Below are 72,089 nucleotides of genomic sequence, written 5' to 3' on the forward strand. Positions count from 1 at the left end.
CTCAGGAATCACTCTTGGAAGCCTCGGGAGACCAAATGTGGTGATGGAGATAAGAATTGGATCAGCCACATGCAAGTCATGCTCTCTACACACTGTAATATTTCTCTGGCCAAAAACATTGTTTTCTGAAGTGACATTAAATGAAGGATAGAAAGAAATACACGAACAAGAGCGGGCACCAGTACCGTCTCCGTTCTGAGACTTGTTATTGATTTTGGCATATCAAATATGCCACAGTTAGCTTGCCAGGCTCTGCCATGTGGGCAGGATTCTCTCATAGCTTGCCAGGCTCTCTGAGAGGAACAGAGGAATTGAACCCGGGTCGGCCTGTGCAAGGCAAACACACTACATGCTGTGCTATCACTCCAGCCCTTTCTTATAAATATATAAGTAAAATACAAATGCCCAGAGAGATATTTGGGGCAAGGTTGCAAATGGATATTTATTTTCCATAACCACCTTTGTCCTGAATATCTTTTACTGGGGAAATCAATGATCTGTGGTGGCCTGTTCTTGAGTTCCTATTGCAGCCTTGGGTCATTCCTGGGCCCCTCCTCCCATGCTCTGTGCCTGCAATTCTCCATCACAAAAGGTTTCTTCCTCTTTTCTCTCAAAAATCGTCAAGATTTTGGGTTGATTGAAGTTCAGACAACGTTCTCCCCACTATATATTATCAGGGACTCTCTATTTCTCTGAGTTCAACATTTTCCTTCCTAGAGATTTCACCCTCTTAAAGTCTTAAAGAATACATGGGTGAAGGTCCATCTTCTGTATTTTAGTGCTGACAAAAGGACACAGACACTGCCTCTGTGTAGGACATCTACATCTAAAGTAGACATCTCATGCTACCTTCATATTTATGGAGCTGACACAGTGGCTTATTGGGTTCCTATGTGACCAAAGTCTGAAAGAGAGAACATGACTACATGTGGAGGTGTCAAAGGTTTTGATTTTTCTGCCCATTAAAAAGCAGAGTGTTTGAACAAGGCAATGGTTACAGAAGAAGTCGGGGTTTCTTTTGCATGGTGGGAGATCTTTTGCAAAACAACTTGCTTTTACTTTTCTGCTTTACTTGCCACCTATATCAAGCTCAAACATTTCACAGTGAATGAGAAGAACTGCCTTCCATAAACTAGACATAGTCTTTAAAAATGTCATTGATTTCAATGGCATGAAAGAAATTTTCTCAAATGAAAAAGTAAATAGAAGAGCACATTTTTCAACTAAAAACTGAACAAAGAAAGAAACATTGTTCAAGAAAATGTGAATGAGTAGCGACACAGGAGTAATGATGGCAGGTCTCGGGTTGATTCTTGTTCCCAGGTCCTTTATATTTTCAAGAATGAAAATATTACATAGGAAAGATCTCAGACTCAGAGGCAGAAAAATTAAAAATATACTGGGAAGTAGAAGAGAAACTCCCTAACTGGGGAAGAACTTACTATAGGACTAAGTTAAGAATGGCTTGTTTGTGGTGTTTTTATAGGAAAACTACCTCTTTGTGTAAATGGTCAAGTGACAAAGATGTTACAGAGAAGTCAAAGACTACATGTAGTGTGATCTAACTAGGTGGGCCTCGGGGTTATTCAGTCATGGGTCTTTGGGTTATCTATTGCTTCTTATTTTTGATGAGCCTAAAGTTTGTGTCAAATCTATGATATTTGGGAATTCTTGACTTCTCTTTCTCAGAAAGAGCTCAACAATTTGCAGGTGTATTTAAAAATGTGGAATTGAGAGTTCAAAAATGGGGCTGCTTGCAACTGCTGCCAAAGGAGGAACAGAGGCTTCCTCTTTCATTAGTGAAGGTATAGAGCCTATGTGTAATGGAATTATATATAGAATACAGAAAAATAAGGAAGGAAAAATAAAAAACAATGGTTCTCCCTCTACAATATTGATAGAAACCTCACGTTACCTTGTTACACAGATATGAACACTGTTATAAATGACATTATTTCATTAAAAATAGGGGCCATTGTGGGGAGGTAGACTGTGATTCTTGGTGGTGGAATATGTGCACTGGTGAAAGGATGGGTGTTCGAGCATTGTATAACTGAGACTTAAACCTGAAAGCTTTGAAACTTTCCACATGGTAATTCAATAAAAAAAATTTTAAAAAGAAAGAAAAGTAGGAACCATAGGGATAGTACAGTGAGAAGGGTCTTTTCCTTGCATGTGTCCAACCTGAATTTGATCACTGGGATCCCATATGGCCCCCTGAGCACTGCCAGAATGATTCCTGAGTGAAAAGCCAGGAGCAATGATTGATCATTGCTGGGCATGACCCAAAAGCCAAATAAGAGAGACTGGGGGAGAGAGAGGGAGGTGGGGGAGAGGGAGAGAGAGGGAGAGAGAAAGAGAGTGAGAATAATGCACTCAAGAGAGAAAGGAGCAAGGAGGAAGCTCCACTCCAAATCCCAGCATTAGTTATAAAAGCATGAAACTGCACATCTCAAGAGGGGGGAAGGGATGTGGGGGCATTGGATGACACAGGTGCTCAGGCACTACATGTGCCAGGCAGCAACACATGGACACAGATAGCACATGGACTCAGGCAACATAAGGACATGCTTCCCATGTTCAAACTGGCTTTTATAGGGTTTCTCCCAACCTGTCCCACATGGGGGCTTCCCACCTAGGAAATAGTCTGTTGCTGGGGTTGTTGCCAAGGGTAAAGGTGAGAGTAGTTAATGATCTTCTTTGATATTCCTTTCCCTACCTTTGTTCCGATTGGATCTTTTCTCCTGTTGGAGCTTCTCTAAGAGAAAGGTGTGATATTCCATGGATCTATTTTGGTGTCAGATAAAGGTGTTATCAGGCCTTAGTTCCTGTGTGAGCAAGGTTGGGTTTTCAGCAGCTTTAGAACAAGTCTGCTTTGTTACTTCCCTAGAACTAACTGCCACAGGGGGGCCCTATCCTATCTACTTGTGTGTCTGTTTCAAGAATACAATTGAGTTTATTTTAAGGAATCACTGTGAGTTACAGTTACAGAATTACAAACATCTGTGCTTACATTTCAGGTATACAATGATCAAGTACCCATCCATCCACCAGTGCCCATTCTCCACAACCAATCTTCCAGTATCCCTCCCCGCTACCCTCCTCAATCTCCTCCCTTTCCAACCTCTGAAGCAGGTGTATTCCCTTTTACTCTTTCTCCTTTTAGGTGTTGTGGTTTTCAATACAGGCATTAAGTGGCCATCATGTTTGGTCTATAGTCTATTTCAGCACACATCTCCCATCCCAAATGGGCTTTCTAAGCATCCTTTAATTGGTGGTCCCTTCTATCTGAGTTGCGTTTTTCGGTCAGCATGTAAGGCCAGCCTCCAGGTTATGGAGCAATGCTTCTGGTCCTTATCTCTACTACTTTGTGTGTTAGTCTCCCATTCTGTTACTTTATATTCCATAAAAGAATGCAAAACTTCTATGTCTGTTCCTCTTTTTCTGACTCATTTCACTTAACATGATACTCTTCATGTTGATCCACTTATATGCAAATTTCATGACTTCATCTTTTCTAACAACTGCATAGTATTCTCTTGTGTAGATGTACCAAAGTTCTTTAATCAATCATCTGTTCTTGGGCACTCGGATTTTTCCAGATTCTAGCTATTGTGAACAGTGCTGCAATGAACATACAAGTGCAGATGTCATTTCTACTCTACTTTTTTGCATCTCCGGGTTATTTTCCCAGAAGTGGTATTGGTGGGTCAAATGGTAACTCAAATTTTAATTTTTTGAGAAATCTTCGTACTGTTTTCCAAAAGAATTGAACCATTCAGCATTCCCACCAGTAGTAAAGGAGATTCCCCATCTCTCCACAGTCAAACTAACACCAGTTGCTTTTGTTCTTTTGTATGTTAGCCATTCTTTGTGATGGAGATGATATCACATTGTCTTTTTGATCTTTATCTCCCTGATGATTAGTGATTAAGAGCATTTTTTCATTTTCTTTTTGGCTATTTAGATTTCTTCTTTGAGAAAGTTTCTGTTCATTTCATTGCCCCATTTTCTGATAGTCTTGGATGTTTTCTTCTAGTAGATTTCAACCAGTGCCTAGTGTATCTCTGATGTTAACCCCTTATCAGAAGGGTGTTGGGTGAATATCCTTTCCTATTCTGTAGAGTGCCTTTGTATTCTGGTCACTGTTTCTTTTGAGGTATAGAAGCTTCTTAGTTTAAGATAGTCTCATTTGTTCATCTCTGTTTCCACTTGCTTGGTCAGTGGCATGGCATCTTTGAAGATACCTTTAGCTTCAATATCATGGAGGGCTTTGCTAACCTTTTCTTCAACGTACCTTATGGATTCTGGTATGATGTTGAGATCTTTGATCCATTTTAACCAGTCTTTTGAGCATGGTGTTCGGGAGAGGTCTGAGTCCATTTTTTTTGCATGTAACTGTCCAATTTTGACAGCACCATTTGTTAAAGAGGCTTTCCTTGCTCCACTTAACATTTCTTGCTCCCTTATCAAAGATAAGATAATCATATATTTGAGAGTGTGTGTAAAGATATTCAACCCTGTTCCTTTGGTCTGCAGCTTTGCCTTTGTTTCAGTACCATGCTGTTTTAATTATTACCGCTTTGTATAGAGTTTGAGGTTGGGGAAGGTGATGCCTCCCATCTTCTTTTTTCCAAGAATCATTTTAGCAATTCGTGTGGAGTTCTTGTTCTATTTAAATTTCAGGAGTGTTTGATCCATTTCTTTGGAGAATTTAATGGGTATCCTATATGGAGCTCATTGAATTTGTATAATGCTTTAGGGAGTATTGTCACTGCGACGATATTAATTCTTCCATTCCATGAGCAGGGGATATATTTACATTTTCTTGTGTCCTCTTTTATTTCGTGAAGTAGTGTTTTGCAATTTTCTTTTTTACAGGTCCTATTCCTCCTTAGATAAGCTGTTTCCGAGGTACTTGATTTTCTGAGTCATGATTTTGAATGGGATTGCTTTACTCATTTCACTTTCTTCTATCCCATTATTTGCTTATTAGAAATCCATGGACTTATGGGTAATGATTTTATAGCCTGCGACTTTACTACACAAATCTATTGTTTCTAAGAAATACTTGGTAGAGGCTTTAGGGTTCTCTATAATTTCATATAAAGCGCAAATAGTGAGAGATTGATTTCTTCCTTTCCTCTCTGGTGCTCTGAATACCTTTTTCTTGCTTAACCACTATTACAAGTACTATATTGGATAAATGTGATGAGAGTGACATCCTTGTCTCGTACCTGATCTTAGAGGGAAGTCTCTTAGTTTTTCCCCATTAAGCATGATGCTTGACATAGGCTTCTGGTAGATGGCTTTGACTATATTGAGGAAAGTTACTTCAGTACCCACTTTGGTGAGAGTTTTTATCATAAATAGGTGCTGGATCTTGTCAAATGCTTTCTCTGCATCTATTGAAATGATCATATGGATTTTATCTTATCTTTTGCTAATATGAAGGATTATGTTGATTGATTTCCGAATGTCAAACCATCCTTGCATCCCCAGGATGAATCCCACTTGGTCGTGGTGTATGATCTTTTTGGTGAGTTGTTGGATTTTACTCGCTAATATTTTGTTGAGGATCTTTGCATCTGTGTTCATCAGAGATATTGGCCTGTAATTTTTTTTGCGATGTCTCTGTTTACTTTTGGTATTAGGAAGACATGTGCCTCATAGAAACTGGGAGAGTTTTTGTTTCTTCAATTTTCTGGAAAAACTTAAGAACTAACAATAGGTTCTCTTTAAATGTTGGAAGAATTTTCTATCTTGGAAGAAATCTATCTGTATCTGGGCTTTTATTTGGGGGAAGACTTTTGATTACAGTTTCAGTTTCCTTGATAGTAATAGGTCTATTCTGGCATTCCAAATCTTCTTGGTTCAGACTTGGGAGATTATAGGAATCCAGAAACTTATCCATTTCTTCTATATTTTCTTGTTTCATTGCATACAGACTGTCAAAGGAGTCTCTGATGATCTTTTGAATTTTGGGGGGTTTCTGTTGTGATATCCCCCTTTCCATTTCTGATTCGGTTTATTAGGGTTCTCTTTCTAGCTTTCTTTGTGAGCCTTACTATTGGTTTATCAATCTTGTTTATTTTCTCAAAGAACCAGCATTTAGTGCATTGATGTTTCGGATTGTTTTTATTTTTTTTATTTTATTTTATTTGGTTTCCATGTTGTTAATTTCTGCTCTAATTTTATTATTTCTTTCTTTCCGCCTGGTTTTTACTTTTTGTTGGTCCTTTTCTAAGATCTTGATCTGTGAATTCAAGTTATTCATGTAGGCTATTTCTTCTTTCATTAGATATGCTTGCAGAGCTATAAATTTTCCCCATAACACGGTTTTAGCTGCTTCCCACAAGTTCTGGTAGCTCATGTCTTCATTCTCATTTGTTTCCAGGTATCTTTTGATGTGTTCCTTGATATCCTCTCTGACCCACTCGATGTTCAGCATTGAGTTGTTTAATTTCCAGATATTTGATTTGGTTCTCTGTATCTGTGTGTGATTAACTCCTATCTTCTGTGCATCATGGTCTGAAAAGATATTTGATGGAGTTTCTATCTTCTTGATTCTATTGCAGTATGTTTTGTGTCCCAGAATGTGGTCTATTTTGGAAGATTTTCTGTGTGCACTGGAAAAGAATGTGTATTATTCTTACTTGGGGGTGGAGGTGTAGGGAAGGGATTTAAAGCCCTGTAGAGATCTATTAGTCCTCTCTCTTCTATTCCTTCCTTCAAACCAGAGTTTCCTTGCTGAGTTTTATTCTTGTTTATCTATCTAGAGGTCATAAAGTGGTGTTGAAGTCTCCAACTACTATTTTGTTGCTACCAATGTCCTCCTTAAAATCTGTTAGCAGTTGTTGTAAGTATTTAGATGGTACTTCATTAGGTGCGTATATGTTTAATATTGTGGTCTCTTCCTGCTGTGAATATCCCTTGATTATTAAAAAAATGGCCCTTGCTGTCCCATCTAATCTTTTTCAACCTGAAATCTGTTGTCGAATACTGGTACAGCCACCCCAGCTTTCTTGAGGAGAGTTGTTTGCTTGAAGGATTGTTTTTTGCCCTTTGATGTGGAGTCTGTGTTTGCCCTGACTGTTCAGATGTGTTTCTTGTAGGCTGCAAGAGAATGTTGGGTTTAGTTTTTTAATCTGTTGTGTCACTCTGTGTCTCTTAATTAGTATATTTAGACCATGAACATTGAGAGAGACTATTGTCATGGGGTTTTTGTGCCATCCTTCTCTAGAGGTTTGTAGGGGTTTTCTTGTCTTAGAGTGGTCCCTTTAGCCTTTCTTTTAAGTTTGGTTTTGAGTCTATAAAGTTCCTGAGCTGTTTTTTATTCATGAAATAGTGTATTGTTTCTTCGAGTTTCAGTGAGAGTTTAACTGGATAAATACTTGCTTGCAATATTGCCTTGCAGAATCCGTGACATTCATCATTCTGTTTATGAGATGTGTTAGAGTCTTTTTATTAGGGTCTTTTTTAGCTGGCACCCTTCAGGCTCCTTGGATCTGGATGAATGCATTCTCCAGCTCTGGAAACTTTTCAGCAATGATTTCTTTAACTCTCTTTTTCACTGCTTCCCTGTCCTTCTGGTACTCTGATGATACTTATGTTATTTCTCTTTTATTCATCCCCTAGGTCTCTGATTCACCCAAGAGCTATTTTTTGGTCTGTTCCCATTGTTTTTTGTTGCCTGTTAGCTTTCTGCAGCTCAGCTCCAAGCTCACTGATTCTGTCTTTGGCTGTAACCATTCTACTGTTGAGGGCACCCATTGAGTTTTTTATTTCATCTACTGAATGCTTTCTTAGTGACACTTCTATTTGTAGCTTTCTTATTTGTGCTCTCATTTCTTCCTGTTTTCTTGGCTTTCCATTCCACTCTTTCATTTACTGGATGCTTATTCCACCATTTATTTAAGTTCATTCAATATCTTCAATATTTCATCTCTGAATTCTTTATCAAAGATATCGTATTTGTGGGTAACCGCTCTTGAGGCCTCTGGACTCTTTTCTTCATCCTCTCTTCATGGGGGGATTTGTGCCATTTCTCCATTTTGTAGTGGCAGTATGGAGGTGGGACCTTCCAGTTCACTATCAGTATTCCCCTCTTGCTGCAAGAAAGGATTCTGGATGAGCCATTTTCCTCTTCTAGGATACAACCTTTCTCTTTCATGCTCTTTTGTGATTTATGTGAGGCCTCTAGTGAAGCATTCAAGGATGTGTTCTCTTATACTGGGCTTGTACAACTTATTGTGTTCAACGGTATTTTGGTAAAATTAGAATAGGCTAGTAGACTAGTTGGCTTATTGTCTTTGAAAAGCCAGGATGTTCTCCACAGAATTCGGTAATGGAGATTGAGATGTGATTCCAGAGTACTGGGAAAGGGGAAAATAACTTCGGGTACCACAAGAGTCCTGCCATGGAGACCACAACCCTGCTGCACTGTAGGTCCTGAGAGATGCTGGGTTGATTTCAGGTCCTGTGGCGAGCTGGAGCGCAGGTGCAGGAGTGGGGCTTTGGCCGTGGGTTCACAAACCGGAGAGAGCAAATAAGCAGGCAATAGAGGAGCGGTACTGGGGGCTGAATCAAGAATACAAATGATTAATCTCATAATATGCTTTTTTATATTCCACAGTTGAATACAGTCATTCTGTCTCTCAACGTTTGATTCATTTCACTCAGCATGATACTCTCCATGCCTATCCATTTACAAGAAATCATAAATAATCCTGCAACTGTGTATCTGATGGAGATTCAATTTTTTTAAAAAAGAAATACAAATTATTTCAGGAGACAGCGAACTCCATCAAACAAAGTACACAGGATTCCTAGATTAGTACACTGTGAGCCTGGCAGTCAGATAAAGCCTGATCTGCTCTTTGTTCTGAGATCTAGTCATTAGTCTGACCTGCAGTGCCAGAGAAGACCCATCAAGAAGTAAAAACTAAAACAACTGAACACCCAGTACTGATAGCATCGAGGGGCTCACAGAGCAGCCCGTTGTTGGGTAGATGAATGTACAACTCTCAGGGCTGATAGATTGGGTGTTCAGTCAGGTGATTTAGGTTAGTGTGATTTTTTAAAAATTTTTTATTGAATCACCATGTGAAAAGTTACAAATCTTTCAGGCTTAAGTCTCAGTCATACACTCAGTCATACATCCCTTTACCAGTGCACATGTTCCACCACCAAGAACCCCAGTGTACCTCCCACCCCATCCCCACCCCCTGCCTGTGTGGCTGATGATTTTCACTTTACTTTCTCTTTACTTTGATTACATTCAATATTTCTCCAGAAATCTCACTATTGTTATTTGGAATTTTCCCCCAACAATCAGACCTACCCAAAAGGCATCATTTGATAATTTGTTTTCCATTGCTGAGAATAAGAGCATATGAGGTGACAGTTTTGGATTCTAGTATTTTAGTAATTAAGTCCAGAAAAAATTCTGCTGGAAATCGCATCATTGCAAACTTGTACCTCTGTTCAGGGGCCTCATAAGATGGCGGTTGCCACACCACCAGGGAAAGGAAAGGCTGAGAGAGAAAAACTTTTCCCCTCCCGGGGCCACATGAGGCCGGAGCTTAGTTCACATTCTAGAGGCATTTCTGCAAGAAGCCGCTGGGTTCCGAAAGTAGTTAGTTGGCCTCCGGGATCATGGGTGTTCAGGAACGGAGGGGCCGCTCGTGTGAGGCCACTCGGGATCACATCTGGATGGAGAGCGGCACTGGTAATGCCCCCCATCCCAAGATCTGCGGGTCCTGTCATTGCAAGCTTGTACCTCTCTTTAGTGAGCCTCATAAGATGGTGGTCACCACACCACCATTGGGGAAAGAAAAGGCAGAGAGACAAAAACCTTTTCCCTCCAGGGAGCATGGGGCCGTAGCTTAGTTCACAGTCTAGAGGCATTTTTGCAAGGTTAGTGTGACTTCACAGAGCAGAATGCAGGGGCAGGGCTGCTGCTGCTGCTGTGCATGTGGTGGCCTTGAGCTGTTCCCCCACTCCCCCAGCCCTCCCCAATAGAAAGAGAGAGAGACAGGAAAATGGGGGACCACTACTTGATAGTAAAATGGCCCATTTAATGTACAGCTGTTTGCATACTTATAGAACATCTTAGGGGGGTTGAGATAAGGACATAGGTGTGATCAATCACTTACATAGAAAACATTTGGTGGAGGAAATTGTCTTGGGAGATTAACTCAAGGGAACACTGTCTCCCAGGAACATCAACATTGCTTTTATCTTTTCCTCTAGTTGTGTAAGTTGTCAATACTTGCAGTTGCTTGGATAAACACAGTAAGAGGCAAATATCCCAATACTTAGTTCTCTGGGCTGAGAGAAGCAAGGCTTTTCCCATAAATCCCACACTAAGTCTTCACACCAGTTCTGCTTGTCCTGCCCCATGGGAGTCCTGTCTCTTAAGTCATAACCACTTGCATCAAGATCAGGCATTTATGAAGTTGTGTGGCCACAATAGGGGCCGAGAGGTTTTCGATTTCTGTATTTTAGTATTTTAGTAACTAAGTCCAGAGAAAATTCTGCCAGAAGTTGCATCTCTTCATTCTCAGCAATAAAAAACAAATTATCAAATGCTTCCTTTCCATCAGGTCCGACTTGTGGGGGGGGAACTCCAAGCAATAATTGTTTTTTGTTGAAATATTGAATGTAATCAAAGTAAAGTGAAAATAAAGTGAAATTTATCAGCTACACAGATGGGGTGGGGGCTAAGAGAGTGGGGGGGGTGGGAAGGGAGGTTTACTGTGGTTCTTGGTGGTAGAATATGTGCACAGGTGAAGAGTTGGTTGTTCAAGCATTGTGTAACTGAGACTTAAGCTTGAAAGCTTTGTAACTTCCCACATGGTGATTCAATTAAAAAAATTTAATTAATTATTCAAAAAAAAGATCAGGGATTTATGTTTTTTAGATTGTCCCATTTCTACGCCAGGGTACCTTTGCCACTCCCTTCTGGGGTGTTAGGGACTACAGAAACTAAGGCCTAAGTCAAGTAATTATGACCAAGAATAGATAAAATAAAGTAATTATGCCCTGGAATAGTTAAAGTTCATTCAATCAACTCCCAAATATTAGGAGCATAGCATTAATGGTCTTTCTGTGTTTAACCAAAGAACATTTCTCTAGAGTAAAATATAAAAAAGCTATAGGAGAAATGGAAAAGCAGGTACAAATACAAATCACTTTAAATACAAAGCAGTACAAATACAAAGTTCAGGATTACCAGAAAGCTTTGACTTATCAATAATCAAGACTAACTTGGGGAACTGTTACAATGAGAGATAAAACACAAAGGAAAGGTTAAAGATAGACCCTAATTAAATTAGGAATATTAGCAATAGATGTTAAGTTTCTCTGGGAGGAAGAAAGGGGGCAACTCACTGATGAAACCTGAAACATTTAGAGTTAATATTCAACCCAGTGTCTGGGCATGTAGGTAAAGACGAAATGGAAAGAGCTGATGAGCCTCTCCTGAGGTATGTGGAAGGAGAGGGAGATGGGGTCAGAATACCTGATGCTGTAGTTTCCTGCATTCAAGCGTTGGTTCCCTTAATTCTGAAGCTGTGACTTTCTGTACTGTGGCGTGGATCCACTATCAGAGTGAAATTTTAATGACAATTTCAAGGAAATAGTATAATAATTATCGTGGGAGTGTTTCTTTGTTTATTAAATGAAAAGCTAAAGATTCTATGTAGGAAAAGTAATATTTAGAAAAGAACTGCCATGACAGGCTGTATGACCTTTGGGCAGCCTAGGCCTGTTCCAAGAACAAGGAACTAGGTCATTTCTGATAAACAAGTGTGGAGGGTTACAAAACTGTTAAAGCAGAAAAACCAGATGTCTCAAAGATTTGTTCCTTAGAATGAGGTTAATTCTCTGGAATGTAAATGCCAGGAGGTGGGCTGGATAATGTGGGCCGAAAAACAGATAAACTTAGATCTTGAGGGAAATCCCCCCACCCTACGAAGCTGCTCCACCCTTTCAGCCCAAGGTGACAGGACCTCCAGAGCCTCCCCACTCCCCGGCCTCACCATCAGCATTCCCTACCCCTAATATTGGGAGGTTGCTGGGACTTAGACCACCATGGCATGGAAAGAGACCCCTGAGAAGGAGCCCTCTCTACCACGGAGGGGCTCCAAACCTCCCAGTTCAGGCATTGGTGGCACGGGGCCCAATGAGGAGCATATGTTCCACTATTGGCCCTTCTAGATAGTAAAACTATAAAACTGGAAGGCTCAAAATTCTCCCTTCTAGAGGATACCAGGTGCCTAACTGACTTGATCAGGTCCATCCTGCACACCATAGCCCCACCTGCGACAACTGTCCGCGGCTCCTTAACACTTTATTCACCACTGAAAAACGGGAGCAGATTCTCTCCGAGGCTGGGAAGAATGTTCCTGGGGACGACGGGCAACCAACAACTTTACCAGAAACTTGATTGATCAGCGGTTTCCTCTGGAATGGAGAACTGGGACTTTGAGGCTATGGGAGGTAGGGAGTATCTCCGAGTTTACCACCAGACTCTTGCATCAGGTCTTTGTGGGGCGACATGCACCCCATAAATTTAGCCAAGGTAAACACTGGAGTACAAGGAAATAGTGAAAGCCAGGCTGTGTATCTCAAGTGCCTCTATGATGCTTATAGACAATATACACCCTTGGGTCTCCGGACAGAAGAAAATCAGCCCGCCATTGTCATATCCTCTATTAACCAGACAGCCTCAGATATCAGAAAGAAGTTGTATAAACAGGAAGGGCTGGGAAAATTGTCTGTCCTGCAACTGGTGAAAGTGGCAGAGAGGGTTGTTAATACCCGTGAGACTCCAGAGGAAAGGGAAGACTAGCTTAGGAAGGAAGAAAGGAAAGTGCAGGAGAGGATCAAGAAAGAAGACAGAGAGCACAAAAGGCAGGAGAATAGGTGGCAGCAGAAGGAAATGGTTCAGGTTTCACTAGTGGGAGTCCATTGGGGCTGGTCACAGTCCTAGGGTAGTCAACTCTAGGCGACCCCAGGGACCAGGGTCTCACCCCCAGCTGAAGAGGGAGGAACGCACCTATTGTAAGGAACTCGAGCATTGAAAATGGAATGCCCAAAATGTCAGGGTCAGTGAGGGCAGGAAGACAGACCCAGATACAAGACTTGGGTTCTGCTAGCTGAAGGGGTTAGTAACTAGGGGGAATGGGGCTCACACGCTCTCCCCGAGTCTTGGGTAACTATAGATGTGGAGCAGAAGCCAGTGGGATGATGCTAGACACGGGATCCAACACTGTCTTAACCAAACACTCCGAGCCAATGTCTTGAAGGATCAGTTTGGTCAAAGGGGTGATCGGTCCAAGATATATCAATGGACCTGTAAGCATCAGGTAGACCTGGGCCAGCATTGGGTGACTCATTCCTTCCTGTTGATTCCCAAGTGTTTGGCCCCTCTTTTGTGACAAAATCCATTGACCAAAGTGAGGGCTCATATACACTTCAAGCCAAATGGCATTCATGTGACAGATAGTCAAGGACAGTCCCTCTGTGTATTAACCCTATCCCTGGCAGATGAACATCACCTGTTTTCTGAATGAGGGCTCATCCACTTATCTGAGGAGATAAGTGGAGTCCTGAGGTGACATACTGGATTCAGACATACCCTGAAGCTTGGGCAGACAGAGCTGGGATCCGGCTGGCCAGTCACCAAGTCCCAGTAGTAGTGGAACTTAAAGTCAGCCTAGCCTGTTTGGGTCACCAGTACCCCTCACATCCACTGGCTTCTGAAAGAAGGGATACTTAGACCCTGTCACTCTGCTTGGAACACCCTGCTTCTCCTCATCAGGAAGCCTGTGGGGAAGGATTACAGGTCAGTACAGGATATAAAGGAGGTGAATAAGAGAGTAGAGGACATCCATCCTACAGTCCCCAATCCTTACATCCTGTTAATCCATTTGCTGCCCTCCAAGTTTGGTATACAACCCTAGACTTGATATGCATTCTTTAGTATAGCTCTGGCACCCAGTAGCCAAGACATCTTCTTTGAGTGGCACGACAAAAACACAGGAACTCCAGGGGAAGCTGACTTGGACTAGACTCCCTCGAGGCTTTAAAATCTCCAGTCCCCTGTTCAATGTGGCCTTACACCAGGAATTTCACTCGTTTTGTAAGAATCATAGTAGTGCTACATTACTGCAGTATGTAGATGACTTACTTTTGGCAGCCCCCTCTGTGAACTTGTGTCTGCAAGCCACTGGAGACCTCCTCCAGGAATTAGGGAGGCTAGGCTATTAGGCCAGGGCAAAGAAGGCCCAAATCTGCAAGTAGGCTGTTACCTATCTGGGCTGTGAGCTGAAAGAAGGAACCTGGTGGTTAGCAAAAGCCACGAAAGAGACTGTTCTCAGGCTCCCAGTCCCTACCTCAGCTACGGAAGTCCGTGAGTTCCTGAGGACAGCCATATACTGCTGACTGTGGATATAGGATATGCTGAGACAGTGAAGCCTCTGTATGAGGCCACCAGAGACAGGAATCCCTGGGTCTGGGGCCTGACCAACAGAGAGCCTTTAAAGAGCTCAAGACCACTCTCCTAAGGGCCCCAGCCCTAGCACTTCCCAACCCCTTCAGCCTCCCCATAGATGAGAAGGGAATAGCTAAGAAGGTGCTGATGCAGCACCTGGGGCCCTGGAAGTGTCCAGTTGCCTGTCTGTCTAAAAGAGTAGACCTTTTGCAGCAGGCTGGCCACCTTGCCTGTGGATCATAGCGGCAGTTGCTCTTATCATAAGGAACACACTTTTGGGCTACACCTAAAAGTGGTGACACTCCATGCAATAGAGAATGTCCTAAGACAACCACAGGGCAGGTGGATGACCAATGCCAGGATGACTCACTACCAGGAACTCTTGTTGGATACACCCCACATCACCTTCACCAAGACAACAACCTGAATCTGGCCACTCTGCTACCAACACCAGCAGAGATGTTTGTGTGTGGCACTAGGTGAAGAGAATTGCTTCTGTGCTGATCACTCCTGAGTAATTACAGATTCTACGGCCAAGGTCTGGGAAAGACTAGCCAAGAGAAAAAGGGAGAGGGAAGCAAATGAGGTTTAACAGGTCTCCTTGGCTGACCACCTTGATTTTCACGTTACTTGGGCCCCTTCTAATTCTCCATCTCATTTTAACACTTAGACCTTGCATCCTTAATAAATTGGTAGCATTTAGAAAGGACAGAATAAACACAGTATAGTTGATGGTCCTCAGGCAGGACTACCAGCAGCTCCCAAACCTGGGAGGCCTATAACTGAGTGGTCAGAATGAGGAAGATTCTCATTATGAACAACAAAAAAGGGAGATGTTAGGGCCAGCTCAGCCGAAGAATTCCCACGACGGGGTGTGTGAATTCCTTTGGGTGGCCTAGGCCTCTTCCAGGAACAAGGAACTAGCTTTTTTCTGGTAAGCAAGGATAGAGGGTTACAAAACTGTTCAAATAGAAAAGCCAGATGGTTGTCAAAGATTAGGTCTTCAGAATGAAGTTAGGTATCCGGAATGTAACTGCCAGGAGGTGGGCTGGATGATACGGGCCTAAAAGTATGTACTCTATAGATAGTAGAAAATTGCTGAGTGATGCTCACTTCCTAAAATGAAAGTTGCTGAGCAATGCACACTTGCTAAAATGAAAGTATAAGAAGTTGCTGAATCCAGTGCTGGGGGTCCTTGTTGAAACCCGCTGCACTGGCAGATACTTGACCCCAGCTAGCTGGAATAATAAACCTCACTGTGTGATTTGCAGGATGGGACAGGACAGGCTCTGTTCTCTGTCCTTGAGAGGTGGTCGACTCCGGACCCTAACAAAACAAGACATAAAATAGCGTGCCAATTCTGTATTTATTTTGAAAAATTTTAATTTTGAGTTGTACTGTAAATAATGGTTTCTCACGGACATTGATATGACACCACACCCATCACCAGTGTACCTGTTTCTCCTCCTCCCTTCACCTGCCCTCCAGTGCATTGTCTGAATCAGTTCCCCAGTATCTTGCTCTCAGATTTTTGTTGCTCCCTCACTGTGTATCTTTGAAAAACAAATAGATAGATTCAGAATTGCCACAGGGCCTGTCATTTTACTTCCAGATTTATATTCCAGGACTGTGCTAAACTTGAACATCAATGTTACAGAAGAATTATTTTTAATATTCCCAATTGAATATGGACAACAAATAGAAGATTCATGTATCATTTATTAAATGTAATGTATCAATACAGGAGGCATTATTTAATATTCAAAATAAATAATATTTAAAATAAAAAGCAACTACAATCAATGAGGTAAAAGAGGGCAGGCTGGAGAGGTGGCAGGGACTCTGGTGACAATGGTCTTGATACTGGTGTTTCAACATTGTATGCCTGAAATAATTCTCTTATGAACAGCTTTGTAAATCATGGTGTCTTAATAAAATCTTTTTGATTAAAAAAATCGGTGAGATACAGAATATTCTTTCACATGGGTGAATCTGAATACCTCAAGATAAATGAAAGAAGTCAGTTATGAAAGACAGGATTCTGTTTAATTTGAAAGTGTAAAGTAGGAAAATACATTGAGATAGGGAGTTGAAGTATAGGAAGTCAGGCAAACAGAGCGGAGCTGGGAGATTGTTGGGAGATAAATGATCACAATAGCTATTTAGTTTCTTTTGAGACTAATGAAAACATAATACAAACAATTGTATTACTAGAGCCCACAATGGATAAATTATATAATATGTGAATTATATTTTAATAAAAGTGTTTTGAATTTAAAAAAAGAAGAAACAAAGACACATAATGCTCTTTAACTTCAAGCTATTTTACAAAGGGTTGTAATAAAAAATGGTTTTGGAGCAAATACACACACTCAGACCAATAGAATAAAATAAAACCTAATATATATACATATATATAGAGACACACACACAAGCAGAAGCACCTGATATTTTGACATTTTATTTTATTTTATTATATATTAAGATAGCATGATTTACATAGTTATTATTAGCTGACTTTTAGAAGTACAAAGTCTCAACACCAATCCCTCCAGTGGTGTTGACTTTCCTGCTCTGATGTCCAGGTTTTTCTCCCAAACCCCAGACATACTCCTGGACAGACACATTTCTAAATTTGATTGTTTTAGTTTAGATTTTTACCTTAAAATATAGCATATATATTTATATATATCATATATATATACCCCATAAGTTAATAAGTTCTGATAAGATAGTCTCTTGCTCCCTTGCCTGGCTGTCTTCACCAAGGCCCCTCAGAGGGGGTGGGTTTCAGTTTCCCTCCTCGCCCTGAACAGAGCTTCATGTGGCTGAAGACCTCTGGAGCCTTGCTCAAGGCCCCTCTCCACACGTTCGGTCAAGCCTCACACATGAAGAAACCAGCAGAGGAACCCAGGTGTGTGGGACCTGAGGTCAAGACCTCCAAGCCTGCTTTGATTGGAACTGGGCCTCTTCCGCCCAGATTTCCCATTTTCCAGTAGCTAGGCAGTCACACCCAGGGGCTGCCCCTGGCGCTGTGTAATCCCACCAATGGCCAACATCCAGAGACTATAAAACCAAGCTCCCAGAAGCTTTGTGGCCACATGAAAACTTAAAGCCTAGTTCTCCCTCTGGGAGAGCCTGGCAAGCTTTCGAGTGTTTTCTGTCCCCATGGGAGAATCTCGCAAACTCCCCATGGTGTATTCATATGCCAAAACCAGTAATAATGATGGATCTCATTCCCCTAACCCTGAAAAAGCCTCCAGTGTGGCACCATTGGAAAGGACAAGTAAAGGGAGGCTTCTAAAATCTCAGGGCTAGGATGAATAGAGACGTTACTGAGACTGCTCAAGAAATTCAACGGGAAGATCAACGGGATGATGATGATGATGATGATGATGATGATGATGATGATGATGTACCCCATCTCTGAAATTTTTGAATTATTGGGTTCAAAGGTAACACTGTTTTCACTCCTCTGAGAAACCTTCAGACTAGGCTGAACAGACAAGATTTCTACCAGAAGTGAATGAGATCTTCTTTTCCACTACATAGTGCCAACATAAATTGTTCCCAATTTTTTAGAATATGTGTGCCATTTGTACTGGTGTCAGATGATATCTCATTGTCTTCTTTTAAAAATTTTTCTAATAATAAATTATGATTATTTTTTTCATATGTCTTCTTTTCATGAACCTTTCAGTTATTTTCATCAGAGAAGTGTCTGTTAATTTCCTTTCTTCATTTTTGGATGGATAGGGCTTGTGGATATGTTTTATTACTAATCTCTAATTAAAAATTGAATCACTTCCTCATGTCCTCTTTTATTTCATGGAGTAGCATTTTATAGTTTTCTTTGTAGAGGTCCTTTACTTCTTTAGTTAAGCTGATTCCAAGGTACTTGATTTTCTGGGACACGATTGTGAATGGGATTACTTTTTTAATGGACCTTTCCTCTGTTTCATTGTTTTCAAATAGGAAGGTCATGGATTTTTGGGTATTGATTTTATAGCCTGCAACTTTACTATACAAGTCTATTGTTTCTGGGTTTTTTTTTCTTTTTGGGTCACACCTGGCGGTGATGCACAGGGGTTACTCCTGGCTCTGCACTCAGGAATTACCCCTGGCTGTGCTCAGGGGACCATATGGGATGCTGGGATTTGAACCCGGGTCGGCCGCGTGCAAGGCAAACGCCCTACCCGCTGTGCTATCTCTCCAGCCCCACAAGTCTATTGTTTCTAAGAGTTTCTTGGTAGAGGTTTTAGGCTTCTCTAGATATAGTATAATGTTGTCTGCAAATAGTGAGAGTTTGATTTCTTCTTTTCCTACCTGGATGCCCTTAATATCAACCCTTTATCAGATGGGTATTGGGTTAATATCCTTTCCCATTCTGTAGATTGTCTTTGTATTCTGGTCACTGTATCTTTTGCAGTGCAGAAGCTTCTTATTAATATAGTCCCATTTATTTATCTCTGTTTCTACTTGCTTGGCCAGTGGCATGTCATCTTTGAGGGCGGCCTTCACTTCCATTTTCCTCAGGAATGTCCAGCAAAGCCCTCTGCAGAATTATTTTGAGTCTCCTTCTTTGCTGTTTTTTCTGCTTTCTAAAAGAGCCAACAAAGAAGTAAATGATGGGATTGGCACAGCTATTAACACAGGAGAGTACCTCTGTCGCTAGATGAAATGTGAGGCTGTCTATACTATTCAGCATTCTTTTCTTTGTTTTGCTTTTTGGGTCACACCCAGCAATGCACAGGGGTCACTCCTGGCTAATACACTCAGGAATCACCCCTGGTGGTGCTCAGGGGACCATATGGGATGCTGGGATTTGAACCCGGGTCGGACACATGCAAGGCAAACGCCCTACCCACTGTGCTATCACTCCAGCCCCTGTTCAGCATTCTTTTTTTTTAATTCTTTTATTGATTCACCATGTGGAAAGTTACAAAGCTTTCAGGTTTAAGTCTCAGTTTTACAATGCTCAAACACCCATCCCTTCACCAGTGCACATATTCCACCACCAAGAATCACGATATACCTCCTCCCTTCCCCCACCTCCCCTGCCTCCCACCCCACAACAGCATTCTTATTGAGGGTATGAGGAAGCAGCAGATGAGAAAGTAGGCCACAGATGAGAAAGACCAGCACTATGAGCCCGATGGTCACATACAGCCTGGTCGGCTTCCTCTTCTGGGAGCCACACAGCAATCTGGTCAGCAGCGCCAGGCTGGAGACTAATAGAAGCACAGAGCAGAAAACCAGCCATGTGGCAATGCTTAGATCAGTTAGCTCACACAAATATTCATCATACCTTCCACTCAGGTAGCCACAGAATGTCATTCTCAGGATGCTTAGGGGCAGGCACAGGGCCCAAAGCAGGGCACACACAGCAGCAGATAAGTATTTTGGGCGGTGGCTATAGTACCAGATGGGCTTTAGGACAGACAGGAAGCGCTCAGTACTAATGGCAGTGATAATGCTCAGGCTTGTAATATAAGGAAAGATAAATTATGCACAAAAATCGAAGAGTGTATCCATAAAAATCTGTAATCCTGTAAGATTGATCTAATGGACAATGCCATCCAGATGAAGAGAAAGACAAAACCAGCTATTGCCAAGTTGAGGATGTAGATGGAGAAAGCATTCCTCTGAATATGGAAGCCCAGGAGCCAGAGCACAACTGCATTTCCTGCCAGCCCCACCAGCGTAACGATACATTCCAGAATCCTTGTGATGATGTAAGCCTTCTTGATTGTTTGTAGAAAGTTCACCCAGTCACTTTCATCCTGTGTTGTGCTTACTGTCACCCAGGTTGTCACAGTTGTATTCAGCCTCAGATATTCTCCAGTGGTGTTCCTGGGAACATAAAACATAGAGAAGAGTTTTTATTATCATCACTGATTCTCATGGATGTATTGCTGCCCGTGATACATCCCATGAAGTGACATACATATTATAGAAGAGAGAAACTGAAATTGGGAGAGATTAAAATAGTTTAAGGAGTCCACACAACTTTGGAGTTTTCTACTTGTATTCAATCTGATCTGATTAAATCTTGGAATTTCTTCCTGAATTACGACTCTTCGCAAACAGGAAATATTTCAGGTTCCTGATTTTTCCACTTCCTAGGCCATGCCACATTGCACAGTGTCAGGAGGAGACAATTCAGGGCAGGCTGTGAGAGACAGCAGCAGGACTCTTGAGCCCAGCAGATCTCTGTTCTGACCTGAGGATCCTCTTCCCCAGACAAATGAAGGAATAAGACCCTGTTATGTCTAGTCTTTCAGGCCCCTCATGTCAGCCCTCTGAAAACAACAAACTCTCTTTTCATGGGCTTTAGTATGTTCCAAATACCAATCATTTGTGATGGACATACTGGATATTTAGGAGAAGTTATTCAACAAATGTGTAAAGAACTAGTGAGGGGGAAGTTTCAAAGCAAGGTAAAGTTGGATCAAATGTAAATTATACATCAAATGGAATAGTCACCATATTAAAGTATACATAATATAATGAAAATGATTATATTTTATTCTACTGTGGAAATCTCTTATTTCTTTGAGAGTATATTTTACACTTTCGTAATAATTATTTCTGGCCTCCATGGACTCCAAAACCTAGGAGATTATAGTTGGTTCATGGAAAGTTTATCATGAGAATTAAAATTTTTTTACCAATTATTTTAGTATGGATAAGGTCAGTTTGGCAAAGGAGAAGTCTGGTTGAATCAGTGGCATCATTATTTACTGAATTCTCTTCTATATGAAGGTATATAGAGAGTGGTGTTTTGAGTTTTGAAAAGGCATTTTTATAAAGGAATCCTACAGAAGGAAGTGAGATATTGGAAAGGTGCTTTTACCCTGATTTTTGGGGATTAGACTGCAGATACTCATGTGAACTCCAACTTGGGAATAGATGGCAAGGCTATTTGAACAAGAGCTACTGATTTAAAGCTACTTAAGATAAAATCTCTCTGGGCTTCTTTAGAAAAAATTCATCTAAGAGTTACAGCAGTGGTGACAGTAAGAAGGTCACTGCAAGGCTGCGTAGAGGGTCTCTTTGGTGATGGGGTAATGTTTGGTGACTGAAACATTACAGAGGATGTGGCAAGTAAGAAACACTCCTGGATGTAGGAATTTCACCCTTCTACTCAATACTGGAGCATTTAAAACAAAAACTAATCAAAGGGAATAGAGTATTAATTTATTGCCATAATTTTCAGTTAGAGAAAAGGAAACAGAAGTACCAAGTGTTTGATCTATAGGTCCCATGTTTCATGAAAATAACTGCTATGGTGTTCCTTGAATAGATTGTGTCCAAATGTTTTCCCTTAACAAACCTGCAGATATACTTACATGATAGAATGGAATATATCTGAGGATAAGGCAAAGAAGGAAGCCAGACATTTTCATCAAAATCCCAGGAAGAATATCACAGTCTGGTGTTTTGCTATTGTTAGGTAAAACAGAAGTGAAAAAGAAAAAAGCTGTGAACAGAAGCAGATAATTCATGCGGTGGGGCACTGAGTATAGAGAAGTAAACTAGGAGAAAACTGGGTGTTACTAGAAATCTCTTGAGCAAAAATAATCAAAACATGAGCCCTTTTCTGCTAAGAACAGATAACCATTTCCCCACAAAGGGGAAGATTCACATAGCATGAGGCCTCTCAGTTCAAAGAGTTTTCTTTCCTCCAGCATTGAAAGGACTGAATTAACAATCAAGTATCTCTTGGTTCTGCCATTCATGGTGGCCTGTGAGGAGATGGAAAAAAACCAAATAACATTGTTCTCCATTAAGGCACCTGTGCTTTTTATTCATTATACTGAAGAGTAGAAGAAGTCACAATTAGTGGTTGTCTTTTCCAAATGTAATTAAAAGTATATAATCTTCTGTTCTTATCATCAAACCCCATTTGGTATAGATATATCCTATACTTACTCTTCATCCAGGGAGAGAAATCTCTGTGCCTCATGGGTGGACACTCATTACTTATGACCCTGGTGAAATCTGGAAAATGGAGGCACTTGTAGGAGAGTGAGTTGACAACCTCTCCCCGTGTGGTTGTGAGTTGACAGAAACTGTGATGGTCTACCTGAGACATAGCTTATCTCTGGTGTGCTTTCCTACACTCCTAGCTATACCCAACAACTACACAGAGAAGTACAGCCATAACTCTTTCTGACTTTTGGCTAACTTATGTTTCTTTTATCTTTCAAGTATAGTGAAATCATGGCTCTTTGCTATTAATTTTATTTATGTTCTGTCTACTATTTCATGCAAATTTACCTAGACCTCCCCTTTTGTTAAAATTTTCCTTGACTAAATTCTTCTTGTTATTCTATTTTAGGTTATGTGTATGTGCATGCATGTGTGTATATGTGTGTCTCTCTGTGTGTGTATAAGAAAAAGAACTTTTTCAAGGTAAAACAGAGGACAAGATTATTCACCACAATTTTGGCAAGGGATACATACATTTAGATTTCTCTGCTAATAAATCAGAAAAACAACATACTCTTCCCATGATAGCAAATTTGAATTGGGTGAAGGATAGAATGAGAAGAGGTTACAGTTAAAGCAAACACTCTTGGTTTTCCTTTTAGATATTCAGTGAAGTCTACCAACCATCAAAAGCACAAATGTGACTTGGGAATAAAATTGATTAAACATACCTTTCCTCCATTCTTCCTTAGAAGTAACAAGTTGACTTGTGTCGAAATGAAGAATGTTCAGAGATTTAGGATGGTTCAAAATGCTTCTCTGCCCAAAAGCTGAGCCTGTGGAGGAATGGAACTGGGTGCAGGAGGGAAGATTATCAAGTTTCCAAACAGGTCTTGTGATTTCCTCCCAGTAAGATAACTGTAAATGCCATATAGTCTTGACCATTCAGGATCCATCTCTCAACAGTTGATCTGATTTATTCCCTATCTCTCAAACTAGGCATCCTCACGCTATTTGGTGTACTTCCTTGTATGACAATTGTCAGTGTCAGCTATATGCCTGGACACTAGTACCAAGCAATGAGAATAGACATTTATTTATCTAAGTGACATTGTGTAAATGCCCTACCTGATGAGAGAGGGCATTTACCTTGCAAGCACCCTGCCAAGGTTGATCCCTGGCATCCAACATGGTTCCCCAAGTATAGCCAGGAGTAATTCCTGGGTGCAGAGCCAGGAATAACCCCTGAGCATTGCCGGGTGTGGCCCACAAACAGATCAAAAATCTCTATTGCACCAGAGTGATAGTACAGTGCATGTGGTTCTTGCTTTGCAAGCAGCCAACCCAGACTCAATGTCAGCCTGCCAGGAATGAACCTTGGGTGTTGAACCAGGAGTAAACTCTGAGCACAGCTGAGTGTAACCCCAAAACAAAAGCAAGCAAATGAAAAACCACAACCAAAAGATAAAATAAAACTCTTTGTATTCTATCTACAACATTTTTGGGTTTTATTGCAATGACTCAAGCAGTTTATACATTTTTACAATAGACAAGACTTTATGGTATGAAAAAAATTAGAATTAGACTTGAAAATAAATTGAAATGTCAAGAATGTGCTAATACTAAAAATGAAAAAAAAAGTGTATTGTATGAAAAGAATCCAACTATGGACGTCAGAAATGGTAAAAAAAATTATAATTTGCAACTTAAAACTTTACAGAATTAGATTTTTCTCATTGAAACATAAATCTACAAATTGCTTTCCATATTGTGGGACAACCAATTATCACATTTCCCCTTACTTTGTTTAAACACCATGATTTGAAAAGTTGTTTAATATGATTTGTTACAGGCATTCAACATTCCATCATCAGTCCCACCACCACTGTGACCTTCCTCCACAATTTGTCTCCGAGTTTTCAACCATCTCTGAAAAGCCTACCTATTACACTTTTTTTATGGAAGCAAAATTGAAAGTATCATTAAAATAGGGAATTTTTAAATACATAAAAGCTTATATAAAATATACCTTTTTTCTTCTAGATCAATATATAGAAATTTGTCTTAAACAGATATTTGTACATGTTCCAAAGACATGGGAGCAAAATGAATAAATTTACAATTATTTGTATCTAACTGTCACTGTCACTGTCATCTCGTTATTCATTGATTTTTCTCGAGCGGGCACCAGTAACGACTCCATTGTGAGACTTGTTGTTACTGTTTTTGGCATATCAAATATGCCATGGGTAGCATACCTTTCTTTTAACTGTTAGGTAATTTCATTTCAAGCCATTTACTCATGATAAGTCAAACCATATTTCCTGAAGAAATGACTGAAAAATAATGTTCACAGCTTATTTATCAGCAGTCACTGGTCCCGTGTACCAGAGGTACTTCTCATTGGGCCCTGGAAGTTGTTGGCCACCAGGGATTGTAGGGGACAGTCCGAAGGACAAAATGTGCCCCCGTCTGAGGCACCCCAGTGAAATCGGCCTGGCTTAAAATCTAGAGGCATCTCTGCAGCAAGCTTCTTGGTTTGGAGATTCTTTTGTGTCTCTGGATCATGACCCTTGTTTCCATCTTTTCCAAAGAAATAAACTATTGGCATATGCCCTGCAGGGCACACCCACTCGTCTGCATTGTACAGTGCCACTGGCCATAATGAAGGCTTTTAATCTCTTTCAAAATTTATGAGTCTCTGAAATAAGGCCAATAAAGGAGCTTTAAAGTTGATCCAGAGGTGTTTTGTGGGTGTGGCTCCCACATACCTAACTTTTGGTCATTTAATTTCTCGGTAAACTTGGCCCCAAGTTGTTGGGGTCTGACCTAAAGCACGGCGGCAATCTTGGGGTATCTGGAAGTCTGAAGTCAACATCAGGCTGCTGATGCTCTCGTCCCACAGGTACAGGTTGTACTGCTGATGGCACGATACCCCCAACCTTTTAAATAGCTAAGTAATATTACATTCTATATTTATACCATACGTTCTTTGTGTCTTTTTCTTTCAGGCCACATCAGTGGTGCTCATGAGCTACTCAGTGCTGTCAATCAAATGTTGATACATATTGGTAAAATTGTGTTTTTTGTCTAATTCCTAATTAGCTACCTATGGTGTATTTGATATGCCGAAAACAGTAACAAGTAGTCTCACAATGGAGACATTACTGGTGCCTGCTTGAGCAAATCAATGTACAACGGGACCATAGTGACATTACAGTGCTATGTATATTTTATTATTATTTTCTTATGATTTTTTATCCCCATAAGATACAGTTATAAAGCTTTTCCGTTTGAGTTTCAGTCACACAGTGATCAATCACTCAATTCTCCAACAGTGCAATCTCCCAGCACCAATGTACCCAATACCCCCATCCCACTCCTCCTCCTGCCTCTATGACAATCTCTTCCATACTCTTTTTTCTATTGATGTTGCGGTCATGTTCTCCTGAAATTCTAAAATTTTAGATAATTAGGGTCTGGAGAAATCTCTGCAGTAAGCTGCTCAGTTGGAGATTCTTTTGTGTGTCTCTGGATCATGGCCTTTAAGGAACTTAAGTAGCAGCCAAAGGCAGTTTGTGAACAACACCTCTTGGAGCCCATGGGGACACGGAGAGGAGTCTGTCCTTAGAGTGTCACAGGTGCAAAAATTAAAATTTTTTCAGGGGAAGATATTTTCAGATCAGACACAAAATTAAATTTTTTTTCAGGAGGAAGAGGTTTTCAGATCAAACACCCAATTCTGATAAAGCAAAAGAAAACCTCTCAAACTGAAGGGACAACTGAACTAACTCAAAGCCATGCCACCATGACGAATCCGTGACTCTGAGTTAGGACAAATGACTGCTTTCCAACATCTCCAGGGTCTCCTGAGGAGCACTGCCTTGGCTTCCATCCACATCAGGAACATCCTGCAAAGCCTTCTTCAGAACCAACCTGAGGTTCTGCCTTTGATGCTGCTTCTGCTGATGAAAGGAGCCAATAAAGATGTAAATGATGGGTTTGGCACAACTGTTGACACAGGTTAGTACATATGCAAGTCTATTAAATTTGTAGGAGAATATATTATTATTGTGAATCCAGTTTAAGAGGGACAAGTTGATGCCCCAGGGTAAGTCACAGAGAAGAAAGACCAGCAATGTGAACCCCATGGTCACATATAATCTTGTCAGCTGCGTTCTTTTGGAGACACATAATCTAACCAGCCAGGTGAGGCTGGTCACAGACAGAAACACAAGCAAGAAAATGAGCCAAGCAGTAATCATGGAACCGAATTGCAAACACAAATGGAAGTTACCACAGTAATTTTGTTTCAAGATGCTCAGTATCAGGGACAGAGCCCAGAGCAGGGCACATATGAGAGCTGAAATGTTATTTGGCTGGTGGCAGCTGTGCTGAATGGGATACAGGACAGAAAGGCACATGGCAGTGCTAAGGGCACTGAGAATACTCAGGCCTGCAATATAGGTAGAGGTCAACATGGTGTAGACAATGTTTGGGATATCAAAGGGGATGAAATTCGAGATGTCAATGACCCAAACCAGAGAGTAAATAGATTGGAAATAGAGATAGAGAAAATCAGCTCCAGCTAAGTTGAGGATGTAGACCGAGAAAACATTCTTCTGTATCTGGAAGCCCAGGAGCCAGAGGACAACAGCATTTCCTGCCAGCCCCACTAGGGCAATGATGATTGTCAGTAAGTTCAGGATCAAGATTTCTAAATCCACACTTGAATCAGAGGTCTGGTCATTTCCATTCAACGTTGTCAATTCAGTCCCACTGACTGAGAGAGTTGAATCTGTGCTCATAATGCCTCCGCTGGTGCTCCTGGAAACACAAATAAGATTGAAGAATTTGGAGTGTGATTTATTGATTTCATTTCTACATTATAATCTGGAAATTCGATTGGAGTGATAGAACAGCGGGTAGGGCATTTGCCTTGCGTGTGGCCAACACCCTGGTTCGATTCCTCCATCCCTCTCAGAGAGCCTAGCAAGCTACCGAGAGTATCTCGCCTGCAAGTCAGAGCATGGCAAGCTACCCATGACATATTCGATATGGCAAAAAACGGTAATAAGTGTCACAATGGAGACGTTACTGGTGCCCACTCGAGCAAATCGATGAACAACGAGCAAATCGATGAACAATGGGATGACAGTGCTACAGTGCAACCTGGCAATTATTTTTCCAAGTTACATAGGCAGAATAGATACTTAGAGAAATTAAGATACCCACTGACATTTGTATAATCTTAGGTTTCCCCCTGCATGAAAACTCTGCTCTCTCTGAGATTTCTCTCTTGAAACACAATCCTCTAAATACATTGACTATTCTATGGCCCTATTACCATACCATGTTATCTCAGGACTTAGTATTGAGGAGGAGAGAAGATAGGAAATACTATAAAAGATATCATCAGAACAGTCAGTTCATCATATTTCTGTCTGAGATTAAGGTTTACTCTTTGAGGAAAATAAGTTGGAAACCACAGGCATGATCTATTGTCATGAGAGCTGTGTGCTCAGCAAGAGAATAAGATATCGTGGTTGATTTGAATGGAGTTTGACATTGATTACAACATGGGTGTGTATATTTAGGATCTCTGAAAAGAGCAAGTTAATGTGTTCCTAGGCCGAAACTTTTTTATATTTTTTTATTTTATAAGGTAACTCACAACATTTGATTACATTTAATATTCAAACACCAATCCCACCACCATATTTGGGATTTTTCCATCCCAAGCCCCAATTCCTGTCCCAAAGCACAACCAAAATAATATATTTTGTATTGTTTGTCTCTTGACCCCATGCCTAGCTGTCTTTGCCAGGGCCTCTTGGAGGAGGTGGGCTTCAGTTTCCCTCCCCGCTCCGAGCAGAGCTCCTGCAGCCGAAGACCTACAGAGCCCAACCACAGCCATGCTCAAGGCCCCTCTCCACCATTCGGCCAAGCCTCACGCATGAAGAAACCGGCAGAGGAACCCAGGTGTGTGGGACCCGGGGCTGAGACCTCTAAGCCTGCTCAGATTGGGATTGGGTGTCTTCAGCCCAGATTTCCCATTTTCCAGTAGCTAGGTAGTCACACCCAGGGACTGCACCCAGCACTGTGTAATCCCACCAATGGCCAACATCGAGGAACTATAAAACCAAACTCCTGGAAGACATCTTATGGCCTAGTTCTCCCTCTGCAAGAACCTGGCAAGGTATTGAGAGTTTCTTGCCCACATGGGAGAGTCTCGCAAACTCCCCATGGTGTATTCATATGCCAAAAACAGTAACAATAATGGGTCTCATTTTCCTGACCCTGAAAGAGCCTCCAATGTGACACCATTAGGAAATGACGAGTAAATAGAGGCTTCTAAAATCTCAGGGCTAGGACGAATGGAAACATTACTGAGACTGCTCGAGAAATTCAACAATCAATGGGATGATGATGATGATTGTTTGTTATGAAAATCGTTGAAAATGCTACAAAAAAAGTATCCATAGTGGAAACAGTGTGAAGATTGTTCTATCTTGGCAGGGGCCATTAAGACATTCTTTAGGATATCACTAACATGCTGTTAAAGGTTGAGTGATGTGAGCTTTTGTATATATATATATATATATATATATACATATATATGCATATATATACACACATATATATGAAAATATGTATATATGCACATACATATATATTTCCCTCTATGATTGGTTGCCTACTATTTGAACCCCATCAAGTGTGGTGTGGTACCCTTGGAAAATAGGTAGGGAGTGTCTTATGATGTGTCCAGGAATACATTCACTCGCACGTGAGGCTCGGCCTGAGCATGTGGGGAGCAGCTGTGAGCATGGTGGCAGTTGTGGCATGGAGGTTTTTGGCTGCTGGGGCTGTGTCCCTTGGGGCTGGGGGGGCTCTCACCGGCCCCGCTCTGGGGCACCCCGAGTGAAACAGTCTAGGCCTAACATTTATGAAGGACATCGTGAATCTCTCATATTGTACAGATTTATCTTTTACAAATGGATGAATAATGAGTAAATGAGAACTTTAAAGGTAAATGAAATGAATTAAGTGTAAATAAATGCCACATGACTCTAACAATCATCAGAAAATGCACATATGACAAGTAAATTTTAGAAAAATAATTTCTCATCCCTTAGAGAAAAGTTCTTTACACTTGAGAGTGTTCTTTATATGGTATGATAATTACATTAGTCATTGTGGACTTCTTAACCCAAAACCTCTAATAGGCACCAAGATATATTAAAGATATAGCTCAGGGAGATAATTTACAGTTCATCATATATCCTAAAAATTATATTAGAGAAGATTGCAGATTGGGGAAGATGAAAGCAATGAAGTCGAGAAAGAGATGAGTCTCTGAATTATTCACTGAAGATAATGTATGTTTACTATGAACTATATAACATACACTCACCCATGCAGTCCCTCACATCATTAGAAGTGGTGTAAGATTTTGTTTCTGTTTTATTTTGGAAAATGTAACTAAATAGAGGAATTTGACAGAAGGGGCTGGGATATAGAAGTGGTGCCTATGTCTACATTGTGAAATGCTGGGAATTCAAACAGAGGCTCCAGTAAGAAAATGGCACAGCATTTATGCACTAACCAGCATTTGATCCCTGGAGCCACAAGACCTCCTTACCGTCTCAGATTGCAGCTCTGTTACAGGAGGTCTAGGTGGAACCTAGGTGGTGCCTCAGGACTCAAGTAGCATCGCATCTGTGGACCCTAGCATTGAGCTGCTGGCCCAAGTGGCAGAGTATCACTGGGAGTGGCCCATTAACCCCTTGGGCCCTGTCACGGCCGTGCAGTTTTGGATTTGGATTTCTGGTATTTTAGTAATTAAGTCCAGAGAAATTTCTGCCAGAAGTTGTGTCACTGCAAGTTCGTACCTCCGGTTAGTGGGCTCTATAAGATGGCGGTCGCCACACGGCCACCGCCACCGCCGCCGCCACCATGGGAAGGAAAGGCTGAGAGAGAAAAACCTTTCCCCTCCAGGGGTGGCATGGGGTCACAGCTCAGTTCACAGTCTAGAGGCATTTCTGTAAGAAGCCGCTGGGTGCCGAAATTGGTTAGTAGGCCTCCGGGATCATGGTCTTTTACGAGCAGAGGAAGCACCCTCCAAAATAAACTGATGTTCATATGATTCCAACTAGGACATATAGGTTTCTAAGTGACTGTTTAGTATACATTTCAGCGTTCAACCTTTCAAAACCTTTAGAAAACAAGTCAATACTGACAACTATTGTGTTTACAAGAGTGAAATGAAGGTCATTTGGGAGGGATGATAGAAGGGTCTTTATTGGTGGGGGATGACCTTGGAACTTTAGTGCTGAATTTAGGGAATATTATTTCACTTTAGACTCAACTTTGTACATGGTAATATTGTGAGCCATTGATAAAAGTATATCTAAAGGAAATAATGATAGATTAAAAAGGAACGCAGTTTATTACATACTATCACTACCACTTACAGAAATACAACCTGGAGCACTAAGGGCTTGAGTGATATGTGCCAGGTCTCATGCAAATAATCAGTAGAATCCAGCATTGAGCCCACAGGTCAGTGTCAGGGTCCCTTGCCTTAATTAGCCTTGCAGCTCCACTGCCTGGCAGAGTGCCATCTGTTTAAGGAAGCAGAGAAAGCCACCAATAATATTCATATAAAGACAACTGGAATATCTAAATTGGGGAAAGTTTAGAGTATATTAAAAAATTTCAGAGACTAAGAAAGAGAATTAAATCAAATAACGAAATGACAGAAGTCATTCAAGAACAAGTGTCAAGATTATGCAGTTTTTCCTGGCAATAAAAGAAAACAATAATTTCATACATTTGAGGATTCAGATTATGGAAGACTTCTAATGAAAGAGGACTTCTCATGCCAGGAAAGAGAGTCACATACTGAATTATCTGCTCTGTGTGGTCTTTGTTTCTGCAGCATCGGTGGGCTAATGAGAAGGTGGAGGAAAACCAAAACTTGTGATGCTTATTTCAAGGTACCTGTGAGTTTTTCTCATGATGCTGAACAGAAATTGCAGTTGTGATGTTGACTGCCTGTCTTTTGTCCCTCACTGATAACTCAGAATCCTATAAGCATGAACTTATCTCATGTTGTTTGTTGTTGTTCAGCATTTATAACACTTTATCTAGTCATTATCTCTTAGGAATCATCTATTACATGATCCTTGGAAGCACTGGGTGGGCTGGAGTGATAGCACAGCAGGTAGGGCGTTTGCCTTGCATGCGGCCAACCCGGGTTTGATTTCTCCATCCCTCTCAGAGAGTCTGGCAAGCTACCGAGAGTATCCCGCCTGCACGGCAGAGCCTGGCAAGCTATCCGTGGCATATTCGATATGCCAAAAACAGTAACAACAAGTCTCACAATGAAGATGTTACTGGTGCCCACTTGAGCAAATCGATGAGTAACAGGATGACAGAACTAATTATATTGTTGACACATTTAGGATGATTGTGAGAAATCATTCCTACCAAAGTGACAAAACATGGAGATGTGAAAACAGACACAATTCAATTACATGGTAAAATTCCCAAGACAATCCTTCTCTGATTAGACTGAAGAAGATTACCATCAAACCCCTTCTTTGTTTCAACTGAGACCCTCTTTTCTCTACCTCTTCTGCCTTCAGTGAAATGGAGAGACAAACTGGAGAGTGAGGACAGGAGGAGAGACACTGGATTTTTAGCTTTCTGGATATTTCCTTGTCAGTTTGTGACTTGGCTGTGGTTATGTTACTTAATCTACCCAAAGTTCCCCTAACGTACCTGCCTGGTGTCTTTCCTACATACACAGCTACACTAATTGCTTCAGCTGTATTCCTTTCTTAGTTCTAACATCTACTCTTTCCTTTCTTCTTTTTTTGAAAACTTTACTTTAGGCACCATGGTTTAAAAAACTGTTATGGCAATGTTTTCATATGTAAAAACTTTCTAGAACCACACCCTTCACCAGAATGTCCACTGCCCTCCAACACTGTCCCAATGTTCACCACCCTGTCTTCCTCTGTGGTAAGAAATATAGAAAGGAAGAAAAGAACTTCAAAATAAATAGGTTTAAAAAATGGGCTCTATTACTCACAGAACTTTAGATAAGGGATATTTGCATGTAGTCTACCATCATCTATCAGTTAGAAAAGCAACCTATTTATCCTAGTGACCATCATTTCAAGTATGGATAAAGTGGAGAATGACAAGAGGAAACGTTAACAATTTTAAAATGTTGCTTTACTATGTTTCAGCTCCCAAAGTTGAACCTCCCCATCCCCATCTAAAAGGGAGACTCCCTCTTTTCTCCTGCTGCACCCATGTGGATCCCAAGGAAAGGTAGACAGTATAAGGTATAATGTATAACATCCTCCTCATCAAGCATTTAAAGAGCAAAACACACAGCTGTGAAACAGAAATAAGTATTGTATAACATACCGTTCCTCCATTCTTCCTCAAAGATGAAAAGCAGACCTCTGGCGAAGGAAAGAGCTTCTTGGGATGAACAGTCCCTTGTAGAGGAGATTACAGAAGAAAAGGAACTTACTGCCGTAGGGAGGCTTATCAGCTTTCTGGACAGCTCCAGTGGTTTCCTGTACAGGGACATGATGGCAAATGAGAGTGTAGAATATTTGAGTCATAACGCTGTGGAGTTGTTTTTTCAATATTCAATCTGATTTTACTTTTGTCTTTCAGCATCCCCACCCACAAGTGATTGTTTGCAAGTTATAGCTATAGTTTAATTCTTTCATTTCCAAAGATGTGCTTGGGCAGCAGTGTGAGTTATGCCTGGAAGACTTTATCACTAAGATCCTCCTCATCAAGCATATAGACCCCTCCATGGTCTGCCCTATAGATTTTCCATTATCATAATTTGAATTATTTAATTTTATGATTGGCTAATAACTAAATAAATAAATTTAGAATTGTCTATAGTAGATCAAATCAGTGATGAAAGTCTGACATTCTCAGAATGATCAAATCATTTCAAGTTCCTTTATAAACTGTTTTGTAATGGCTGCATTTTGAATAATATATTTCTATTTATCACACTATAAGTAGATCAATTCCTATTCATATGAGATGATAAAGTTTTAGGATAGAGAAGAAAATTTAGATTGATCATATTTGGAATTTAAATTTTAATTATTAGTCTAAAATTCTTAATAAAATAGAATAGAATATGCAGTAAAAGAAAATATAAGTCTATATTTTGTACACACATGTACAAATATGGAACATGTACCAGAGGAAATGTAAGATAAAATATTGTAAAAACAATAAAAATTGCCTTTGTATTCATTGTTTTTGAGGTATCACCAAATCTTAAGACAAATTTATAAAAAGTTCTGACTCAAAAACAAAGACCAAATAACTTTTAATATGAGATGGAATATTCAAGAAATTTGTAGTAACCACTAAAAGTAATATGTAATGGGAATAAGATGGGAATAAAGAGGAAAAAAATAGGTGAAAATATTTAAGGTAACAATGATCAATACTTTTTTGGCAAATGTTTTATATCTAACCAGTTATCTTGATTTTTCAAAATTACCTGTTTGTAATACCAATAGCATTCGGATAATATTTGGGGCAGCAAATTTATATTAGTCATTTATTAAAGTTTTACTAAAATTGATTTTCTGTGGTTTACAATGCTACTAATAATGATTTCTCACGCATATAATTTCAACACCATACATCACCAGCGTATCCCCTCCCTCTCCTAAGAACCCGAAACTCCCTCTCTCCCAACCCCTTCCTCAACTCAGTTGTGTGGATCAGTTCCCCCTTTATGTTACCTTTGGACCTTTGTTGCTAACTTGCTGTATATCTTGCTTTGTAAGTCCCACATGTGAGAGAGCTCGTTCTGTAACTACTCCTTTCTCCCTGACTGACTTCACTCAGCATGATATCCTCTAAAGACACCTCTGTTGCTACAAGTTGCATGGTTTTATTCTTTCTTAGAGCTGCATAGTATTGTATTGTGCATATATACCATAATTTCTTAGTCCATTCATCTGTAGTTGAGCATTTAAGCTGTTTCCATATCTTGGCTGTTGTACTAGGTGCAGTGATGAACACAAATGTGCATGTATCCTTTCAAATTAATGTGGGAGCAGAAAGTGACTGTGAAACACTGAGATTATGTGCAAGTTTTGTAGATATGTATGTTGCAGCACTGTAGCACTGTAGTCCCGTTGTTCGTCGATTTGCTCAAGCGGGCACCAGTAACATCTCCATTGTGAGGTTTGTAGTTACTGTTTTGGCATTTCAAATATGCTTGCCAGGCTCTGCCATACAGGAGGGATACTCTTGGTATCTTGCTGGGCTCTCCGAGAGGGACGAAGGAATCGAACCAGGGTTGGCTGCGTGCAAGGCAGATGCCCTACACGCTGTGTTATTGCTCTAGCCCATGTAATATAAAATGTATCATAATTTAAAGGAATAAAGCCAAATTGACAGATACTTAAAATACATCTACAAAATATTTTATTTTCAGCAAATAAAATTATATAAACAAATAATTAAAACATTTGTGTCTCTTGCCACTTGTCATCCCGTTGATCTTCAGTTTGCTCAAGTGAGCGCCACTAATGTCTCCATTTGTCCCTGTTGTGTGTCAGTGTCACCCAATGGTATCTGCTCGCTCCAGGAACACAAAAAGCCTCAAACCATTCGTTCAGGGTTTTGACGAAGAAGTCTGACCATCTCGAAGGTGGGCAGCCATGCGATCTTTTGACGTCCCATGGAATCCAGTCGGTAACAGCTCTAGTCCAGTGGTCATCTCTAAATCGCATTATGTGTCCGGCCATCTGATTGTTGAAAGTAAAGACAGTCATTTTAGTCTTTGTTTTGACATTTTAAAATAAAATTATATAGATTAAATAAGATTTTATTTAGTAGACTGATTGAAATATTATAGAATACATTAGTATATTCAAATATCTAAATGTTTGTATGTCTTAGAAAAATCTTTTATAAAAATTTGATTATAATTAAAAATAAATGAATATTAAAAGGCCCAACAACAAGACAGAACTTTGCACTCATTTTTGAAGAAACATTGTGTTGGGGACATTTGTGACATTATATCATTTTCTAGAGTACACAGTTACAAATCAACACTTACCTATATCATTGTTTACTACTAAAACAGTGCCATTTTCTCATAGCAATAAGTACACATATTAATTCCTATGATACAACATTTAATTTAAGACTATTTACTTGAAAAAAATGAAAGCAAATGCTCAGGAAAATGTTGAATAAGTGCATGTGACAGCTTATACACTAGAGCCAAAACTAAAGAGTTCCTCCTGTGTCTCTCAATATTAAAATAAGCCATGGCATATTCATACCAGTAAATGGGACTCAGATCTATACATGGGACAAACTTGTTGCTAAATCTCCCCAAAATATATTATTTTGATTGAAAGTTGTAAGATAAATGTTTATTCTATGATCCTAAATGTAAGAAATCAGATGGCCTCCAAAATCAATTTTTAATGATATAATTAAGAAAGACAGTTTCTTCTGGGGGAGAGAATGATAGGGAAATACCTTTCAGTGGTGATGAAATGGTTACATGTTAGGGCTTGAGTTAGATGAGTGGGCTCATTATCTAAAATGGAGAGTAAACATATGATCTTTGCATATGTTTCTTTTTTTGTACATCTGCTACTAATAATTAATAATTATGCATTTATATTATTTAAAGTTAATTATTTAAAGTTACTTAGATCATGTGCACCATAGACATATTTTGTTTGAAATGATTGATGAAGTAAATGTGTAATTCTTGGAATATAAGGTAAACTTGAAAATTATTTGGTCCTCAAAAGACATAGACATGTCTTTTGTCTATGTAAATCCTACTTCTATCCCATGTAAAGGGTTAGAGAGGAAGAATCAGGCAAAAGGAGAAAAGATAAAAGAAAATATGTCAGAGGATTTACTTGAAACATGTGAATGAACTATGATCTATTGTAAAGAATACCTCAAAGCTTAAATATGCGTCGATGTTGATTTGTTTGCTTATAAAATTTCCTATTGTGCATGAAAAGTTGATGAAAATATTGTGAAAGCATGCACTAAAAATGGCAACTGAGAGCTGTGCATGCACACCAGGCAAGTTCTTAGGAGGCAAATGAGCAGGATTAAAATGTATGGAACTCTACTAAACCCCATCACTGGTTAGAAAGGCAAAGGGCATGGCTTTTCCAGCCGGTGGCCTAACTGGTTACCAGTTACTCCCCCAGTATAACCCATAACATCCATTTCCAAAGTAGTTCTGCATAGGTACAAAGGAACATCAAAAATTAAGGGACTATATTGATGGGATAAGAAGAAATCACCATAAGTGAAATGAGTCAGAAAGAGAGACAGACATAGAAGAATTGCACTCATCTGCAGAATATAAAACAACAGAATGGGAGACTAACACCCAAGAATAGTAGAAATAAGTACCAGGTTTGCCCCATGGCTTGGAAGCCAACCTCACATGCTGGGGGGAAAGGCAGTTCAGATAGAGAAGGGAACACCAAGTAAAGTGTTATGGGAGGACCGCTCGGGATGGGGGGTCGGGAGGGATGCTGTGGTCATCAGTGGAAAAGAACTGGCACTGATGGAGAGATGGGTATTCAAGCAGTGTATGACTGAAACACAGCACGAAAATATGTAAATCTGTATCTGTTCCCTCATGGTGATTCATTAATAAAAAAATAATTAAAAAAAGAAAAAGAAGAAATCACCAAACTCAGACTGCCACAGGCACTATGGGAAGACAGTGCAGAACTCCACAATGAGAAGGGGAGGAAGATAGGAGTCTTGAAGCCCCAACATGGAATACCCACACACAAAATCTCTCTGATAAAGAATTCAGAGATGAGCCCCAGTGCCATCTTGCTGCACTCGGCAGTGAAGAAACCAAGCGGAGAATTCGCCGGGCCCCATACCGAGCCGATATCTCCGGGACACCCCAAATGCAGAAGGTGCAGTCTCCCCGCCTTCTCCAGATGGAATCCTGGTGACCATGAGCTTCTGCAAGCATGGCTCTTTTATGTGGCTATCGGACTATTCCTTCCTCTAAAGCTGGGTTCCAACCTCAGAATCCAGTGACCTTTCCTGATATGCAAAGTGAGCAATGGAAAATAAATGATTAGCGTCTGCGCCTGCCCAAAACTAGAGAGAGAGCGGTAACACACGGGGCCTCACTGGATGGGGGTGGAGCCAGCCCCTCTCCCTGCCCCAACAAGGTCCCGAGTTGCCACCCACAAATGGCTCCTTGCTCCTGAACGGCCGTGATCCCAGAGACACACAAACCAATCTCGGAACCCAGCGGCCTTTCGCAGGTATGCGTCTGGACTGAGCATTAAACTACAGCGCCGTGCCACCCCGGGTGGAGAAAGGTGTTAGTCCCTTCCACCTTTTCTCCCCAGTGGCGCAGTGGCCACCACCTTTTCAGAGCCTATTGGACAGCCAGATATGAGACAGCAGCAACGTGACACTTGGGACCTCATGAGATGGGGGTGGAAACAACCCCTCTCCCCACCCTGATGAGGCCCTGGCCCACAAATGGCTCCTGGCACCTGAGCAGCCATGATTCCAGAGGCACACAGATCAATCTCGAAACCCAGAGGCTTTTGGCAAAATCCCTCCAAACTTATTACTAAAATATCAGAAATCCAAAATCTCACGGCACAACATCATATGCTCTTCATAACCAGCAATAGAAAACAAATTATCTAATGATGCCTTTTCAGCAGGTCTGATTGTTGAGGAAAACTCCAAATAATAATGGTGGGTCCTTCCGCCCAGAGATGATCCGGAGCCGCGGCACGAGAAACAGACCCTCCGCACCTAAAGACTGTGATCCTGAGGTCTCCTAACCCATTTTGGCACCAGAGCGGATTCTTGCAGCCATCCATTTTGACTGTGAACTGAGCTAAAATATTAGAAACCCAAAACCACGCGGCCGCAAAGTCTTCACTCTCAGCAATGAAGAGAAATTATTCGATGATGCCTATTCAGCAGGCCTGATTGTTGGGGAAAATTTCCAATCAATAATAGTGAGTTCTGTATGGAAATATGGAATGTACTCAAAGTATATAGAGAATAAAGGGAATATCATTGGCTACTTAGATGAGGGGTGGAGTGGGAGGGGGGTGTATTGAGGTTCTTGGTGGTGCAACATGTGCACTGGTGAAGGAATGGGGGTTTAATCAGTATTTGACTGTGACTTAAACCTGAAAGCTTTGTAATTTTTTTCTTTTTTTTTTCACGGTGATTCAATAAAGTATTTCTTTAAAAAAATAAAATAAAATAAAATAAAATAAAAATGAGCTGTCAGCTGACATTAATAAAATTTAAAAAATAATAATGGTGGGTCTTTTGTCAAAATATTGAATGTGATTTAAGTAGAGAGAAAGAGTAAAGTGGAAATTCCTGCGACAGACTCAGGGGGAGGGGTGGGATGGGGGGTATATTGGGCTTCTTGGTGGTGGAAAATGTGCACTGGTGAAGGGATGGGTGTTTAATCTTGACCAAGACTAAAACTAGAAAGCTTTATAACTGTTCCCATGGTGATTCAATAAAAAACAGAAAAATATATTAACTTTGTTGGTGCCCAACCAAATCATGAAGATGAGTCCTTGGACACTGTCCTGATAGCAGGAAACAGAAACAGGACCCCACATTGCACTAAGTTGGGCGAGCCTAAGCTTGAGAGTCTGACTGATATGGAAACTGATTCTGTGTGTGTGGCCAGCAAATTCCTGCAGCACAAAGCAGCAGCTTCCCCTTCTCACATATCTCAGACCTAGCTAAACTTTAGATGTAAACATTCTCTCCTATTTATCACAGACCCCAGGTGTGAGGAGGTCATGACCCATGCTTTCATTTCTGTAACTATGTTTTCTAACTGAGTATGTTAATTTACATATTCTTTCTATGATGTTGAATTTCATTGGTGATTCTTCCTACACTGTTTAATTTCATTGGATGTGATATAACTAGCCAGCAAATAAAAGGAGGCTCTTGGTCACAAAGATTTGAGGGAGTCTTGTGATCCTCCGTGAACATTAATTTCTCTCTCATTCCTTATCTCAGTGCCTTAGACCACCTAACCGAACGTTTGTACAACAGAACTTAAAAAAAAAGAATTCATAACTGAAATGGTTAATATATTCAATGAGCTCAAAGAAACAGTGGAATGGACATCCAATAAAATACAGAAGTAAATTTCTGAAATACAGAAATGTAATCAGTATAAATCTCAGTAGATAAAAATGAAAAGCTCAGTGGGTACCCTCAACAGTAGAATGACGACAGCCAAAGACAGAATCACTGATCTTAAGGATGTGCTCCAGAAAGCATGCAGGTGACAACAGAAGAAGATGGAAAAAGACATCAAAATAGCTGAAGGTCATATAAGAGACATATGGGATGAATTCAAGAGGAAAAACATAGGAATCATTGGAATTCCAGAGGGACATAGAGGCAATGAAGCCCAATGAGGTAGCATTGTAACACTGTAGCACTGTCATCCCATTGTTCATCGATTTGCTGGAGCGGGCACCAGTAATGTCTCCATTGTGAGACTTGTTGTTACTGTTTGTTTTTGGCATATCAAATACACCAGGGGTAGCTTGCCAGGCTTTGCCATGAGGGCAGGATACTCTCAGTAGCTTTCTGAGATCTCCGAGAAGAATGGAGGAATCGATCCCAGGTCCTCCCCGTGCAAGGTAAACACTCTACCCACTGTGCTATTGCTCCAGCCCAATGAGGTAGGAACAGTAAAAGAAATAGTCTCTGAAAAGTTCCCAGAACTGGAAAATGCAGACATCCAGATCCAAGAAGCTTGAAGGGTACCAGCTAAAAGAAACCCCAATAAAATGACCCCAAGACATAACCTAATCAGAATGTTGAATATCATAGATTGAGATACAATACTGAAAGCAGCAAGATCAAAGAAAGAAATTACATACAAAGGATTGTCCCTTAGATTTATAGCAGACCTATCCTATGAAACTCTCCAGACCCGAGGTCTATGGTGGATATATATATATATATATATATATATATATATATATATATATATATTTAAAAATGTAATATAATGAATGCTTCTCCAAGAATACTTCACCTGGCTAGACTTTCATTAAGATTTTTAAGGAATCATACACAACTTCATAGATAAAAACAATAGCTCAGGAACTTCATAGAATCAAAACCAACCTTCAAAGAAGGACTGAAGGGACTACTGTAATACAAGACAACCCCCACAAACACGACAAATTTCTACAGAAAGATAGCACAAAACCCCATGACAGTAATCTTTCTCAATGTAAATGTAATAAATGTACCAATTAAGAGACATAGAATGGAAAATGGATTAAAAAATAAATCCAACATTCTGTTGCCTACAAGAAACACATAATATATAATTATACCATATTATATTATGAGACTAATATTCGAAGTGAGGGTAAACAGGGGCCAGGAGAACAGGTCAATGTTTGGAAGCTTGCCACAAGAGTGTGTGTCGGAGGGGTGGGGGTGAAGGGCACAGATAAAGGGATATAGCAGATAATCTTTCATTATCTGTATTGCAAACCATAATAAGTTCCAGAGAGAGAGAGCCAGAGAGAGAGACAGAGAGAGGGAGAAGAAAAGTTCCTGCCATAGTGGCAGGCGGTGGGATGTAAGGTTGGGGGAAGGTGTGGGAAAGAAACTGGACCATTGGTGGTGGGAAAAGTACACTGGTGAAGGGATGGGTGTTGGAACATTATAAGACTGAAGTCCAATCATGAACAACTTTATAAATGTGTATATCACTGTGATTCAATAAAATTTAAATAAATTAAAATGGCAATTGAAATCTCAAAAATGTCCTAAAGCATATGAAAAACTGTTCATCATCATTTATTTTCAGAGAAATGCAAATCAAAACAAATAGAAATGTGAAATAGCCTATTTAAAAAATTAAAAAACAAACAGAAACAACCAGGGCAGGTGTAGATGTAGTTACAATCTTTCTTTGTTGGTGAGCTGTGAAGTGTTCAGCCTCTGTAGAAAACAGTAAAGAGAATTGTCAAATAACTGAAAACAGAACTTTCCATAGGAACCTGTGATTATGCTCCTTGGCATAGAACCTACAAATAGGAAGTCTTATGGCATTTACGGGCATTCTTACAGGTATTCTTCTAGTCCCAGTAGTGCTATTTAAAATAACCAAGATCTGGTAAAAACCAAATGCCTAATAGCAGAGAGAAGTTAAGAGACCATGGTTTGTATATACAGTGTAATGCTATTCTACTATAATAAGAGATGAAATCCTGTCATTTACTACATTTTGAATGGAAGAAAACTGTGACATGTTAAGCCAAGTAACTGAGAGAAAAGACAAATGCTGGATGATATCACAATAAGTGGTACATAAGGAAATAAAGAGAAGTGCTCATTCACTTCCTTTCCCTAGTTTTGGATAAGGCTTTGGGTGTTTTTGTTTTGTTTTTAATTTTTTATTTTTTTATTGCTGAACTTTATGTGTTTTATATACATTGAATATTAAGCCTTCATCTGATGTGTTTGGTGCAAATATTTTCTGCCATTTGATGGGGTGACTTTTAATCTTAGCTCTTGCATCTTTAACCATGCAGAAACTTTTAAATTTGATGTAGTCACATTTGTTAATTTTCACTTCTTTTGTCTTTATTAGCACTGGGCTGGAGCGATAGCACAGCGGTTGGGCATTTGCCTTTCATGCGGCTGACCCGAGTTCGATTCCTCCGCCCCTCTTGGAGAACCCGGCAAGGTACCTGTGCATATTGGATATGCCAAAAACAGTAACAATAAGTCTCTCAATGAGAGACGTTACTGGTGCCTGCTCGAACAAATCAATGAGCAACGGGATGACAATGTCTTTGCCAGTGAAAACATATTTGAGACTCAAATTTTGGGATGCTCTGCCTATATTTTTCTTGACTTATTATATGGATTCTGGTCTAACCTTGAAGTCTTTTTTTTTTAATTGGCTCACGGTGAGATCACAGTTTCAAAGTTGTTCATGACTGTTTCAGTCATACAATGTTCCAATACCCAACCCTTCATCAGTGTACATTTACCTCCACCAGTGTCCCCAGTTTCCCTCCCACAATCCTCCACCCCTACCCCAGCCTCCCTCTACGGTAATCATGAGGTCTTTGAACTACTGCGAATTGATTTTTGTGTAACGTGTGATATGTGGATTGGTTTAGGGTTTGTTGCATGTGACTATCTAATTTTTCCAATATTATTAATTGTAGAGGCTATTTTTGTTCAATTTATATACCTGAGTATATAATTTTTTTTTGTTATAAATCATTTGTCTGTAGATCTACAGGTTTCTCTTTGGGTTTCAGTTCCCTCAATACATTTTACTGGGGGCCGGACTGCGCACCGCCGCTCAACATGTGGTAGCTGCACGGGAGCCAGGTAGGTGCTCCTAGACCAGGCGCCGGAGGAGGAGGATGGCACACGAGGGGGGTTCACCTCCCACTGCCGCCGCCGGCACCACCGCACAGGTTCAAGGAGCAAGTTTCCGAGGCTGGAAAGAAATGAGCTCTCATGTTTAATAAAGATGATGAATAGGGGCTGGAGTGATAGCACAGTGGGTAGGACGTTTGCCTTGCACGCGGCCGACCAGGGTTTGATTCCCAGCATCCCATATGGTCTCCTGAGCACGGCCAGGGTTAATTCCTGAGTGCAGAGCCAGGAATGACCCCTGAGCATCGATGGGTGTGATCCAAAAAGAAAAAAAAAGATGATGAATAGCATGTGCTGGAAAGACGTAAATCCCCCAAGTCTAAAGAAATTAACTTAAGACTAAAAGAAGAATTGAAGACAGAGGGAAAAAAAAAAACTCTGGATTCTGGGACAATTTGGTGTTAAATTCAAGCTCATAATCTAAGAAGCCAAATGAATATGTGGCCCTGGTTGTGGATGGCACTGTGAGTGACTGTCCCCCACACCTGGGCTGGGAGGAAGATGGTAAGTTCTCCATCAAGTACACCAGCTTGGCCGGCCCTGAAAACAGCTCTCGCTGGGGCCTGCGGTCAGCAGGGAGGCTACTTGACATTCGCAGGCCAAGCAAAGACCACCTGACGGATAGCTGGGAGGGGCTGGAGTGAGTTGGGAAATGTGACCTGCCGGCTGTGCACCTTTTCCTCCGCTTACAGCCCACCGCAGCGTGGAGTGTATTTTCTGCTCCCTGTGCCTCCTTCCCTTGTATCTTGGTGGATTAGGAAAGGCTTTTGATATTCAGAGCATTTTGATTCCATATGATTTTATTAGTGATTTCCATGTCCTTGACAGTGTCCTTGAAATTTTGATGTTCATTGGTGTGAATGTATGTAATAATTTAGGTAGGACGGTCATTTAGACAATGTTGCTTCTACCAATCCATAAGTATAGAATATTCTTCTATTTCCTGAGATGATTTTCTAAACTGTCAGCCACTTGGCATATGAAAAAAAAGTGTTCATCATCACGTAATATCAGGAAAATCTAAATCAAGCCAACAATGAGATATCATCTCACATCACAGAAAATGACATTAATCAAAAAGAAAAGAAACAATCGAAATTAGTGGTGATGTGGCAAGAAAGGAATTTTTGTTCACTGCTGGTGGAAATGTGGTTTGATTTAGTCCTATCGAAACCAGTATGGAATTTTCTCATAAAACTAAGAAGGTGGAGCCAGAATAGAAGAGCAGGAAGGGCTCTTACCTCATACCCGCCAGCCCGGGTTCAATCTCCAGCACCTTATATAGTTCTGCAATCCCACCAGGAGTGATCCTTGAATGTTGAGTCAGGAATAAGACTGAGCACCACTGGGTGTGGCCCTAAACAACAACAAAATAAAAGAGCTTCCATGCACTTCAGGGATTCTATATCTTGAAGTCTCAAGACACAGTACATTCATTCAAAGACATTCACCACACAGTTTATTCATTGCAGCATTGAGTACAATAGGAAGGAATTTTAATCAACTCAGATGTCCAGTGAAATTTGAATTTGAAAACATTAAAGACAACACATCCAAATTTAGATGAATGAATAATAAAAGTCAAAGATTCCTAGTGAAAAATGAAAACTCTCCTGGAATCAGAGTTGGTAAAGCTCTGATATAAAGAAAATTCTTATTAAGCAGGATGAACATTTACAAAGTTATCCAAAGTTGAATTCAAGCATACAATATTCCCACATTTATCCTGTCACCAATGTCAATTTCCCTCCACCAATGTCTTCATATTCCCTTCTACCCTTCTTGACAGTGGGAATGCAGATTACTAAAAGGGGATACCTAGATCACACTTGACCCTAAGGCATAGGAAGAGAAGGACAGGGAAGAAAATATAGTAAAGGTGGAAGAAAAAAGAGATAGATTGTAAGTAACAGGAACAAGGGTCAATGGGCTCAGGAACTCGTGGGACGGAAGTGTGATATGACTGTATATCTAAACCACAGAGCCAACAACACTGAAAGCTGGCAACCAAACTACAACCAAGCTTAAAAACATGCCTGTTTAGGACTCTGGGTCAGGTTGTCCTTGAGAGGTGGCACTTAGTATTTGCTTAACAGTTAGTCTCATTTCATCCTTGCAGGCATAAAGATGATCTCAACTGATTTGACCAACAGTAATGTTAAGACAACATCTCAAACTGATAGATACATGGTTGGACCTCAGTGTGCGATCTTGATGAGGAAGAAGATCCTTAATCATGACATCTCTAGGGTCTCGTGTAGAGGGATACTTCCGTTCCATTAACTTCATGATCATCTTTAAATGCCCACTGGAGAATTGTTTTGAGTGCATGTGGCTGTTGTATTGCTGCTGGGACAGTTTATACTTAAAGGAGACATAAAGTAAGTCAATTATAAGTTTGACACAGGTACTGATACTGGAAAAGACAAGTCAATTTGAAAACATTAAAGACAACACATCCAAAACAATTGAATTCAAGTTAAGAGGAAAAAAGGATATTAAAGTCAGTCCACAGGAAAATTCTGTATACCTAGCTCAATACATACACATAGCCTGGTCAGCTGCATTCACTGCATCCACATAGCAATCTGGGGCTCTTCCAGATGCACAAAATAAGTTTGTAAGAAACACAAACCATGTTATAGAGGCTTCCAGCTCTCACACTTTCCAGAAGAGACTTAATGTCACGTACCTTTTTATTTTGAAGGAAGCACCATTACTCCTATATATAACACCTACATGGAGGATTTCTTAATAATAGGGGAATCATCTTTCTTCTAAATCAAGGAATTATATGAGACAGAGTTAAAGGAGCTCATCCAGGTAAGTCTCTCCAGATATCAGATATTTCTAGTTGGAATACTATACAGCTGTTAAGAAATGATGAAATCATGCAATTCACTGCAACATGGATGGAATTGGAAGATACGTTAAATTAAGTAACCAGAAGAAGAAAGAAAAAGTGGCTTATCTCACTCATATGTGGTATATAAAACAACTATACAAGAGAATATAGATAAATAAAGGAACTCGACAGACAAACTTAAAATAAGACATTTTAATTCTAATCATATAACTGAAGTTTACCGAAGGAGATAGATGTATGGATTGGGAAAAAAGGATATGGTAGGTGCAGTGGATTGCAGTGGAGTGTTAAACATTTTATGAACTATGAACAAGTGCTTATAAAACATATAAAAGTGCTATAAAAACAATTTTAAGTGAAAAATCTTCAAAACAACATGAATTGCATGAGAAGTAATATAAATCTCACATAATATACTGTATATATAATATAATGTTTATATGTTTAGTATCATAGAACTAAAGTATTCTATATGTGCGTGTCCATTGTATTATAAAGAATATTTTGAAAGTTTAAAAATATGACACTAATAAATGTATGTTACTCTCCTGAGGAGAAAATATAGATGTCTGAGAACTATACAGATAATGAAAATTTTTATTTTGCGTCAATAATTTTGCTTGTAATTTATTGCTTTACTATTTCAGAAATATAATTTTGAAGTAGAGAATTAAATGTGATAATAAAGGTAAAAGAAGAGAAATATATGAAAAGAAAAAAGAAATTAGGAAGCTAGTGAAGGAAGAAAATACTGGAAAAGCAAAGAGATACAGAGAATAGATGAATGATAGATATGAAGAGATAAAGAAACAGAGAAATTGTGATGTACATTTTGTGTGTGTGTACATCTAGAAGGACTGAAAAAATGAGGATGATAGAATCAAAACATTCTTAAAGTCACATGCTACAAAAGGAAGAAGAGCAAACAACAGATGGAATAGGAAGTAGGCCCTGGTTACTTTAAGCAGGTGTTAGGAGTCTCTGGGAATCCCAAGGAGAAAAGTCTCTTTCCCTTTTCTGCAGAAAGAATTGCACTACAAGGCTGAGGCACATGAAAGCTGATTTATTATCCAAGCCAAGCTAAACACATAAGTGGATGACCTAAACTGCAAGCACAGTAACCACAGTTTCCATGATGGTGATTGTGCAGCAGGTTTTTATAGCTTTCTGATGCTTGGGAAATAAAATAAATAATAGTAAAAATATGAAGCTTGGTGGGGCTGGAGCGATAACACAGCGGTTGGGCATTTGCCTTTCGTGAGGGTGACCTGAGTTCGATTCCTCCGCCCCTCTCTGAGAGCCCGGCAAGCTACCTAGAGTACCCAGCCAGCCTGCGCGGCAGAGCCTGGCAAGCTACCTGTGCATATTGGATATGCCAAAAACAGTAACAATAAGTCTCTCAATGAGAGATGTTACTGGTGCCCACTAGAACAAATTGATGAGCAACGGGACGACAGTGACAGTGACAGTGATGAAGCTTGGTAGTTTACCAAGCACTCTTTCCAATTACAGTGGTCTGAGAGTAGAAATCAGAAACAATACATAAGAAAAATCTCAAATGTGTGGAGACTAAACGACGTGTTTCTGAAGTTATCTAAAGCCATTCAGGAGATGAGAGGAGAGAGGCTGCAGAGACAGCACAGCTTGTAAAGCTCTTGCCTTACATGTAGGGGACCTTGGTTCTATGCCTGGAAGCCTATTTGGTCACCTGTGCCCATCAGGAGTGAGCCTTAGTGCAAACCCATGAGTAAGGCCTAACCACATTTGGGTGTGGCCCCAAAACAGAAAGAGAGACAGAGAGAAGATAAAAGAAGAAAAATGAAAATAATGATATCAGATTTTATAGTATGCAGCAAAGACAGAAAAGTTGATCATAATACAGAAGTATATAATAAATAGGGCAGATCTTAAAATAGTAACCTATGAAGTAGTTCTAAGATAACCACACAAAGAGCTGTTTGAAATGATGAATAAAATTGAATAATTTCCCATAGAGCCTCCAAAAATAAAGAGAGTGTACCATGTTGAACAGGTTTATGAATGAAACAAATGCAGTTTGACTGATATAGGAAAATGCAAATTATTACAGTGAATGAATAAATACAAGCAAATAGTATTATTTTGAAGGAAGGTGCAAATTTTAGAATAATAAAGTATATAAATATGGAATCATAAACAAATACAAATGTTGAATACATTAACAGAAAATACAGAAGCTAAAAGGTAATCAAAGATCTTCCCAAGAACAAAATGCTATGACCAGATGTCTTCAGTAGTGAATTCCACAGAACTTTGAAAGAAAAATTAGTGCACGTGGCTCTCAGACTCTTTTCAAAATTTGAGAAAGGCTAATACGCCTAAATATATTCTAAAAGACCAATATAATTTTTTCCAGAACGTCAAAAGGATTACACAAAAGGTTAATTAAATAAAACAAAAAAAAACCCTATAGTCTAATATCTCTGATGAACACAGGTGCAAAATTCTTCAAAAATGTCTTAACTGATAAAATAGCTCAGAAAATTTGTGCAAGTGTCTAGCATACAAAAAGGAGATAATGTATAGAAAGTAAACCAAGCATACATGCAAAACTGATGCACTGAAAACTATAAGATATAAAGGATAGAGAAACCAAAAAGAAATGAAAATATTTCTAGTTCTTAGATTGAAATATTTGACATTATTAAAGTGACCATCTTACCTAAAGCAATCTACCTATTCAACACAATTTCTATGAAAATGATACTTTTCAAGGAAATAAAACAAATAGTTCTAAAATTTTTATGAAAAAAAAAAGTTTTATGAAAAGCTCAAACCCCTGAGCTGCAAAGCAGTTATTGGTAAAAAGAAGAAAAAATGATTCATACATATCTCTAGCTTCATACCATATTGTGAAGCAATAGAAATTAATCAATATGGTATTAGATTAATAACACAAATTTATACCTATGGAATAAAATAGTTCAGAAATAAAACCACGGCTCTATGGACATCTAATCTATGACAAAGGAAACAAAGACATGCAATGGAGCAAGGAAAGCCTCTTCAAGAATTTATGTTAGGGAAACATGATAGTCACACTAGTCACACATTAAAAGAGTGAAACAAATCACTTACACTACACTCAGAGCTTAAAATGGGATTAAGAATCGAGGTAATTTTCCATGTTGATCCACTTATATGCAAAGGTCATAACTTCATCTTTTCTAAAAGCAGCATAGTATTCCATTGTGTAGATGTACCAAAGTTTCTTTAACCAGTCATCTGTTCTCGGGCGCTCGGGTTTTTTCCAGATTCTGGCTATTGTAAACAGTGCCGCAATGAACATTCAAGTGCAGATGTCATTTCTACTATACTTTTTTGCTTCTCTGGGATATATTCCCAGGAGTGGTATCGCTGGGTGAAATGGGAGCTCAATTTCTAATTTTTTGAGAAGCGACCATACTCTTTTCCAGAAGGGCTGAACCAGGTCGGCATTCCCACCAGCAGTGCAAGAGGGTCCCTTTCTCCCCACATCCACACCAACAGCAGTTGCTTTTGTTCTTTGCATATAAGTGGGTCAACATGGAAAGTATCATGCTAAGTGAACTGAGTCAGAAAGAGAGAGACAGACATAAAAAAGATTGCACACATCTATGGAATATAAAATAATAGAATAGGAGACTAACACCCAAGAATAGTAGAAATAAGTACCAGGAGGTTGGCTCCAAGGCTTGGAGGCTGGCCTCACATGCTGGAGGAAGGGGCAGCTCAGATAGAGAATGGAACACCAGGTAAAGTGTGGTTTGAGGACCTGCATGGGATAGGAGATGCGTTCAAAACAGACTATAGACCAACACGAGGGCCACCCAGTGCCTCTATTGCAAACTACAACACCCAAAAGGAGAGAGAGAACAAAAGGGAATGGCCTATCACAGAGGTGGGGTGGGGCGGGGGGGATGAGGTGGAAGGGTGGGAGGGATACTGGGAACATTGGTGGAGGAGAATGGGCACTGCTGGAGGGATATGAACAAACTACAAACATGAAAGTTCATCAATTTGTAACTGTACCACAAGGTGATTCACTAATAAAATTTTTTTAAAAAATAAAGGTAATTAAGAAAAAAAGTCAAGCCACCAATTTGTTCCTAGTAGATTTATCTCTGAGCTGAAAATGCTGAGACCTTCTCAGAAGGGTAGTGGACAGACTTCCTTCCTTTCAGAGAGGCCCAGGAGCCACTATTCCAATTTCCTGTGACATGCAATTGGCTCGGCTCTACCATTCTTGGAGTGTGCAGACACATTGTGGCTACGTGACACCTCCTCCATCTCACAGTAGTAATAGCCAGTAGGAACATAGCAACTTTGGTGGGAAAGTTGCTTAGAATCCCACTAAGCCAAGCTCAAACAGTAAAAACAATAACACAAAGGGCTAAGGCAGCACCAGTCAGCTCAGTAACTCTTCAGACAATTTCTTGAGAAATAGCATTATGAGCTATAATAATTATCACAAGTTGGCTTTATCTATTTTCTATAATTCCATTTACCATTGTTGTTGTAATGAAGGGACTAGAGCGATAGCACAGCGGGTAGGGCATTTGTCTTGCACGTGTCTGACCCAGGTTTGATTCCTCCTTCCCTCTCAGAGAGCCCAGCAAACTACTGAGAGTATCCCACCCATATGGAAGAGCCTGGCAAGCTACCTGTAGTGTATTCGATATGCCAAAAACAGTTACAAGTCTCACGATGAAGACATTACTGGTGCCTGCTCAAGCAAATCAATGAACAACAGGACTACAGTCCTATAGTGCAATTGTAACAAACAATATGATGTGATTTTTTTTTTGTGCCTACTAAGGGGTCAGGCTTGGGTGTGGGTGGGTAGGAAAATGGGGACATTGGTGGAGGGAAGGTCACACTGGTGGTGGGACTGGAGTTGGAACATGGGACTCCCAAATGCCTGAAACAACTGTTATAAATAACTTTGTAAATTGTGGTGTTTAAATAAAAAGAAAAAAAGAAGAATGCAGTTAAACAAGTAGTGGATGGAGGAAAAGGTGTTGTACAAGTAAAATAAGAGCAGCAGTGGTGGTTCTTTGACTCTTTGGTGTCGCGCGCCACTTCGTCCAGCGAAGAAACACGCAACTTGGAGATCCTTTTGGCTGCGATTTATTTAGGAACTTTCTCATGCGTTGGAGAAGAAATCAGGAAAGGGGACGTGGAGTAAGGCGGAAAAAGGGACGCATGAGGGAGAACCCCCTAGCTAGGTGACTTCCCCCCTTATATACCTCTCGCTGCCTGCTTATGCCCGCGTGTCCGCATCTGATAGGTTAGTCACAGCTTATGGGCGTGGCAAGACATCCTGTTTCCTTAATAGGAGTTGTTTTCGAAGCACACAGGTGTTGATTACAAAGAGCGCTACAAAGCATGGTCCCATGGTGGCTCTCCACACTTTGGTGCATTTACTTTGTACGCTGAAAGCATAAACATTAGTACTGTTATATAATCATGTTACACCCCCCCAATTACAATAACCTAAACTGATTTTTAAAGGGAAAACACATTGTATCTAACAAAGGCACACAATTATCTGAGGATAAAAAATAATTCGTCATATTTTGAAAACTTGAACTTACCAGACAGTAAAATTCAAATAATTCTGATTGATGTATTAGCAATTTTTAAATTTTGCTTTATCTTTTGGCAGATAAAGAAGTTTTATCTTTTTTCTTTTAGGCATCATGAGATACAAAACTGTTAATAGAAGGGTTTTGCGGATAGAACATTCCAGCATTACCCTGTCCATCATAGAGTCTGTTCCCTCCACCACTGTTCCAGTGTCTCTCTGTACCCATGTCCTTCCCCGCATCCCCACAATAAACTTCCTAGTAAAGACCATTTCTTAGTTTCTGTTGTCTTTTAGAATTTGTTATTCCCCCCTACAATGCTTCTTTATGTCCCCCAGGTGAGAGATATTATTCTGTATCTGTCGCTTTCTTTCTGACTAACTTCAGTCTCCAGATATATTCACATATGTACCATAGCTTCTTTATCAAGTCTTCTGTTCTTGGATACATGAATTTTTTCCAAATTTTCACTATTGTGAATAGTCCTACACTCAATATAGATAGGAGTGTCTTTTCTAAATAGAATTTTTTGGCCCTTAGAGTAAATGCCCAGAAATGGAATTCATGGATCATATGGAAGCTCAATTCCTAGATTTTGAAAAGTGTCCATATTTTTTCTAAAAGGTTGCACTGTTGGTATTTCCACCAGCAATGAATGAGGGTCCTTTTCTCCTCACATCCATGACAGCACTGGTTCGTCTGTTCTTTGTGATGTGTCTCAGTTTCCCTGGTGAGAGATGAGATCTTATGATTGTCTAGATTTGCATTTCCCTTATAAGTGATGCAACACATTTTTTCATATATATTTTGGCCAAATGCATGTCTTCTTTAAATAAGTTTCTGTTCATCTCTCCTTTACTCCCAATCTTTGGAATGAATATTTTCTTTTTCTTGTTTAGTTCTATCAGTGCTTTATAGATCTTCAATATTACCATTTTTCAAATGAATTATAGCAAATATTCTCTCTGAGTTAGTGGATTATCATTTCTTGTTTGTCTGTTTTTTGGCTCTTGGTGTCATGCCCAGCGATGCATTGACCTGATATTTTCTTAATTTTATTTTTTATTTTTAAGATTTTTTAAATTGAATCACTGTGAGATGATCTTTACAAAGCTGTTCATGATTAAGTTAGAGTCATACAATGTTCCAACACCCATCCCTCCATCAGTATAAGTTTCCCAGCACGTGTCCCCACTTTCCCTCCCATCACACCCTCCCGCAGTAAGCATTTTTTCTTCTCTCTCTCTCTCTCTCTCTCTCTCTCTCTCTCTCTCTCTCTCTCTCTCTCTCTCTCTCTCTCTCTCTCTCTTGCTCTCTCTCTCTCATTATGGGCATTGTGGTTTGCAATAAAGGTTATTGTGTATATCTCTTTACCTCCTTTTAACACTCAGTTCTTGTGCAGCATGATCAAGTATTTGCATTTGATTTTATTTTAGCCACTGTGGTTCGCAAAATTGTTATTCATAAGGGTTCATACATGACCATTACAGCACCACACCTTCCACCATAGTGTCCCAAATATGAGATCAAAAGAAACATAATAAAGGAACAGGAAATGGTCAAAGTTATCAGAATTTAAGATTTTTGTCCATAGAATTGATATTACTCGGGGGTTGAGTGGGAGAAATTCTTGGGCCACTGGTGGAGAGAAGTGGGCATTCTGGTGATGGATTTGGTGTTGGAAAGATGTATGCATGAAAAATATAAACATAGTATTTTGAATCCTGGTACCTCAATAAAATGGTCTATAAAAATAAATAAGATATAGGTCAAGAGAGATACTGCAGAGAGTAGGGCACATGCCTTACACTCAGTGAACCCAGTTTCCATCACCAGCATCCCGTATGGTCCCCCAAGCCAGGAGTGGCTCTGAGCATTGCCAGGTGTGACACATAAACAAAAACAAACAAATATAAGTAAAATAGGATCATATCAATAGGACAGCAAGTAGGACAATTGTCTCGCACACAGCTGACCTGTGTTCAATCCCCAGTACCACATATGGTCCTTTGTATTTACCAGGAGTGATCCCTGGGTACAGAAACAGAAGTAGATTTTTGAGCACCGCTGGTTGGGATTCAAAAACCAGATCAAGATAAAGAGTAAGTGAAATAATGGACTAGATTGCTCACATAAATTTAGATGTGGGTTACTTTCATATAGCCTACCTTCATCCATCAGTTAGAAAAGCAGCCTATTTCCCATAGTGAAAGCAATTTCAAGTGGGGACAGAAGGGAGAATGAGAAGGGGTAATAGTAAAAGTAAAATATTGAAAGTGAAAGTTGCTTTACTATCTCTCATTTCCCAGAGTTGAACCTCTAATCCCCAAACTTCCAGAAGGAAACCTCCATCTTTTTTTCATTTTCAACCATGGGTATCCCAGGTCAAGGCATAGGCATCTGTTTAAGAGAAAAGAAACATGCAGTAACATCAGAAATAAAGTTTATATAACATACCTTGCCTTCATTCTTTCTTAATAGTGACAAGCAGATGCCTGGAGAAGGAAAGAGCCTCCTGAGATGATCAGTTTCTCAAAGAAGAGACGACAGAGGAAGGGGAACTTAGCGTGGGAGGGAGACTTATCAAGCAGCTGAACAACTCCTCTGATTTCCTGTATAGGGACATGATGGCAAATTAGAATGTAGAATTGTTTGAGTCCTGACTACTGTGGAATCATTCTTTAATATTTGACACGATTTTACTCCTGCCTCCAAATCTGAGCATCCCCAACCCTAGATGGTCCCCTTCACTGCAGCAAACTACTATAGTTCTTTCATTTCCAATGGTGTGCCAAGGCACAATGCCAAGCAATGTGAGTTAGTCCTGGGAGGCAGTATTGATAAGATTAATGCACATCTTCCTTACCAAACACTTGAAGTCTTCATATTTTTATTTATCCTACTTGTAATTAATGGAGATTTACATTTTCTTTAGATTGACTATAGAAGTAGGTTAAATCAATGATGAAATTCTTTCTTATCGTATTTTCAGAATTATCAAATCATTTCAACAGTTCTTCTGTTTTGGTTATATATTTTTAAATTTATTTTTATTTATCATTAATAAGTGGATCAACTCCTCCTCATATATGATGATAAATTTTAGGATATAGCAGAATATTTTAATGATCATATTTGGAATTTAAATTTATTTCAATAGCCTAAGATTCTAAAAATAATTATATAATATGCAGTAGAATATGGATGATTGTTCGGGCTGGACTGAGCTACCAGGGCGAGCCCATGTATACTGTACTGTACTACGGACAGGAACATAGTGACCCATGAAAATGGGCGAGATTTCTCATGTGTCCTGACTGGTTTGGATGAAGCTGAACATTTTCCTCCTTCAAGCTGCCTTCAGAAAAATAATTTCAGTATACTGAAAAGAGCGAGCGGTTTTCCTTCCCTCACAGAAGCCTGGCTGGTCTTTGACATGCAGATGGTGTTAGCCAGGCCTGACATTTGATATTGTAAATTGTAGGCTCTGGCCCAGCCTAGTCTTTGGGATGTAGATTTCAAGTGCAGGGCCCAGTTTTGTCTTTGGGATGTAAATCCAAGTGCTTTTAGCCCAAGGAAGGTTTCAGTTTTGGTTTTGCATCTTCTTTCTGGAGGCCTAGATTACTGGCCTGCAGATACAAGGAAATAATGTTGCCTCAATGTTCTTCCTGTAACATCTTTTGATGCCTTTGGTGACGTCACTATATTGCGCCCTTTAGAGCTACCATGATCAATAAAGGGAGGTCCTGGAGGCCCTCTGTCTTTGCTAAGAGCCAGAGAGAGCCTTAGGCCTCCAATCAAGACATTTTTTCCCGTGTTCCTTATCTCAGCGCCTCTGACCACACATACGTTCACACAACAGATGATACTGCTTTTTCCTTCAGCTGAATTAAAGATATACACACATCAATGTTAGTAACATTTCTTAGTACAATAGCCAGAATATGGAAACCAAATCTCCAATGGAGAAGAATAGATAAAGAAGTTGTGGTATACATACATGTTAGAGTATTATTCAGCCATAAATAAACATTAACTTTGAATTGAATGGAACCCATCCTAAGCAAAATAAGCCAGGGGGATAAGTACAAATACCAATATACTCAATCATCTGTGATAAATATATATCATGCATATATACAAATATAGATATATATATAATTGAATAAATACCAAATGATGACAAAAATCATGGACTAAAGAAGTTATAAAGACAGAGGGGTCATGCATGGGGGAAATTGGTTACGTGGAGTCAAAGTAAAATAGGATCTTGGTAGAGGTTCTGGGGCCTGTGGTGGTGGGGAGGTGAGGTAACTGTATGTATTACTGCATTAATTCTAGTATAACTATGTTACCTAAACTACAATTAAAAAATAATAGGTGTCCTTATTCACAATAGCCAAAATCTGAAAACAACTCAAGTGCCCAAGAACAGATGACTGGTTAAAGAAACATTGGTACATCTATACAATGGAATACTACGCAGCTGTTAGAAGAGATGAAGTCATGAAATTTTCTTATAAGTGGATAAACATAAAGAGTATCATGCTATGTGGAATGAATCAGAAAGAGAGGGACAGACATAGAAGGAGCACACTCATTTGTGGAGTATAAAATAACGTAATACAAGACTGACACCCAAGGACACTAGATAGAAGGGTCAAGAAGATTGTTCCATAGTTGGAAGCCTGCCACATGACAGGGCAGGGAGAGGACAGCTGGAATAGAGAAGGGATGACTAAGAGAATGATAGTTGGAGGAATCTGTTGGGATGGGAGTTGTGTGCCAAAAGTAGATATAGGACCAAACATGATAACCTCTCAGTATCTGTATTGCAAACCATAATGCCCAAAAGTAGAGAGAGAGTATGGGGAATATTGTCTGCCATGGACACAGTGGGATTGTGGGAAAGGTGGGGGTATACTGGGGATATTGTTGGTGGGGAATGTGCACTGGTGGAGGGATGGGTGTTTGATCATTGTATGATTATAACTCAGACATGAAAAATTGTAACTATATCTAATGGTGAATCAATAAAATTAGCACTATAAAAAAAAGAAAGAAAATCAGGATACTTTGGTCAAATTTATAGAGATTTTGGGCAGACTTTGCATTGGTGACTAATAAAACAATAACCTAGTCATAAAAAAATAATAGGTGTCCAATGATAGGTAAATGAGTTATAAAGATATGGTATATATATGTATATATATACAATAGATTACTATGCAGCTATAAAGAATGATGAAACCAGCAATCCACTGCAACATGGATAGAACTGGAATATGGCATGTTCACATAAGTATTCCAGAAGACAAACACGAGATGATATATAGAGTGCTAGATAAAGGAGTGCAATGTTTTAAAGGAGAGATGTCTGGAACACCTTGGCCCCAGAGTATAGGGAGAAGGACAGAGAAAGAAAGAAATTGAGGGGGCAAGAAGAGACTGACTGATAGAGACAGGGTGTAGGGGTCAAGGGGATTCAAGAGATTGGTGGTGTAAAAAAGTAGAATAGCTTAACGGTCTGGGAATGGGTTTGTGAAAAGGAAGAAATAGATGGAGAGGAGAATCAGGCAAAAATGGATTTTAAAAAATTTTTTTATTAGTGAATCACCATGAGGTACAGTTACACACTTAAAAACGTTCGTACTTGCATTTCAGTCATACAATGGTCAGGTGCCAATCCCTCCAGTGCCCATTTTCCACCACCAATGGTCCCAGTATCCCTCCCACCACCCCCACCCAGTCAGACATGGATTTATTGAAGTGCTCCTAAAAAGTCTCTAAAGAGACTAGTGAACTGTGTGCAACCTGTGTTTTTAGGGTGGATTTATATGGATGTAAAGGAGGCCTAGGATGGGGAAGGAAAGCGTGGTTTACTTGGTACCAGGTTCTGTTTCTGCCTGATAAGAGGACTGACTGACACCACAGGGTCTTTGTGTGAGTTCCGAGAGTTATGAGTTATGTCTGAAGATATTCACCAGCAGTTTCAAGGTGTCCCTCTCCCCTCAATCCCCCTGGGTCCAATCCCCATGCTTGTTTCCTTATGTAGGTCTCTACAGATTCCTTCTTTCAGGAGGTGGGGGGAGAGGAGGCCACACTTGGAAGTTCTCAGGGGATACTCCTGGCTCTGTTCTCATAACTAACTCCCAGAACTTCTTGTGGCAGACAATGCAGTTCTGGGGATTGAATGAGGGTCTCTTGTGTGCGAAGCAAGAAGCAAGTGCTCAACTTGCTGACTCATTTCAGTCCTGAATATCTCCCCGTTTCCTGTATTTCTGTGCCTCTTTTGTTCTGACTGCTCATCTCTTTGATTCTCATTGTCTCATTTGTCCCTTTTATTTTTTTTGTTTGCGTTACCAAATTCAATATTATGTGTTGACTTTTTTGGGGTTTTTTTCACAGATTTTTTTTCTTTTTATAATTTCCACCTTTATAGCATTGTGAAAGACTATATTTATATATATTTCACAAAATATATATAAATAACTGTATTGACAGTTGTTTTGCATTCCAGCCCATGTTTTATCGTATTATTTCTTATACTAGAGAATAATGTGTTTTTAGAATTTTAGGGATAAAGAGCTCTATGAATATCTATAAAAACTAGTTTTTCCAACTCCTCATTAAAAGTTATTGATTCCCCTTGACTTTCTGAGCTCTTGATCTGTCCAGTGTCATAAAAGAGGGTGTTAAAATCTATTATTACTAATGTATTGCTGTCATATCCTATTTTCAGATGCTTAAAAACTGTGATGCTGTGTCAGGTATGTGTGTGAATAAGGGCCCAGTTTACCTCATATATTTTTAGCTAAATTAAAACAGAAACAAAATAATTCATTACAAATAAATTAGAATAGCAGTTTAATTTCTCCTTTAATACAAGATACCATGTACGAGTGGGTTTTCTACTGAATTTCAGCAACTTTCAAAAGAGAAAATATTATTTATATTACTCAACTCTCCTAGAAAATTTAGGAAACAAGATAGATTTTTTTCCTAGTTTTTATAAAACCAAATAATACTCTTGAACGAATCTAATAATATCACTTAGAAAGATAATTATAGACCAATATTTTAATTAACATAAATACAAAGTTTTTCAACAAAACTCTTCAAGAACTAAAACTAGAAAAATACTAAAAACACATAATTGTGCATCAAGATGAAGCTGATTTACTCCAGGGATGATAGAATGGTTGAACACGGGGCACTTAATGTAATATACCACATTAACAAAAGTAAAGATAAAAATAATATAGCCATAAAAATAAATGCAGCAGAAGCTTTTAATAAGACTCAATATTTATGATTTTTAAAACTGAACAAAATGTGGTTCAATGAATTTACCTCAATATAGCAGAGGTAATATATGACAAAACACAGCATCACAATTGTAAAAAAACAGTATTATTTCCTCTAAGACCAGACACAAGTCAGTGTTTATCCTCATTATTGAACATATTTTTTTGGAAATCCTAGTCACAGCATTTAGACAAGAGAAACAAAATTAAAAGTTTCAAGTTACTATCACAATATTTATTCTATCCTTATCTTCATATTACTAGATGGTTTTCATAGAATACCTTAAATCAGTCACTGTGATTCGCTGTGTTATTCATCAATTTGCTCTAGAGGGTGCCAGTAACATCTCCATTTGTCCTAGCCCTGACATATTAGCATCCTCTCTTTACTCGTCCTTCCCAACGGTGCCACATTGAGGATCTTTCAGGGTCAGGGGAATGAGACCCATCATTGTTACTGTTTTTGGCATATTGAATATGTCACTGGGAGCTTGCCAGAATACCCTAAATATTTCCCAAAAATGCTTACAAATATGTGTATATATTATTATATATTTAAATAGCCCCACATGGCATTTTAAATTATTTCTAAAACACTTTATTTCTATATTTTTCTCAGATTGTCTCAGCTCATCTCATTTGAATGAGCCACATGCATGAGGAAACCAGCAGAGGAACCCAGGTGTGCAGGATTCACTGAAATCTCCAAGGCTGTTCAGATCAGGACTGGGCTTCTTCCACCCAGATCCCCCATTTTCCAGTAGCTAGGCAGTCACACCCTGAAACGGTCCGGTCCGTCCTTCATCCCCCTCTCCATGCTGTGTAATCCCATCAATGGCCAACATCCAGAGACTATAAAACCAAGCTCCCGGAAGCACATGGCCACAATGTGGCTACTGACATCTAATAGCCAAGTTCTCCTTCTTGGAGAACCTGACAAGCTACCAAGAGTCTAATGCCCATTCAGGAGAGCCTGGCAAGCTCCCCATGGCATATTCATATCCCAAATACAGTAACAGATATATACATACCTCTCGGAGAGCCCAGCAAGCTACCAAAAGTAGCCTACCTGCACAGCAGAGTCTGGCAAGCTACCCATGGTGTATCCGATATGCCTAAAACAGTAACAATACGTCTCATTCTCCTGACCCTGAAAGAGCCTCCAATCATTGGGAAAGATGAGTAAGGAGAGGTTGCTAAAATCTCAGGTCTGAGGTCTGAGTGTAATACAGACATTACTGGTGCCTGCTTAAGTAAATCAACAAACAACGGGATGACAGTGTCCTTCCTTCCTATGTAATGTATATATTTGCATATTAGAATACCTGCATATTAATAGTTATTTGAATTTCACTGTCTTGTAAGTTCAAGTTTTCAGAATGCAGTCAACTATTGTTTAACTATTGTTTATCTTCAGGTATGTTTGGATGCCTCTACAGTATATGATGGAATATACTATGGAATGTTTTGTCAATGTTTTCATTAAAAAATGTAATGCATTTGGATATAATGTTTAGACCTTTATCCACATATCCTTAAAATATGTTTTTAAACTGGAAATACAAGGTATTTGGGACATGAGGTAGAGAAGAAAAATGTTGAGTAACCAGAAATATTAAATTCCTATTGAGAATGTGGAATAAAACAGCCACTTCATAAAAGGGGCTAGGAATTACAAAGTTAATCCTCTAACTTTCTTCCTTACTATTACCAGGTAATATCATTTGAAATCATTTATCCCTGATATATCAAACTATATGTTTTGGAAAAAATAATTGAATAAGGATGTCTACATATTGTTTACTTATAATAGACAAAATATTTACAATTTTAGCATTATAAGTAGCAACACAAAAATAAATTGTGACTCATGCATAGAAGAATAAGACTGAGCTTTTAAAAGGTATAAACCACCAATAAATGAAATGCAATGATGTGGTTAATCCACTGAAGTATTTAACTGAGTAAAATAAAGTATAAGCAATAATGTAAAATATGATCACAAGTGCATGAAGTCAGAGGTCAAGCAAAAATAGACATTGATGATAAAGAAAAATAATAACTGTGGGACAGGATGGCTAGAATATACATGAAGGATCTTTCATAGGTGATCATAGCATTTTATGTCTTGACTGAGGTTTGAGTATCTGACTTTAGTCACTGTCAAAACATATCCAGCTGTGCAGGTTTTAATCTGCACTGAATACAATTTTTAATTATACTTCCAAAGATTATATCACTGTCATCCCATTGCTCATCGATTTGTTCGAATGGGCACCAGTAATGTCTCTCATTGAGAGACTTATTGTTACTGTTTTTGGCATATCCAATAGGAACGGGTAGCTTCCCAGGCTTTGCCTCTCAGGCCAAAGATTATGAAATAGTATTAAAAATGAAGCTGAGGATTATCTTTTTGATCAAAGTGGATTGTTTTCTTTTGGTGTTTGGACTATACTTGGGCTTACTCCTGGCTCTGGGATCACTCCAGGCAGGGTTTGGGGGACCAAATGGGATGTCAAGACCAAACCTGGATTGGGTGCATGCAAGGCAAGCACTCACCTACTTAACTATCTCTTCAGTCCCGTCAAAGTGAATTTTTCAAACACCCTAGACATGAGTTTGCTAAAATCACTTGACATGGTGGTGAATGGCATGGATCATGTTGTCAGGTTGTCCTTGAGTCTGTCTTCAGGGTGTCAGACAGGCATAGCTGTTAAACCGCTGTTGAAGGGAATAGTTTATTTTAAAACCAGGGGCCCAGGTATGAAAAACATAGGAAATCTCCCAAACTGGAGGAAAAATTGACTGTGAAAGCCATGTAAGCATGACAAATCAACACCTCTGAATTAGGGCAAACGCTGGCTTTCCAACATCTCCAGGGTCTCCTGAGGAGGGCTGCCTTGGTCTACATCCATGTCAGGAACATCCTGCAAAGCCCTCCTTAGAACCAGACTGAGGTTCTGCCTTTGACGCTGCTTCCGCTGACGAAAGGAGCCAACAAAGAAGTAAATGATGGGGTTGGCACAGCAGCTGATACAAGCTAGTACACGAGCAGGTTGATTAAATTTGTAGGTAAGCATCCTAATCTTCTCTTCAATCCAGAATAGGAGGAACCAGTTGATGCCCCAGGGCAGGCCACAGAAGAGAAAGACCAGCACTGTGAGTCCGATGGTGGCATACAGTCTAGTAAGTCGCATTCTTTTGAAGAAATATAACAATCTGACCAACAGTATCAGACTTGAAATAGATAGAAATAAAAATGAGAAAATCAGCCATGCAGCAATGACAAAATCAAATTTCTTACACCACAAAAAATAATTACAGTATTTTTGATTCAGGATGCTCAACAAAAAGGACCAGGCCCAGAGCAGGGCACATATGAGAGCTGAAATATGATTTTGTCGGTGGCAGCGAAACCAAATGGGAAACAGAACTGAAAGGCACCGCTCAGTGCTGATGGCACTGAGAAGACTCAAGCCTGTAATGTACGTAGGGGTCAACATGGTGTATAAAATTACAGAGAGGTCGAAACTAATGCAATTAGTGATGTAAATGACCCAATTCAGGCATAAAATTAACTGGGAAAGGAGATAAAGAAAATCAGCGCCAGCTAAATTGAGGATGTAGGTGGAGAAAGCATTCCTCTCTATCTGGAAGCCCAGGATCCAGAGGACAATAGCATTTCCTGCTAGCCCAACTAGGGCAATGATGATTATCAGTGAGGTTATGATCAAGGTCTCTGAGTCCCATCTTGAGTCGCAGATCTGATCACTGCCATTCAGTGTTGTAGATTCAACGCCCTTAGCTGAGATAGTTGGATAGTTGTTCATAAGCCCTCCGCTTATGGTGCTCCTGGAAATACAAACAATACTGAAGAATTTGCGGTGTGATCAGTGGTTTCATGGCAGCATTCTAACTGACAATGACTATTCCATGTTACAGAGGAGGATTAGATACTTGCAGAGATAAAATACTCACTGACAGTTCATAGCTTTGGAGAATCCCTGCATTTTGTCTCTGTTCTGAGTATAAAGTGGGATTTCTCTCCTGAAGTCCACCCCATGACATACATTACTATTCTATGACCTTATTTACTCCCCTAGTTGCTAGGTCCAGCCTTGTTGTCCAGGAAGAGAGAAGACAGGGCAGGCTGTGAGGAACACCATCAGGATGGTCCATACAGCATGTCTTCTGTCTGAGAACTAGTTTTTCTCTTTGAAGGATGTTGGAAGTCCCAGGTATTATTTACGACATTAGGGATTGAATGTGGTCTGCCCAGCAAGGAAATGAGATGTATAATTAAGGTTACAAGTAGAGTTTGAACTTTGGTTAAGACACTGTTACATATAGATAGGCTTGTTGGGCTAGGAATAGCCCAGTTTGTAAGTTCTCTGAAGATTGCTGTTCTTTTCTACACTTAATTAATATGTTTCTTGGTCTAACATTTATGAGAGACATTATGAGTCAATATACAGTTTTATCTTCAACAAATAGATGAAGAATGAGTAAATTAGGACTTTAAAAATAAAGGAAATGAGTTAAATGTAATTAAGGTCTACATGAAAGGAAATGTCATTGGAAAAATCACTTATAAATACACCTTTAAAAATAATTTCTCATCTTACTGTTAAAAGCTCTTTTAACTTAATAAGATTCTTAATGTCATGTAATAATCATGATAACCATATTGGCTGGCCATAAATGCAATTGTGCTACTGTGTATATGCCTATTTTCCTTCATTAATAATTAAAAATTTTATAAACTTGAATCTGCCTCATCACTGTCACTGTCATCCCATTGCTCATCGATTTGTTCGAGCAGGCACCAGTAACATCTCTCATGGTGGTTTATGTTCAATAATTAAAAACCCTTATCTAGCTATTGTCTCCAAGAGGTCAGTTATTATATTATTCTCAAAAACAAAAAAGGTAACTCATAAAGAAAATTAATGATTTTCTTAAATTTTGCAATAAAGCATAAGTCCAATATCAGCCCTGATCCCTCATAGATTGCTCTATACCCACTGTTTTGTCACATCATTCTTTATGTGAGCAGAGATGAAGAAAAATCTCCACTGCATCAGATTATGAGGATAACTGGGGGTTATAAGGATCACAAGTTCTCACCATAGCCCATCTCCTTCACTTAAGAATTAGTGTTCATAGAATTTTAAAACAGAAAAAGATTCTATTTATCTAGAGGTCTTTGACTTGAGACACCCTGACCAAAGGAGATAAGCTGAAAAAACATTCTCTTCTTACTCTCGTTTCCTCCTCTTCCCAAGAACTGAAGCCCATGTATCCTGAAGGTCATGTTGGGAATGGAGTATGAAATCACCTTTTTTTTAATAGGGGGCAACATATTGCCAGGGACATGCTCCTTCATACCTTCTCCATGAGTCCAGTTCTAGGAACGGCAGTCACAATAACAGTGGGACTCTGTCTACCACAACAAATGCATAGACTTAAAATACTTATAAATGCATGTCCAACCAATGTTTAAGATAAAAGAACAACTAATTATATTATTCTATTGCTGATGCATTTAAAATGATTGTGACTAACCATTTTCCCCACACTGACAAAGATGGATATATGCAACCAAACTAAAGCAAGGAAAAAGAAACCAATTCAATCACATGGGGAAAGTCCCAAGACAAACCTACTCCAAACAGGCTAAAGAAGATATGAATGTTCTCCATTTGCCATCAAGCCCCATTTTTACTTCCTCTGCACCAAAGGAGTAAATTTGTCTGTATCTCACAACCAGTCCCTCTTAATTCACTGCCCCTGAGGTGTTCAGAGAGAATACATAGAATGGAGAATGAGGACAGAAGGATAGATATTTAGAATTTTAACTACCTGGGTTTCTCCTTACCAGATTATGGTTTGGAAGTGGTTATATAAATAAATCTATTTATGGTTCCCTTAATATATCTCCCTGGTGCTTTTCCTACACCCACAGTTACACTAATTACTTCAGTTGCTATCTCCTTTATTCTTCTTTTTTTATAAAAAATATTTTTAGGCATCATGGCTTACAAAACTGCTACTGGTGTGGTTTTATACATAAACATTCCAGCACCACATCCTCCACCAAGGTGTTCACTTCCCTCCATCACTGTCCCAGGATCTACCAAAAATTTCTTCTCTCTGTGATACCCTTCCTTCATATATTCTCCCAAGTTTATGATATGTAGTTCTCTGTTATTACTTCTACTGATGAGTTAGCCATTCATATAAATTTCCCTGAACTGTTGATATGCCTCTTAATTAAACTATTCTCTGCCTTTATATTTGAGACCATCTGAATTTTTTGTAGTAAACTAAGGTATGTAGGCAAGAAAATAACTTTCCAAAAGTAAGTAAAGCAATACACTTAATTACTCACAGAACTTTATATATAAAGGATACTGGCATATAGTCTACCTTTATCTATCAGTCAGAGAAGCAATCTATTCATTATAATGACAGAAATTTCATGTGGGAATGAAGGGAAGAATGTGAAGAGGAAACTTTAAAAGTAAAACATGTTCCTTTACTATCTCTTACATTCTGTGCTGAATTTTCCAGTCTCTAGCCATCAGAAAGGGAACTTACATCTTTTGTCCTGATGTATCCATGTGGATTCCAGGTCAAGGTATATGTATGTGCCTAAGAACCAAATATACACCAGTAACATCAGGCATAAACAGTATGTAACATACCTTTCCTCCATTCTTCTTTAAAGGTAACAAGCAGACTTCTGCTGAAGGGAAGGACCTCCTGGGATAGACAGTCCCTCAGAGAGGAGACGACCGGAGAAGAAGAATGCAGTGCTGGAGGGAGACTTATCAAGCTTCTGGGCAGCTCCTGTGATTTCCTGTACAGGGACATGATGGCAAATGAGAGCATAGAATCATTTGACTCATGACAGCTGTGGAGTTGTTTCTCAACATTTTATCTGATTTTGGTCCAATCTCTCAATCTGGACATCCCCACTCACATGTGGTCCTCTGTCCTGCAAATGATTATTGTATTTTTTCATTTCTACAGGTGTCCCTGGGAAGTCATCTAAAAGTTTTATCTTCAACAAACAGATGAAGAATGAGTGAATAGGGACTTTAAAGATAAAAGAAATGAATTAAATGCAATTAAAACCTACATGAAAATAAATGTTATTGGAAAAATCACTTATAAATATATTTTAAAAAATAATCTCTCATCTTCCTGTGAAAAACTCTTTTCACTTGATAGGATTTTTTTTAATGTTGTATAATTATGGGCAATGAAAGTTAGCACTTATTACAAAGATTAACACACATCCTCCTCATCAAGCATTTAACCCCCTCCATGCTATGTCCTATAATTTTTCTTTAACAGAATAGTAATTAATGGAGGTTCATATTTTCTCTACTATTGACCATAGAAGTAGATCAAATCTGTGATCAAAGTATTTCTGACCTTATTTTCAAATCATTTCAAGTTTTCTTATAAGCTCTATTTTATCATGACATATTTGAATAATATGTTTTTTATTTGTCACTAATAACTAGTGGATTAATTCCTCCTAAGATAATGAGACTTTAAGATATAGTAGAAAATTAAGAATAGTCATATTTAAAATTTAAATTAACTTCAATTTGCAGCCTAATATTTTTAAATAAAAAGTTTATAAAACGCAATAGAAAATGGAAAATATGAACACAAATATAGAAAGTGTACCTATGGAAAAACAGGGCAGAAATATTGTAGGAGCATATAAAAATACCTTCCACAGTCATTGTGCTATGAGCATTATTAAATCTTAAGATATATTTATAAAAATTTCTAAGTCCTCTCGAACCCCAGCTGGTTTCCACGCTGCCGGTCGTGCATGGGTAGTCCAGCAGCTGCCCAGCCCCTCCTCCCATCACCGTGACTTCCTGCCTGGCTCCCTAATACCGCCCCTGCCTCCAGCAAGAGGGAATAGGAATAGACAACTACAAGGTTCCAACTCTATATTTCCACAACAATATGAAGAAACAGCGAAAATCCCCTCCATGAAGAGAGGGAGCAGAAAAGATTCCAGAAAACTCAACAGGGGCTACTCACATCTACAACCTCTTAGATAAAGAATTCAGAGAGGAAATCTTGAGGAGAGTCTACGTACTCTAAGCAAATATATAACAGACATCCAATAAATTAAGGGAGGATATGAATGAAACATTGGAATGGTCCGCCAAAAAAATGCAGGAAGAAATGAGAGCAGAAATTTCAAAACTACGAACAGAAGTCACGCAAATAAAGGAATCGGTAGATGAATTAAAAATCTCAGTAGATGCCCTCAACAGTAGAATAGCTACAGCTGAAGACAGAATCAGTGAGCTTAAAGATGAGCTGCAGAAAGTTTACAGACAATAACAAATAATGGCAAAAGACCTCAAAATGGCTATAGAGCGAATCAGAGTCCTTGGGGATGACTTCAAGAGGAACAACAAAAATCATTGGAGTACCAGAAGCACAGAGAAGTAACCCCAATGAAAAAAAAAAACACACTGAGAGACATCATTGCCAAGAAATTCCCAGAGCTGGAAAAGGCAGGCATCCAGATCCAAGGAGTCCAAAGAGTACCAGCAAAAAGAGACCTGAATAAAAAGACTCCAAGGCATATCATAGTCAGAATGGCGGATGTTGTGGATAGAGACACAGCTCTGCAAGCAGCAAGGTCAAAAAAGGAAATCACATACAAAGGAGCACCCCTCAGATTTACAACAAACCTGTCAAAGGAAACTCTCCGAGCCCGAAGACAATGGTGGGACATGGTGAAAGAACTCGCCGAAATGAACATCTCACCAAAAATACTTTATCCGGCTAAACTCTCACTCAAACTCAAAGGAACCATACACATTTCTCGGATAAACAACAGCTCAGGAACTTCACGGACTCAAAACCAAATTTAAAAGAAGGTCTAAAGGGGCTATTGTAAGACAAGGAAGAATCCCATAACAAACCCCACAGAAAGATGACACAAAGCCCCATGACAATAATCTCTCTCAATGTCAGTGGCCTAAATGCACCTATCAAAACACACAGAGTGGCAAAATGGATCCGGAGACTAAAACCAACATTCTGCTGCCTGCAAAAATTACACCTGAGTAGTCAGAGCAAAAAAGACTCAAATTCAAAGGATGCAAAACAATCCTGCAGACAAACAACTCCCTCAAAAAAGCTGGAGTGACCATACTAGTACCCACAAACATAGATTTTCGGTTGAAAAAGATTAGAAGGTACAATGAAGGTCATTTTCTATTTATCAAGGGATATGTACAACAGGAGGAAATCACAATCTTAAATGTATATGCACCTAATGAATCACCAGTTAAATACTTAAAACAACTCCTAACAGACGTTAAAGAGGACATCACCAGCACCACAATAGTAGTCTGAGACTTCAACACCACCTTATCACCTCTGGATAGATTGACAAGAACAAAACTCAGCAAGGAAACACAGACTCTGGAAGAAGAAATTGAAGAGAGGGGCCTAATAGACCTATACAGGGATTTAGACCCCCAAAAGAAAGAATACACATTCTTTTCCAGTGCACATGGAACATTTTCCAAAATAGACCATGTACTGGGCCACAAAACATACCTCAGTAGAATCAGAAAAATAGAAATTGTATCAACCATATTTTCAGATCATGATGCGCTGAAGATAGAAACTAACCACACAAAGAAACGAAGAACCAAATCAAACACCTGGAAATTAAACAAACCAATGTTGAACAATGAGTGGGTCAGGAAGGAAATCAAGGAAGAAATCAAAAGATACCTAGAAACAAATGAGAACAAAGTCACGAGCTACCAAAACATATGGGACGCAGCTAAAGCTGTGTTGAGGGCAAAATTTATAGCTCTGCAAGCATTCCTCAGGGAGGAAGAAAGGGTCTACATAGATAGTTTGACTTCACAGCTCAAGATATTAGAAAAGGACCAGAAAAAGTAACCCAAACCAGATCGAAGGAAAGAAATAATAAAAATTAGAGCAGAAATTAATGACAAGGAAACTCAGAAAACAATCTGAAAGGTCAATGAAATCAAGAGCTGGTTCTTTGAGAAAATAAACAAGATTGATAAACAGCTAACAAGACTCACAAAGAAAAAGAGAGAGAGAACCCTAATAAACTGAATAAGAAATGAAAAGGGGGACATCACAACAGAAACCAATGAGATTAAAATTACATCAGAGCTACTTTGAAGATCTGTATGCCACGAAACAAGAGAACTTAAAAGAAATGGTTGAATTCCTTGATTCCTACAATCTCCCAAGAAGACCTGGAATACTTGATTCCTACAATCTACCAAGAAGACCTGGAATACTTGAATAGACCCATTACTATCAAGGAAATTCAAACTGCAAACAAAAGTCTCCCCAAATCAAAAGCCCAGGTCCAGATGGATTCACTGGCGAATTCTTCTGAACATTTAAAGAGGACCTGTTGCCAGTTCTCCTCAACCTTTTACAGGAAATTGAAAAAAACAGGAACTGTCCAAAACAGTTTCTATGAGGCACATATCTCTCTAATACCAAAAGCAAACAAAGACACCACTAGCAAAGAAAATTACAGACCAATATCCCTGATGAACACCGATGTGAAGATCCTCAACAAAATATAAGGAAATATAATCCAACAACTCATCAAAAAGATCATACACCATGATCAAGTGGGATTCATAATGGGGATGCAAGGATGACTTAACATTCAGAAATCAGTCACCATCATCCATAATATCAACAAAAATAAAGACAAAAACCATATGATCATATCAATAGATACAGAGAAAGCATTTGACAAGATCCAACATCCGTTCGTGATGAAAACTCTCACCAAAATGAATTTTGGAAGAACTTTCCTCAAGATAGTCAAAGCCATCTACCACAAACCCATGGCAAACATTATCCTCAATGGGGAAAAACTAAGGGCATTTCCTCTAAGATCAGGGACAAGACAAAGATACGCATTCTCACCACTTCTATACACCATAGTACTGGAAGTACTTGCAATAGCTGTTAGGCAAGAAAAAGACATTAAGGACATCCATACAGGAAAGAAAGAAATCAAACTCTCACTATTCCCAGATGACATGATAATATAACTAGAGAAGCCTAAAACTTCTACTAAGAAACTCTTAGAAACAATAAGCTTGTACAGTAAAGTTTCAGGCTATAAAATCAATATGCAAAAATCCATGACCTTCCTATATGCAAACAATGAGACAGAGAAAAGGTACTTGGAAAAAGCAATCCCAGTCACAATTGTGATCCAGAAAACCAAATACCTCGGAATCAGCTTAACTAAGGAAGCAAAGTACCTCTACAAAAAAAACTCTAAAAAGCTACTCCATGAAATAAAAGAGGACATGAGAAAATGGAAACATATCCCCTGTTCATGGATAGGGAGAATCAACATTGTCAAAATGGCAATACTCCCCAAAGCATTATACAGATTCAATGTGATCCCTATAAAGATACTCATGAAATTCTTCAAAGAAATGAATCAAGCTATCCTACAATTCATATGGAACAACAAATGCCCATGGATAGCTAAAACAATTCTGGGAAAAATATTATGGGAGGCATCACCTTCCCCAACCTTAAATTTTACTACAAAGCAGTAACAATTAAAACAGCATGGTACTGGAACAAAGGCAGAGCTGAAGACCAATGGAACAGGGTGGAATATCCCTACACACAACCCCAAATGTATGATCATCTAATCTTTGATAAGGGAGCAAGAGACATGAAGTGGAGCAAGCAAAGCCTCATTAACAAATGGTGCTGGCACAACTGGACAACCACATTAAAAAGAATGGGCTTAGATCTCAACCTGACACCATGCACAAAAGTCAGATCAAAATGGATTAAAGACCTCAACATCAGACCACAATCCATAAGGTACATTGAAGAAAAAGTTGGAAAAACCCTCCACGATATTGAAGATAAAGGTATATTCAAAGATGACATGCAACTAATCAATCAAACAGAAACAGAGATAAACAAATGGGACTATATTAAACTAAGAAGCTTCTGCACTGCAAAAGATACAATGACCAGAATTCAAAGACAATCTATGGAATGGGAAAGGATATTCACCCAAAACCCATCCAATAAGGCATTAACATCAAGGCTATAAGGCACTGGTTGAACTCTACAAGAATCAAACATCCAACCCCATAAGAAAATGGGGTGAAGAAATGAACAGAAACTTTCCCAAAGAAGAGATATGAATGGCAAAAAGGCACATGAAAAAAATGTTCTGCATCACTTATCATCAGGGAGATGCATATCAAAATAACTATGAGATAACACCTCACACCACGGAGAATGGCACACATCCAAAAGAACAAACGCAACTGCTGTTGGAGGGGCTGTGGGGAGAAAAGGACCCTTCTACACTGTTGGTTGGAATGCCGACTGATTCAGCCCTTTTGGAAAACAGTATGGATGCTCCTCAAAAAATTAGAAATTGAGCTCCCATTTGACCCAGCAATACTACTTCTGGGAATATACCCCGGAGAAGCAGAAAAGTATAGTTGAAATGACATCTGCACTTATATGTTCATCGCAGCACTGTTTACAATAGCCAGAAACTGGAAAAGTCCCGAGTGCCCAAGAACAGATGACTGGTTAAAGAAACTTTGGTACATCTACAGAATGGAATACTATGCAACTGTTAGAAAAGTTGAAGTCTTGAATTTTGCATATAAGTGGATCAACATGGAATGTATCATGCTAAGTGAAATGAGTCAGAAAGAGAGAGATAGACATAGAAATATTGTGCTCATCTGTGGAATATAAAATAACAGAGTAGGAGACTAACACCCAAGAATAGTAGAAATAAGTACCAGGGGGTTGGCTCCATGGCTTGGAAGCTGACCTCACATGCTTGGGTAAAAGGAGGTTCAGATAGAAAAGGGAACATCAAGTAAACTGTGGTTGGAGGACCCGCTCGGGAGGGGAGATGCATGCTGAAAGTAGCCTATAGGTTGAACACAATGGCCACTCAGTATCCCTATCACAGACCACAACACCCAAAAGGAGAGAGAAAACAAAAGAGAATGCCCTGTCACAGAGGTGGGGAGGAGGGGGGATGACCTTGGGGGGTGGGAGGTATACTGGGTTCACTGATGGTGGAGAATGGACACTGGTTGAGGGACGGGTGCTCGAACATTGTATGAGGGAAACACAAGTATGAAAATGTGTAAATCTGTTACTGTACCCTCATGGTGATTCACTAATTAAAATTTTTTTTAAATTTTTTAAAAAATTCCTAAGTCTACAAAGCAAAGAACAGGGGAGATTCATGATGGAACAGA

General features: G+C 39.4%; 1 protein-coding gene and 1 pseudogene across 1 annotated transcript; one reads left to right on the forward strand and one right to left on the reverse strand.

Moving 5' to 3' along the window:
• Positions 1-26,265: 26,265 nt before the first annotated feature.
• On the reverse strand, positions 26,266-27,243 carry LOC105942976 (mas-related G-protein coupled receptor member X2-like). The gene has a single exon (XM_012932567.2). It carries the CDS (start codon positions 27,241-27,243, stop codon positions 26,266-26,268), a length of 978 nt encoding a protein of 325 aa, XP_012788021.2.
• Positions 27,244-32,904: 5,661 nt separating this feature from the next.
• Positions 32,905-43,614, forward strand: LOC129405952 (testis development-related protein-like; annotated as a pseudogene).
• The last annotated feature ends 28,475 nt before the right edge of the window (positions 43,615-72,089 follow it).

This window comes from Sorex araneus, chromosome 6 (genome assembly GCF_027595985.1).
Source record: "Sorex araneus isolate mSorAra2 chromosome 6, mSorAra2.pri, whole genome shotgun sequence".
NCBI classification, from domain to species: Eukaryota; Metazoa; Chordata; class Mammalia; order Eulipotyphla; family Soricidae; genus Sorex; species Sorex araneus.

Coding starts and splice junctions, on each gene's coding strand:
- LOC105942976 (XM_012932567.2), bottom strand. CDS start 27,243: ATGAGCACAGATTCAACTCTCTCAGTCAGTGGGACTGAATTGACAACG.